General features: G+C 36.2%; 1 protein-coding gene across 1 annotated transcript; it reads left to right on the forward strand.

Moving 5' to 3' along the window:
* Positions 1 to 6,075: 6,075 nt before the first annotated feature.
* On the forward strand, positions 6,076 to 6,930 carry LOC143533581 (uncharacterized). Its single transcript, XM_077028306.1, has one exon. It carries the CDS (start codon positions 6,076 to 6,078, stop codon positions 6,928 to 6,930), a length of 855 nt encoding a protein of 284 aa, XP_076884421.1.
* Positions 6,931 to 72,089: the final 65,159 nt, after the last annotated feature.

Raw genomic sequence — 72,089 nt, forward strand, 5'->3', positions numbered from 1 at the left:
CTAAAGCATTTGACCCGAATTTATGAGTAAAGGTCTCACCAACCCAGATAGTTTTTAAACGGGTTATAACATTTAATTATATTAAAAATTAATCTCATCAAATATTTTGAAAATCCTATAAAATAGGGATATACTAAATATTAATATCCAATTTTATTAAATAAAAGATATTATTTATAATTAAGAAACAATTATATAATAAAGAAAATAAACGGGTAATGGGTATCACGAAACTCAGATAGCTTTTAAACCGGAATATAACATATAATTTATTTGTGAAATCATTTAATTTTCAAACCTTAAGTATATTAATTATTAACTTTCTTACAATAAATAAAATTAAAATCCAAATATACATATATAAATATTAAAAACGAAGAATATTAAATCTCCTGCATTATTTGTTTCTTCAAAATAGTTACAATTTTAATCCCTAAAATTTTGTAAATTTAAATAATAGTTACAACATTGGTTCTTTATCTTTCACCTATATATTCTTATAATTTCATTTTTAACCCAACTTCCCTCACGATTATTAAATGGTCGTAATTTTTCAAACGTCAATATTTTTTTAAAAGAATTGCACCATAAAAACGAGCATTTTATTCTTTTTAATTTGATTACCATATTACTATAGTTTTCGAGGTTAACAAAAATTGCATTGGGGCGTGTTGCGGTACGGTTTTGATGGTTTTAAATTAAACCATGAGCCAAACCGTTAGTAACGTTTTTCTCATCAAAAATCAAAATTGAACCGTTGAAAATTGAAACCCAACCAAGACAAACCATTACCAATAGTTAGGTTCCGATTTGGTTTGTACTCCGATAATAAATTCAATTTAAAATAAGAATTATTAATCTGTCTATACATTCATTTCAAATTAAGCACCAACTAATAAGCTATTTAAGAGAATAATAATATAAACAAAAATAATTTTGATCACGTAAATGATAAACCTTATTGGAATAAATAGAAGATAAAATCATAACAAAAACAAAACCGACAAAAATCATACCAGAATTTAGGCTAAACTAAAGTTATAATAAATAGGCTTACTCGTATTAAATAAAATTTGCTTGGTTCAACCATGAAACCGAGCCAGCTTAAATTAAGTTTCAAAATGCATAAGTAAATAATTAAAATTTCAAAATGCATTCAATATTTACCGTTCGCTTCAGTTCAACCGTGAAACCGAACCAGCGAACGGTTCACAGTTTCAAGCGAAACAATAAACACCCATAAATTTGTTACGTAATTACTAAAGTATGTGTTTCCCGCAGCATCGGGCGGACACCCGACTAGTTAAAATCAAATTGATAAGAGATTATTGATAGTTCCCATTCATGTCACTATTCCATTACTCTCTTTGTTACATCGCCAAAGGACAGAAAGTCTGCTATTTGAAAATTTTTAAATCAAGAGATCGTTCATGACCATTTTATTGATCGAGATAAAATTTGAGACGCTCCTCTCATCGATTTACGCAAAAATAATAATAAATAAATAAAGTTTACCTCAAGAGAGGTATCTTTAACATTCTGACGCTTTCGCTTTAGCGAACCGCCACCGCCATCTCCGGCAAAAACCTCCTCACTACTAGAGGAACTCGACACCGGTGGAATCGGTGTCGATGACCACGCAGCCACCTGGTTATCAATCTCATCACCATTACTAGCTTTATGATCAGAACCACCTTCCACAACACATGTCCGGCAAGTTGCCGAGGCCGACCGGCAAAGTTCCTCGCCGGACGAACTCCACATCGTCTGAGACTGGCATATTTGACAAAGAAGACTTCTTGAGTGTCGTGCTACTAGAAAGTTTGCCGAATGAACCTTTGTATCGCAAGTCCAACATAAGCTAGCCATGTCGGAGTCACAGTATATCGCCGCCGTGGATGTACAAAGCATACATCTCTTCATGTTTCTGACCAAATGAAGAGGAATATGAATTGTGGTTTAGCAAGAATGGTACACTTGCTTTCACCAGATGGGACCACGAGGCCTTTTTATATAATAAGTAAAATGTCACTGTATAGGAAATCATTGCGGTGCATTATTTTTAAATAAAACGAGGAGAAAAATAATAGTCGTATTTTAATGATTAAAAAAACGATTTTAATAAGAAAATAAATGGCTTAGTTATAATATAAAAAAATATAATTTATAGTCAAGTATGCTTTTATATATGTTCATGAATCATGAATACGTTTCCTAGTTACATCTGAAGGGATATGTACCGAATCCTCATATAAACGGGTCGGATTATATCCACAAATAATCATAAGGGAGGACAGAAAAGAGCCCACCTAGGTTAATGAAGAGGTAGGTCCCAGCAGAGCCCAGTTGGACCCGCAAGACTCACCTTGAACAGGGACGTCTGCGAGCTGGACCCGCAAGACCCACCTTAAACAGGGACGTCTGCGCTGTTGGACCCGCAAGACTCCTCGAAGAGACGTCTGCGCAGTTGAACTCGCAAGACTCCTGAGGGACGTCTGCGCAAAGACCAACTGGATCTGCAAGACCAACCATGCTCAGAGACGCGACGTCCTTACGCGCAGTACGCAAGCTGTTCCAGCAGGAAAAGCCTCCCAATGGTGACGTACTCCGCCTGTTCCCGCAGCTACAGATACTAGCCATCAGGGAAGGCTGCCCGCGCAGCAAGGCTACACGCACAAGGCACTAACTCAAATAATTCAGTAATGTCACCTGAAGAGGGAATGAGCAAGCCGGGAATACTCCCGCCCAAATGAGCCAGTCCGTACGATACTGGAGGATCTTTTGTACTGTACCTGCCAAGGTATGGACAAAAGAACTGACCAAAGCTGCGACAGCTCACTGACAACAGTAAGACGGGCAGCACGCTCTAGTACTTAAAGTCACTATCAGCTGCTGCCTACTCACCAACCCTTGTCGGGGCACGTCCATAGCCTGCAGTTGGTGGAAAAGGAATAGTACACAGCCGGCCTGGTCACTATCAGCCGCTGCCTACCCACCAACAATCAGCATGGCACGTGCGTAGCCCACAGTTGGTAGAACAGGAATACTATTCAGCCGGCTGTACCTACTTGGAAACCTACCTTCGGCTATAAGACTCCAACACCTTGGAACGGTATCATCATCTTCTCTCTAGTCACTTCTCTTAATATACACTTATATTCAAGAGCAATCTAGTCTGATTCTCACGCCGGAGGGTGGTCACAAGGAGGTACCCCCCCTTCTCAGTGACAAGCTCACGGTGTCTGTTTTGCAGGTCATCAGAAGAATAACCATCTTGCCGGACCTAACCCTCGTGGGAAACATCTATTTAACCCCAAGATTATCCGTAATCTGCTGGGGTCGATTAGTGTTTCTTCAGTTAAAGACTCACGAGGCCCATAAACAAAGCTTCGAGGTTGCACTCACACAACCCGGAGAGCTCAACAAAGGCATATGGAAATAAGAGAAAAACACATAACTATCTCGCACGCATAAAGGCGTCAGCGCACAGATCAGTGCCAGCGCGCATGAGAGCGCCGGCACACAGTTCAGTGCCAGGGCGCATGAGAGCGCCGGCACACAGTTAAGTGCCAGCGCGAATGAGACCACCAGCACATAGAAATACCTGCTTGCCCACATCGGCACATGCAGCCTAAATACACTTGAACCTTTTCTTGAAGGACAAGTCATGAAGCCACATGGGCAGTAGGACACCTATACGGGGTTTTAAGGCACCCAAAAGGATAGCCCAATCAGAGGCTACCACCTCGGCAGTTATGACACACTAACCCATGACTTGGCAAAAAAGAAAACGAATGTATAAAAGGCCCAAAGCCCAAGAAGGCCTCATGGCCTCATGAAACCCTAAACATCCTCCTATAAATAGGAGAACTACCTCTGCTCATGAGGTCAGATCATATATTCATCTTTTTCCTCTCATAAAATACTGTTAGCTTTTCTACAAGCTTTACTTATTCTCACACCGGAGGGTGGTTACGGGGAGCATCCCCCACCTTATCTTCCCGTAACGAGGCTTACCGGCGCATTTGTTTTCCTTGTGCAGGTTTTGAAAGTTTTCCTCCGGTGAAACATCTCCAGACAAGTAGAACTGGGGTCGGATCCAATTAGGAAACCGGTCCTTGATTCTTCATGCACGTTTTGAAAGTTTTCCTCTGGTGAAACATCTCCAGACGAGTAGAACTGAGGTCGGATCCGATTATGAAACCGGTCCCTGATTCTTCATTGGCGCCATCCGCTCCTAACTGAGCAGGAACGACATCGTTCTCCGTTTTCCTCCTTTGTTTCACCGGTTTCTCCTTCTTTCCGTTCTTTCGGAATGGCTGGTAACCCAGACCCTACCAACCTATTGATCGACGAGGCTACTGATGAGGTTTCCGGTGCCCGCTTGCACCCACAGGGTCGACAAATCACTCGGACTCCTCTTGGTAACACGTCAAAAACGGCTAAAACCATAGACCCAGACGTCACATTCCAGGGACCCTCCACCACCAAGGATCCAGTTCACACGGAGGAGGCTCCACTGGATCTAGGGTTGTGGCTGCTCCAGCAACAGAGAGCATTAAATGCCAAATATGAGGCGATGATTAAAGCCCAAAAACTCGCGCAGGTTACTACAAACCTGCACTTCACCAACGACGCTTTTCACCAGAGCCCGATAGGCACCCCCACCAGCTCTCGTGCTCGTGGAAGGGGCCTTGAGGGGGGCGGGAGGACGGTCGAAGACATGGAGACCGATGATGAGGGTGGTAGTTCCCAAAGGAATTCTGAGGAAGAGGCCAGGAGCACCCGACGCACGGCCAGCTCTCAGAAAACCTCCAACACGGCCAAACGGTCAGTCTCGAGAACTCCTCTCCCCAGAGCTGGTGATGATGACTTGTATGCACCGTACAATCCTACGCAGCAGACACAGGCGGATCTTAATGCACCATATAAACCAGCTGCTCTTTTACATCACTCCAAGTTTACCAAGCGCATTACTGAGGCAGCCATCCCAAAAACAAAAACTCTCGCGGGCCTAGGCAAATTCGACGGTACCACCGACCCAGAAGATTTTTTGCAGACTTTTTTAGTGACAGGCGGATTACATCAATGGTCACTACCAGTGTGGTGTCACATGTTAATGCGCAAAGTCTCACAGGTACCGCGCGTGTCTGGTTTGAAAGTTTACCGGCTGGCAAAATTGATGGCATTAATGAACTCACCGAGTTATTCTCTTAACACTTTCGCCAGCAAAGGCGTTATGATCGTGAACCTGACGACATTATACACTGCGTTCGTAAACAGAATAAGGATCTTGAAGATTACATCACTCGCTTTAACGAATAGGCACTCACTATTGGCGGTATTAGTGAACAGCAGATGCGCGGGGCCTTTTTACAAGGCGCGCGCAGCGAAGAATTGCGCCGATGCCTTGTAAGCAAAGATGGTATGCCCAAAACTTGGTCCAGAATTATGGAAGCTGCGTGCATCTTTGCGCGCAACGAGAAGCTCATTGAGAAAGAAAAGATCCGAAACAGGACTCAGGGGCAAGATAACTCCCGCCCTCAAGATCCCAAGAAAAACAAAAACAACTCTGTCTGGTCGCGCATCCAACCACAGAACTCTTCTGGTGACAAAATGTATCCCAACAATTTTACTTCAAAGAACTCGCGGGAAAAGTCCAGGCATTGCCGCGTGTGTGGACACCGATCACCAAAACTCTTAGTCAGATATCGGCCATTGAAAAGTTCGATTACAAGCAGCCAAGAAAAATTGAGCATCGTGGCAGGGTAGACAAGAGTAAGTTTTGTGACTTTCACAAAGCATACGGTCATAATACTGATGATTGCTATCATCTGAAGGATGAAATTGAAACATTAGTCAAAAATGGCAAGTTGGCGCACCTCGCCAAGAATTCCAGAAATCGGGATGCTAACCCTGAACGAGTATCCGCTTTAAAGCGAATTAAAAATCTCAGCCGCATGGTGCAGGGCACACCCGCACAGAGAAATTGGCCTAAGAGAAGATATACTTACAAGTCTTGGCGAGAAGCGCCAGTGGTTTTCCCAGTCATTCTTGGGGGCCCCTCGCAAAATCATGTATGAACATTGCATCCGGAAACTTAGCCCGGAAGATCAGGCACGTTTGCAAGAGGTAAATGTGCCTATTTCAGGAGTTTCAAATGAGGTGGTATACCCATTGGGGCAAATACAATTTGAGGTAACCCTGACTAATGGGGTACATTCTCGTTCTGAAGTTTTGGACTTCTTGGTACTTCCAACTACATCTACTTACAGCATTATCTTGGGATGCAATGCCATGGCGGCCTTCAATGCCATTCCGTCAACACCACATGGTGCTATTGGTTTCCCCATCCCTTTTGTAAAGTCTGACCGACGATGCGCCGTTGCCAGTCATTCGCGCACCGGTCAACTCCTGCCACCTCCAACGACGCGCGACGGATTGGTCAAGTGGATGCTCAATCCACAATTTCCCGATCAAACAATCACCATCGGCAGCACTGTCTCTGACGCCACATGCCAACGCTTAAAGCAGCTCTTGATAGAATACATAGATGTGTTTGCATGGCAACCATCTGACATGACTGGCGTTCCACACCACATGTCACAGCATAGCTTGAATACTTACTGGAACACTGAGCCCGTAGTACAGAAACGCCGAGCCTTGGGTCGAGAGGGCGTTGATGCCATGAATGAACAAGTGCAAGACTTTTTAAAGGCTGGCATCATCCGCCCTACCCGATACCAAACCTGGGTCGCCAACCCGGTCATGGTCAAGAAGAGTAACGGCGCTTGGCGCATGTGCATTGACTTCAAGGATTTGAACAAAGCATGTCCGAAGGATTGTTATCCTCTGCCGGAGATCGACCTCAAGATTGACTCCCTCGTGCCATACCGAATCAAGTGTTTCCTGGATGCATACAAGGGTTAACATCAGATTAAGATGGCCCCGCATGACGAAGATAAGACTGCCTTCTGCATTGATACAGGTGTTTACTGCTACACCAAGATGCCTTTTGGACACAAAAATGCGGGCGCCACTTACCAACGGCTAATGGATGAGGCATTCAAAAAACAAATAGGAAAAAATTTGGAAGTTTACGTCAATGACATTGTCATCAAAGCAAAAGAGGAAGATGATATGCTACGCGACATCCGACAAACTTTCGATCGTTTACGGGAGGTCAATATGAAGCTTAATCTGGGCAAATATACCTTCGGCACTGAAGATGGCAAATTCCTAGGTGTTATCGTCACCAAGAACGGGATGCAGGTAAATTCGGAAAAGGTTCAGGCCATCCTGGACATGCCGTCACCGGCGAAGATCAAGGATGTGCAAACGTTGAATGGTCGCCTAGTGGCTATCAATCACTTCTTATCACATCATGCTTCCAAGTCAACACCCTTTGTTGATACCCTGCGCAACTGCCTTAAAAAATCAATGTTTAAATGGACACCAGAAGCAGAAGCGGCATTTCAAGATATCAAGCAATGCCTTATCAGTCTTCCTACATTAACAGCACCTCTTCCAGGAGAACCTCTGATTATGTACCTTTCGGCGAGCGCGCGCGCCATTGGCGCCGTCTTAATGGTTGAACGTGATAACATTCAGATGCCGATTTACTACATTAGCAGAGTCTTAACAGATCCAGAGTCCAGGTATTCGATCTTGGAAAAGCTATTACTAGAGTTAGTCCACGCCTCACGCCGGCTGTGCCGATATTTTAACGGACACCCGATCATAGTTCTAGATGCTACAACATCCAACAGGTGTTGCACCGACCGGAATTATCTGGCAGACTAGCGCGCTGGGCCATTGCATTGGGCGAACATACCATCACGTACAAGCCACGCCCAGCCATTAAAGGTCAAGTATTAGCTGACTTTCTCGCAGAAATCCCAGAGGATATGGTTGAAGATGCACAAAGAGAAATTTCCGGACCCCCAGCAGGCATCTCGGAAGACACATGGTTTTTATACACAGATGGCGCTTCCTGTAGCGAAGGCGCAGGCGCCGGTTTGAAACTAATCGCGCCAGATAAACAAGAATATACTTATGCGATTCGCCTCGATTTACTAAGCACCAATAATGAAGCTGAATATGAAGAATTTTTGGCAGGCCTGCGCATAGCTCAGAAGTTTGGTGTAAGGCATTTAGAGGCACATGTCGATTCATACCTCATTGGTCTCCTCTCTCTCCCACTCCGCGGCCCTCGGCGCGGCCTGCACAGCGGCCAGGTTAGTTTCCGCGGTGGTCAGATTTTTTTCTTGTCACATCATGTGGGGGATGCTCCCCATAACCACCCTCCAGCGTGAGAGTAAGTAAAGCTTGTAGAAAAGCTAACATTATTTTGTGAAAGGAAAAAGATGAATATATGATCTGACCTCATGAGCAGAGGTAGTCCTCCTATTTATAGGAGGATGTTTAGGGTTTCATGAGGCTATAAGGCCTTCTTGGGCTTTGGGCCTTTTGTACATTCCTTTTCTTTTTTGCCAAGTCATGGGTTAGTGTGTCATACCTGCTGAGGTGGTAGCCTCTAATTGGGCTATCCTTGTAGGTTCCTTAAAACCCCATACAGGTGTCCTACTGCCCATGTGGCTTCATGACTTGTCCTTCAAGAAAAGGTTCAAGTGCATTTAGGCTGCATGTGTCGATGTAGGCGCGCAGGTATTTGTATGTGCTGGTGGTCTCATTCGCGCTGGCACTTAACTGTGTGCCGACGCTCACATGCGTGCTGGAACTTAACTGTGTGTTGGCACTCTCATGCGCGCTGGCACTGAACTGTGTGCTGGCGCTCTCATGCGCGCTGGCACTGATCTGTGCGCTGACGCCTTTATGCGCGAGAGATTAGTTATATGTTTTTCTCTTATTCTCATATGTCTTTGTTGAGCTCTCCGGGTTGTGTGATTGCAACCTCGGAGCTTTGTTTATGGGCCTTGTGAGTCCTTAACCTAAGTGGGTTCTTTTCTGTCCTCCCTTGTGGTTATTTGTGGATATGATCTGACCCGTTTATATAAGGATTCGGGTACATATCCCTTCAAGTCCCCCCCAGTCCTAGGTTAAGGACTCACGAGGCCCATAAACAAAGCTCCGAGGTTGCAATCACACAACCCGAAGAGCTCAAAAAAGGCATATGAGAATAAGAGAAAAACATATAACTAATCTCGCGCGCATAAAGGCGTCAGCGCACAGATCAGTGCCAGCGCGCATGAGAGCGCCAAAACACAGTTCAATGCCAGCGCGCATGAGAGCGCCAGCACATAGTTAAGTGCCAGCACGCATGAGAGCACCGGCACACAGTTAAGTGCCAGCGCGAATGAGACCACCAGCAAATACAAATACCTGCGCGCCCACATCGGAACATGCAGCCTAAATACACTTGAACCTTTTCTTGAAGAACAAATTATGAAGCCACATGGGTAGTAGGACACCTTTAAGGGGTTTTAAGGCACCTAAAAGGATAGCCCAATCAAAGGCTGCCACCTCGGAAGGTATGACACACTAACCCATAACTTAGCAAAAAAGAAAAGGAATGTATAAAAGGCCCAAAGCCTAAAAAGGCCTCATGGTCTCATGAAACCCTAAACATCCTCCTATAAATAGGAGAACTACCTATGCTCATGAGGTCAGATCATATATTCATATTTTTCCTCTCACAAAATACTGTTAGCTTTTCTACAAGCTTTACTTATTCTCACGCCGGAGGGTGGTTATGGGGAGCATCCCCCACCTTGTCTTCCCGTTACGAGGCTTACCGGCGCGTTTGTTTTCCTTGTGCAGGTTTTGAAAGTTTTCCTCCGGTGAAAAATCTCCAGACGAGTAGAACTGAGGTCGGATCCGATTAGGAAACCGGTCCCTGATTCTTCAATATCATTTATGTTGTCTAAGCTTTTACTTTCGTTTTGCATGGTCTACAAAAATGATTGAAACTTTACAGTTTTCTTTTACGTTATTATTTCTAAACTTTAATTGATTTTACAGTATTAATTTATCATTATATATTTAATATATTATTAGCTTTATGTGCATCTCAATTGAATAAAAATGTAAACGGAAGTGTCAAAGGGCTTGTAACCCATGGTACAAACGGTTTGCTGAGTTGGAGCCTATTCGAAATAATAAGAGCTCGAGTCTCATCTACTAATTTGAATAATATAAATGGATGCATATAAACTTAGAATTAATATGTTCTTAATTTTTTAAGTCTGGATTGTGCTGATTCCCAATTTATTCTTTCTCTACAATTAGATCTCTAAACTCATACTAATGAGCTCTAGCTCAACTTGTACGGGAGATAAAGCGAAGATTTAGGCTAGTGGTTGTAAGGTCTCAAGTTTTTACCCCATCCCAACCTAGTTTTACTGCAATGGTCTTCGGGCAGCGTGTTTTTCCTGAAACAGGAGAAGGTGAGCTTGGTTAGCCAGCGTTGTGTGTGATTGCAAACATATTGATTCATCTTTGTCATTGGATTACCTGGGTAGCCAGACTTATATTTGTTGATTGTTAAAAACTTTCTTTAAACTCGCAGTCTCGATTTTTTTAAATCCTATATCTATGAGTTTATATTATTAATATTTTATCCAGTTTATTGAAAAACTTAAAATTTGTTTGATTAAGGGCATTCCTAACCCATTCCTTACCCTATATCCATATATATCATATAATTACAATACAAATTATTGTTTTTTCTCTTTTCTGTTTAATTAAATAATACTTTTTATACCTTTATAATTATCTTTTCTCTTTTCTCCACTCACATACACTTTTCAAAAATATTAAAAAATTATAGGGTATGAATAGTGAATCCTCAAATTTAACTTTCACAAATAACATTTTCTCTCTTCTCTACTCACAACCACTCACAACCATATCATATAATTTACAAATCCTCCTCACATATTTTAAGAGAATGGGCTAAGAATGCTCTAAAAAAAACCTAAAGAATGAAGGTGAGTGATAAGTGTCTTTTAAGATTCTAGAGACATGAAGTGTCAAAGATGTCAACCACCAGAACTAGTGGTCAATTTAATTGCGTGGTTGTTGTAATGTTGTGCCACGTGTGCGGTTGATGAAGATCAAAGAAGATTTTTAATATTCTCTGAAAAATGCTTTTCTTGTGGCTTAAATTTTGAGTGAGGCTCCGTCACTTTGAGATATTTTGATGTGAGTGCTAACGTAATGAGATACGTAGACACGTGGTGGTGTCTTGAAAGATCCTCGCAGCTGTTCAGTTGACGTGGATCAGAATCGTCTTCATGTAGAGAGCCCATAATTTGCTGATCTAGTATCCAAACCTGTGGTTCTATAGGATGGGCACTAATGTCCATATTGAAACAAAATCTGATGAATTTTGACTGTAATATTTAAAATTTCGTTAAGCACTACGCATTATGCCTTAACAATCTCTTTTTGGTATTACTTGGTTTTGGTGAATATAAAAATTTATATATTCGTGTATCAACAAATCTCCCTCTTGAATATTTTTTAGATTTAAGTCATCCAATGACTTAACCGTTAAGACTAAAAGATCCTTTGAATATGTCAGGACCGTGAATCGGGTGAAACCTTCTAGAGGTTGACAAGAACACACCAACTCGAATACCCAAAAGGCCTGTTGAATATCCCGGCGGAATCAGGATATCCAATGAGTGGGAACGAAAGAGTATGAATAATAAACACAAAACAATAATGGATAGTCAATAAAAGATCATTCAAAGACAAACATTCACGTATTTAATATATCATTAATGGAACAGTGAAAGGAATGTCTAGGGTTTCGTGTGACGGCGGCGGCGGCGGCTGTATGAGGAAAAACAAAGAGAATATTCTTTGGAATGTTTTTCGTATTCAGTGTGTGCCAGCCTGTATTCCGTCTGGAAATCCGTTCCTAAAATGTATCCTAGGACCCCTATTTATAGACCCTGTCATTCCTTCTAGAAGTTCCTAATCATTACATAATGAAATACAAAATAAAACAAGTCTTGAGTCCTCGAGCAAGATAACAATCTTGCTCGAGCAAGCTCACTATGTTTGGTATGCTCGATGAGTGTCCTCGAGCATACTTTACTTAGAATATCTTCAGTGAAGATATTCCCTTCCAGCAGACTTCATTCTTCTTGACTGGTCCATGCTTTGCTAGAACTAGTCCATCGAGCAAGCTCATTCTTCTTGATGTCTTCAGCTTTTCTTATTCAGCAATCTTTATCATGCTTGGATGTAATCTTTCTCGGGAACTGAACTGTGCTCGAAGTCATTGCTTTGATCACATGACATCTTCTTATTGCATCCATGCTTGTCCCCATGTGCTCGATCATCCTGTGCTCGTAACACTTGGTTAAAACTTGTATGATCAAGTTGTTTGCTCGATTGGCAATCCATGCTCGACAGAAGAATACTCTTGCTCGTTGAAGTGTAGCTTGCTCGAAGCCTTAACACCTAGAAGAATCAACCATTTAAGGTTCTGAAGACCTTGCTCGAAGTAGTAAAACCGTGCTCGATTGTCTAGGCTTGCTCGAAGTCTATACTTAGCCGTTTTCAGAGGAGGTTGAGAAAATTCTAATCTTCCTTATCATAAATCCGACCCAATAGAAAATTATGTTTTCCCGATCATCTTCAAATGATTTGACATTAAATACTTTCCCTATCGGCTTTAAGATCAGGTCTTCTATCTTTCATGAGTCCAAAATCAATATTCTTTGCACTGCTATCTCATTCAATTTTCCCACATACAATCTTCAATAATTAATCACCAAACACACATGAATTAGACATTGATGTTTGTTGTGTTTGATTCATCCAATCATCAACAATCAATCACAAGGGATCCTCCAAACATATCCCAAGTCTTCAAATCCATACCATTCTCACAATCCAAAATCACAAGGGAATATAAACATGAATCTAATCCCATGTCTTCTCTCCAAAATCCAAATTTAAATCATCAGCGTATAAGTATTTGTAGTGTATAAGTGACAATAACGCATATGGTTAATTATTAACGTGTAAGTCTTGTATGTAGTGCATAACCTTATGCGTCGCATAAGTATGTATGAACCAAATGAACTAATACAACGTGTAAGTACTTATGCGTTGACTTTTCAACATGTAAGATATACGGAGAGGTTATGCGGCGTATAGGAATATAAACATTGAAGTTATGCATCGTGAATATTATACAAAGGATGTTATACTGCGTTTAAGTTATGCGCTCCAAAACTTATGCGCTTTATAAGCTGACATGTAAGTTTTGATAATTTTTGTGACGAAAATAAAGATATAATGATCTGACTTTTAAGTATATTATTCAAAACCAAGAATATGACAATGTGTGAAGTTTTGATAAGGTTTGGACGGTTACATCTTCTGGAATAATCAAATATATGTGGAAAAGAGATGAATTTGAGCTTTTCAAGGTAGATACTGAGCCAAAGGTCTGATACCATTTAATATAACGTTTTTAGGATCGAAGACGGATGTGTAGAAACATCCAACGACGATATTTAACTAATTTTTGGTACAATATTACTCTGGTCAGGTGAATTTGTGATGTGTTAAGTGTTAATAAATAAGATATTCTCTTCTTCATTTTATACAAATGTTAAACTGCTGATAAGCAAAAGGTGAAAACGACATCTAACCAATTCTGTTATAAACTATTGATATATTATACTAAACAACTCACTATTAAAGAATCATATGCTAACTACTGATCTTCTTGAAAACAACCGTTATTTGATCCATCAATTGTTTATCTTCAGTATTTTGGATCTTTAATAGTTTTGATGAGCAGTTTTTTTGTCTTCAGTCTTTATATTAGTTGTTTGACTTGGTAAGATGTTTAAGAGCACTTGTTTGAAAATACCATAGTGGAGAACAACAGATGTTTGAACCATCAGTTGTTTGGTTTCTTGCCATCAGTCATTTAATAGGTTCAAAAAATAGTCTTTGGCTCGCTAGACAAAGTCTATAGCAACAGAGATAAATTAAGCTTAACTTGTTCAATCAACGGTAACAAGGATCGAATCGCCTTGCTCAATCGACAGTAACTCATTTTCTCTCTTTCTTGGAGGCGACAGACTTGCGATCGACCCGGATTCTTGGTCGATAATTATAGGTCGGCTGGTGCTAGCAGTTTGGATCGAAACACCTTCTTAGTTAACTGATTGGTTAATTATCATACTCTTAAACCGAGCTCTAATACCAGATCAAAATCCAATTCAAGACTGATAAATGATAATTAACGAACACTAAATGTATAACCAACTTCTTCATAACCAGAAAATATAGCTCAAAACTTATTACAATAAACTTTGGTTGTGATAGTGGTGGTGGTATCTAATTTACCCTTTATTTTGTACATGTACATATATATACATATACTAGTCAGCCAACTTTCAAACTACTTGACATTAATGTCTAACCACGTACTTGACATTATATCCAACAACTTGACATAAATGTCCAACCACTAAACTTAAGGCCAACTAACCTTATAGCCCCTTAATCCTATACACCATAATGAGATACTTAGGCTCGGACTAGACAAGCCTAACTCAGTTAATTACCAACTGTAATATGAATAGAATGCACAACTTCAACCTTAAGCTTTTCACGAACGAAATGAATATCGAATTGTAACATTGATAATTATATGTTATCGTTAATTTTCATGGTTAATAATTATAATTTTATAAAAATTATGCATACGATTATATAAGCATAATGTTTATAAAATTATAATTACAAAATTATACCGTATCTATTAAAGTTGATTTTGAGAAAACTAATGACTCTATTCCTTGGGACTGATTAAAGACTATCATAGGCTTTATGGGTTTGGGTGATAAGCGGATAGGGTGGATTATGGCCTGTTTACAACCATCTAGACTTTTTGTATTAGTGAATGGTAGTCCTACGGACGAGTTAGATATGCATAGGGGTTTGAAACAAGCTGATCCTTTCTCATATATCCTTTTTATTTTGGCTATGGAGGGTCTAAATGTCATGATAGAGGATACAATTAGAACATGTTTATTTAAGGAGGCGTGAGTGGGTGCAGATGGTGTATCTCTATCTCATTTGTTCTATACGGACGATGTGGTATTTTATGGGGAATGGTCGATTTCAAATGCTCAAACAGTGATACATATTTTGAAGTGCTTCTTCATTGTCTCTAGTAAATGAACTGCACAAGTCAACTCTTTATGGGGTGCATATGGATTACGATGATGGTATCGCTTGTGCTTTGGTGGTTGGGTGTAAACCAGGGATATTACCATTTTTATATTTGGGGATGCCGATTAGTCTGTATGTGACAAACTCGAGAGGTTGGAAAGTTGCTATGGATAGATTTGAATCTAGATTGACTTCTTGGAAAAGCGTCATTTCTTTCTATAGCAGCTATATCTTTGTTGATAAAAACGGTCCTTGGTGCCTTGGGGATTTGTTATATGTGTATTTTCCTGACTCTGATGGGTGTCTTGAAATGCTTGAAACAAATTCGGTTAAGGTGTTTTTTGGGGTGGTAGTCAGGTCGAAAAAAGTACATTGGCCTCGTGGAAGTTGGTTTTGTCTTTTAAAGAAAAATGATTGGGTCGTTAGAAGGGTTTAACAATGCTCAATTGCAAAAGTGGAGATAGAGTTTTATGAATGAACCGAATGCCATTTGGGTGAAAATCATTTTTTCCTTACACGACACGGAAGAAGGTTTGTTTGGCTTCTTTTAAAGGGAACAATGTTAACTTTAAAATCATTTACAAAGCTTAATGTCTTAGGTATCATACCTCCCGATTCGAGTATAAAACAAATTGGTGGTGGAAATGAAACATTGTTTTGGAATCATCCTTGGTGCCATACACTATGTTTAACTGAACAGTTACAAAGTTAATACGCATTAGAAATGGTAAAGGATTGTTCAGTGGTGCAAAGGGTGAGGGCAGAGTCATGGGAGGGGCATAGGGATCTCCGAGGGGGTGTGGTAATGGCACAATTTCTAGAAATGCAAAATTGATTGATAGGGTTTGCTTTCGAATAGTAATGATCGGTTGGTTTGTTTGTTGTATGGGATGTCTGAATTTTCCATTAATGGATGCAAAAGAGAATTGATGGTAATACACTCCCTTGTGCTTTGAGGAAAACTAATTAGTCCCCTTGTTTGCCTCAAAAAATAAACATTTGCGGATGGAGGCTTGTGGGAAATAGTTTGCTAACTCAAACAAATTTGGCTACCAAAGGGATAGATGTTCCGTATATATCTTCCCCTGATGGGTTAGAATTCGTTATTCATGTTTTTGGAGAGAGTGCCCCAGTTAAGAAGATTTGGGATTTTGTTGAAAGGTGTCCTAATGTGAAGTTGTCAGCTTTGCGATTTACAACTAATCTTATTAAGCGCTTGGGAACTCATCTTTAAGTGTGGTTAAGAAAGAAAATGTGGGTTCGATTATATATATTGCATGGTGTACAATTTAAATGCTTCAAAATAATACAGTTTTCTTGAAAAGATGTATGAAGTATGCAGTGTTGGCTAAATATGATGTTACTTACTTTTCTTTCCTTTTGTATTTGAGTAGAAAGAGCAAGTATAAAGCTAACTGGTTAGAGTGGCTGACAATCGCTCTTTTTATTCATATAATTTTCTTTTCTTGTTTTTGCCTAACTAGTTTCTTACTGTCGATGCTTTATATAATATCCGTCATATCCGCCGTTAAAAAAAATTATATGTACGTTTTCGTATTCCACGATTTCATGTTAAAGCTAATCATACGATTAACTTGATTTAGACATATAATAAATCTTCAACAAAGTCTTATGTTTATGATCTTTTGGTACTTGGGAGTACATGGTTTGCGGACTTTTAAGTATTGTTTATACTCTATTGCATCATCCTTTAAATATTAGTATTTTCTACGAATACAGCTGCAATTTATTTGTCCACACAAATCATGGAAAGTTCAAAGATATGACGCTGCAATGAATTATGTTCTCACAAAAATGCAATAATACAACTTTTACTTAATGGTAGGAAGAAGCTCAATATTGTTTCCACTTTGTAAGTTGTGGCTGGGAAGAATCTCAACGTGTTATATTTTATGATATAACTTAAACTCCTAAGAATCTAAGATATTTATGTTGAAATTTCAAAGGTTTAAAGAGAGATGAATGTGAGTTTCAATAGTTTTAATGTATCACGCACATGCAGTTACAACGGGAGGTTCCACTCGATAATTACTGACGGATTTCCGAAGACAACCAAAAAAAGAAAAAATCAAAATGTTTTTAAAGTTTAGAGATACATTTCATCACATCGTTAGTCTAGTGGGAAAATGTTGTCGACACAGGATCCCTCGAAAACCTGTTGGTAGCGTGTAATTAGATTTTCAACAGTGGGACCATATGATTCCGTTGGTTATTCGTCTGTATACGAGGGATTGATTTTCAATAAGAATCTTACCGAGGAATTTAGAAATTTTCCAGGGCGGGGCTATAACCAACTGTATTTTATTCAGCCATGCATCATTAATGAAATCTATAAATTGTGCAAAATCCGGACTCTTAATGGCTATCTAATATATCAAACTCAGTAATAATGTTTGTTGGTTTTCGTCCCCAGCCAAACCTCCATATTTTATAGCGTTGGTGTTTGTTTGATGGTGATTAAATTGAATATATAGTCTTAAAATTACTAGCCACTTTGTTGGTGATATTGTTGTTAATACGCGATATGATAGGTTAGCCTGGATAAGAGGTAATGTTGACGTGGTCTTTGGAATCTTCATCTTCTTTGTATGAGGTTTTATTAACTCATAATAAATCACCTATCTCAACAAGTTATGGTGATTTATCAATTTTGTTAACGAAAGATGAATAATTTAGTTAACAAGACTTTGGTGTGTCTAGCACTAAGCAATGGTGGTTTTCAATGATATATTAAAGACCAGGGCCGTCTTTGAGAATATCAAAGAAAAAAAACCCAAGGCCCAGGACATAAAAAAACAAAAGGCCCTAGAATACAAAACAAAAGTTCTTTTTAGCAAAATGATCTAACAAAAGTACTTAAACAAATCGTGACGCTCTTTTGGCATTTTTGGAAACAAAGCCCTAGATTAACTCTTTGTAATCCATGGTCTCTAAAACATCGTTTTCAATAGCAATAATTGTCAATCCATTAAGTCTTTCTTGGGACATTGATAATCGTAAATATATCTCAACAACTTCAACTTTGAAAAACTTCGTTCTGTCGATGCCATTGTTACCGGAATAGTCAACAACACTCTATATGCAACTAATGCCTTTGGGTAAGAATTCACCTGTTTCGTATTGTTTAAAGCATTAAAAGAATTAAAAATTTGACAAGGTAAAAAAATAATAAAATAATGCATTAGTATAAACGAACCTGTTTCAGATTGTTTAAAACATCTAAAGGGCTTATAGCATCCATCACTAAGTAAAAAAGTCTCAAACAACTTCAACTCTTCATAAAGTTCTTCAGCATCAATATCAGATTCTTCACCATTCTTCAAATGCATCTTGAAGAGAATAACAACACTATTTAAGATCTTTTTCTCCCAGTTCCCTAAAGTTTTTAGGAAATAAAAAACCAAATAATTTTTCGTATTGTTGGTACTGTTCAAATCTTTTTTCAAGAGATGAAATCGCTGGATTAACAATACATAAAAAGTAATTGACTCTAAAATCCTCATCTGTTGAAAATAAAACATCTTCTGCATTAGAAGTCTCCCTAAATTGTTTTTTCCTTCCAATGGACGCCTTTGATTAAATATTGGATCAACACCCAATTCAATTGCAATTTCTTTAGCTTTATTAATCACCTTAGACAACCCCACTTCTCTCTATTTCTTGAAGTAATTAATCAACTTCTTCACTTGATCAATAGCATCATCAATTATCATATCCTTGGATTGCAACTTTTGACTCACCACATTCACGTTTGATAATACTTCATACCAACTGATGATTGATACTATAAATTCAAAATCACTAAACTCATTCTTGTTAATGAATTCGCTTGTCGTCTTATGATCACCCTCGGGTATCCCTAACCTCAAGCAAAGCTTCTCTTACATCCGATGTTGAAATCTAATAGTTTCACACTCTTAACCCGATTTTCCTAATGAGTCGCAGACAAAGGCTTAACAGTCAATCCTATAACATTGTCTTTTAAAATTTGCCACCTCTTTGTAGAATTAGCAAAGATATTGTAAATTCGTTGTATGGCTCCGAAAAAATATTCCGCTTTAGTACACGTGGTAGCCATGTTACATAATACTAGATTAAGACTATAAAAACCATATGCGGTATAAAAAGCTTTAGGATTCATATCTAAGAATCTCCTTTGAACCCCTTGATGTTTTCCTTTCATGTTGGCTTCACTATCATAGCTTTGGCCAAGCATATCATCAATATCAAGATCAAGAGATTTTAATTCTTCACGTGTAACATCAAAGATTCCTTTACCCGTTGTATCATTAGCAATCAAAAAACCAAGAAAAGATTCCTCAATTGTAACAGGTTTGTAGTTTAAATTGACATACCTAATAATTAAATACATTTGTAATAGTATAAATAACATAGCAATATAATAAAACTAACAATTAAAGAATTAGAGTTTAGATTGACATACCTCATAATTAAAGTCATATGTTTTTTGTGACTTTTATTCGGGGAGCAATCTAGTATAATGGAGTAATACTTTGCTAGCTTTATCTTTATGATGATTTCTGATTTAACTCCATCGGCTAGTAAAAGGATTAGCTCGTTTTGGATATTGTGTCCAAGATAATGGACGTGAACTTCATCATTCATGATACGCCTCACATGCTCTTTAATAATGGGGTCAAACTCTTCCAACATCTCAATCAATCCCAAAAAATTCCCATTGCTTTTTTATATAACTTCTCATTTGTACCGCGAAAGGCTAAACCATTCTTAGCTAGAAACTTAATAAGCGAAATAATTCTAAAAATGACTTCTTTCCCATAATCTCTTTCCTTATTAAAGTGGTCATGTGTTACTTTGTCAATCGTTTGGTTAAAATCAACCTTTGTCGCATTTCAAACAATATTTGCATATTCCTCATATGTTCAAAGCTAAGTTCATGATCTTTAAATATATCCCTAGCATGCTTCCGATCACCATAACCATCACCAACCAACGAACCTTTCGGGGGACATTTTCGACCACTAAAACAACACCTCTAGAAAAATATTAAGAAAATTATAAAACAAAAAGAAATCAAAAATTTTAAAAAGTAAAGAAACCAAAATTCTTATATTTCATTCCGGTTTCATTAAAAAAACCGAAGTTTTTTTCCTTTTTAATTCGTATTATACCTATATACATGTGTATAATTTCATTTAATCTCTAGTTACGTAATGCACACATATGTACATTATCATTTACCTTAAATTATACATATGTGTATAGGATAAAAAACATATGTGTACATATATGTATAATTTAGCTAAACCAAGATTTTTTTTACATTTTTTTTAGAAATCGGGATGATAAATAAGAACTTTAGTTTTTTTTTACTTTTTTTATTTTTGTGTTTTTTTTTTGTTTTATGATTTTTTTTATTTTTGGGTTTTTTTTTGTTTTATGATTTTTTTTATTTTTGGGTTTTTTTGTGGTCCAAAACGGTTCTCATAGTTCTCAATTCTCAAAAAGTTCTCACATGATTCTGATCATATTTATATATATATATATATATATATATATATATATATATATATATATGGGATGGTTCAAGAAAGAAGTGAGATTAACGTGAGAAATGCGGGAAGTGAATAATAACCATTGATTGTATTTGATCTATGGCCAGCATTCAAGATGGCAATCTTATAAATATTAATAGCTTTTATTACATGTTTTAAAGGAAAAGGGGGCATTTTCGTATTTTATGTGTAAACTAAATTAAGAAACATATATCTTCATCTACAATTCCATATTTTATGCCTCATAATTATTTTCTCAACCATATCAAAAGTGGTCATCCGAATAATTTTAATTCAATAATCTTCTTTTATTTTGAGATAGTTTCATCCATATCATTTAAATATGAGATCTTCAAAGATTATCATTCGATTATTGGTTAAACGATTTCTGGATTTTTTTTTTACAGCTTTTATTCTTCTGAAGCTTATAAGGTTCACATACCTACATTCATATTCTTTCATAAAAACACATCCTCAAGGTTAATTATTTGGGGGGAAATTAGGATTTTCTCATCAACCTTGACTTTATTTTTGGATAAGCATCCATGTAGTCTTACATTTTACTACACTATTGTTGTTTGCTTAATATTATTTTATGGCTAAATTTTAATTTGAAATATATTTGTTTTTTTTTCGTATGGAGGATATGAGCTTGTTATTTACCTACACTATATTAATAGAATATTTTGTTAATCACGTACTAATTAATTTTGCATTATTTGATATTTGGTTTATAAACCTTGTCAACCATGATGGATTTGGATATACATTATGGATTCTAGACATATTGGATTTTACGACAGTGTTTTTCTATTCGTTCACCCGATAATGTATACGAACCTACACAAATAAATAAATAAGGTGTTAAATTGCATTCTCTACATGTTGGGGAAATCGAAAATCAATATATTGTTTTCCCTACATTTATATGATGTTTTCAAACGTTTTTAACATTTATGTAGGGACTTTAATACTTGTGTAGGATACACTGTTATGGGCTAACAACATATGTAGATATCAATTATATTATGTAGGATATATATAAGTTATGTATATGTATCAGTTATTATTGACTGTGGAGAGCAAACACCGGTGGTATATGCATAGATTAATTTACTGTGTTTTAATAACTAATAGTGTGTGTGAGTTATTATTTGTGTAGGATAAATATTTTGTTTTGTAGCTACTGTATATGAAACTCTGAATGAGCTCTTTGTATTTGTGTAGGACGAATACTACGCTGTGTAGGTATTGTATATGAAACTCTGATGTGCTATTTGTATATGTGTAGGATTCTTATTGTTGTGTAGGAAGTAACTATGAATTTGTCTATGCATGATTTTGTGTGTGTGTGTTTGTGTAGTAAAGTTTATTTGTTGTGTAGGATGTTGTTTTTATAATTATGATGTTTGTTTAATTTGTTAGATGCGTTTGTTGTAGTGTAGGATCGATGTGATATTTAAGTATATGAAGAAGGTCGTGTTTGTTGTGGAGGACATACATGGAGAGATTCATTTGGATAATAAAATGAGTTGTGTAGGATGTTGGTGTTTTTGTTTGAACTGAAAGTAGTGTGCGTAGGTTATTTTGTGTAGGATATAGTTTTCTAGGATTTTTGTTGAACAGTTTTATGCCGTATATGTATTTTTTGTCAATAACCCATATCTGATGTGTTTTGTCATTTGGAATAATCCATCTTTTGTTATGGATTTATTATATGCTATAATTGGTTAAAAATAATAAATTTTTGCAATCTCTTGGATAAGTGAATCAAAAAGGGATTCTTGAGACGCATATGACGACCAAAATAATTTTTGATAAGCAGGAATTTTGAAATAAAAAACATGGACTATTGAAAAAACTGATTTGTTACTTTTAATTAGTAATTTTTAGATAGTGTTAATTACAAAATATAGAACTAAAACATTTGACTAATATACCCTTAATTTTAAATAAATCAGAAAATTAAAAGAAAAAACCTAATTGGTTAAAATCACTTCTCACATTTCTCAAACTAAGATCACGTCTCTTCTGAACTTAGGGGGTGTTTGGTACAGAGAATGGAAAAGGAGAGAAAATAGAAATGGAAATGGAATTGTAGAGAAAGAGAATTGGTATGGAGAATGAGAATCATTTCTCTTGTTTGGTACACGAGAAAATAAACAGAGAACTCTACCATACCCAACCCCACCTCCACCCAACCTGACACCACTCACCACCACAGCCCCACCACCACCAGCCCCACCACCACAGCCCCACACCACCAGCACCACCACCACAGCCCTTTCTTCAACCACAGCCCACCACCACCGGTTGCTGCCACCAAATCCCCTTCTTCAACCACAGTACACAAGAAATTAAAAAGATTCAAATTTTTGGAACATAAGATATAGAAAAAGGAGGCTCAGATCTGTCATCACTGCCTCTTTGGAGATTTTGTGGTGGTGGTTGTGGTGGCGATGATGATGATGATAATCAGAAGCCACCTGCGACCACCGCCGATTTCCACCACCACTGTCACCCACCTGCGACCACAATCACCCGACCATCTGAAAACCCTGACCTACCACGAACCACCACTTGAAACCCTAATCTCCGTTCACCCGTACCACCTGCAACCTACAACCGGTTACCATCTCTGTGTTCACCACTGCGAACGGCGGAGACGGGGTGGTGGTTGCAGACTTGGAGACGAGGTGGCGGTTGCAGACTTGGAGACGAGGTGGCGGTTGCAGACTTGGAGACGAGGTGGTGGCCGGAGACGGGGTGGTGGCCGGAGACGAGGTGGTGACATGCTATGAGGAGGCTGCTGAGAAATGGATTTCTCTTTGTTTTAAAGAGAAATGGAATTCTCTAGTTTTAGAGAAATAGAAAGAGAAATAGAAATGAAAAGTGGAAAACAAACAAAAGAAATATTTCTAATTCCATTTCTCCCCAATCAAATCCCTCTACCAAACACCCCCTTAATCCTATATATATATATATATATATATATATATATATATATATATATATATATATATAGGGGTGTGTTATTGTACAATAATATTTTATCATACATTATGTACGCGGCCTTTCGGAGTTTTGGATTAAAAAACACACGGTGGCAATTTCGTAAATAACACAAACTAGTTCATGATCAAATTCATCTATCACAAATCCATTCTGATCCAAATTCTGAACTCATCGCTCTATCTAATCCAATTTTCAAACCCTAATCCGAGCTTAAAGTATGAAATCTCTAAAGTCAAAAACCAAAATCAAAATGAAACGCTGTTGAACATCAAGATCTTCAAAATTGATCAAAAAATGATGATTTAATCAATCAAATTGATGTATTGAAGGATTAAGATTCATTAATCGATTATGAAATTGCAGAATACTATACTCAATTGAGCTCTGATTATGGTTCAAAATATTACGTTTAAACGTTCTAAACAAAACTGAATACACTAAAACTGACCAAAACGAACGCCTTTAAACGTTCAAGTTAAACGTTCTGACTAGAAACGGACACTTTAAACGTTCAAGTTAAATGTTCTGACCAAAAACGAACACCTTTAAACGTTCAAGTTAAACGCCCTGACCAAAAGCGAACACCTTTAAACGTTCTGACAAAAAAGAAAACCTTTAAACGTTCTGACAAAAAACGAACACCTTTAAAGTTTAAGTTTAGAAGTTCAGAACAAAAAGTTTAGAAGTTCAAAACAAAAAGTTTTGAAAGTTCAGAACTCTGATCAGAGCTCATATATGAAATTAAATGTTCTAGACAAACCTTTAAACGTTCAGAAGCTCATATCTGAAAGTAAACTATCTGTAACATGAATTGAATGCTAAAATCACTTCATATAATCTCATAATCATCAAGAAATCATCAATCGACCATCGATTTCATCATATGTACAAATCTGGAACGTATTAAAGTTCTGCAAATGGGTGTCTGCAAATAGGTGTTTGCAAATGGTGTATTTCAATTCAATTCAATTGAAGTGGTGATGGTGAAGGAGGTGTGCTAATGTTGGCGAGTGGTATTGGAGACGGATTAAGGGAGAGAGACGGACAGATGAGTGTCATTATTATATAGGGTTTCTGAAAATCAACGTTTCGAAGTGTCGCATACGTAATGTACGATAAATGATTATTGTATTGGATCCTTTATATATATATAGGGTAAGGATTCTAAGAGTACCCTTAGCAAATTGAGAACTTTGAGAACCATTTTGGACCACTAAAAAAATCTCTAAAAAATATTTAAAAAAGTATAAAACAAAAAAAAACAAAAATTTTAAAAAGTAAAAAAACCAAAAATTCTTATATTTCATTCCGGTTTCATATAAAAAAACGAATTTTTTTATTCGTGTTATACCTATACACATATGTACACTTTCATTTAATCTCTAGTTTACGTAATGTACACATGTACATTATCATTTACCTTAAATTTTACAGATGTGTATAAAAAACATATGTGTACATATTATACATATATGTATAATTTAGCTAAACTGAGAAAAAAAAATTTTCATTTTTTTTTTCATTCATACTATACCTATACACATATGTATACTTTCATTTAAAATCTCTAATTTATGTAATGTACACATATGTACATTATCATTTACCTTAAATTATGCATATGTGTAAAAAAACACACGTGTAAATATATGTACATATTATACATATATGTATAATTTAGCTAAACCGAGAAATTTTTGTTTTCGTTTTTTTTTTAGAAACCGAGATGATAAATAAGAATTTTGGTTTTTTTACCTTTTTTATTTTTGTGTTTTTTTTTTATATTTTTTTTTATTTTTAGGTTTTTTATGGTCCAAAATGACTCTAATATTTCTCAATTCCCAAAATGTTCTTACATGATCATGATCCTATATATATATATATATAAATAGGGTTGGGATCAAGAGATAACTCCTCTTAAAAAAAGAACTTGATAACTCCTTTTAACACCATTAGATCTCAACATCAAAGCCTGAAAATAGTAGAAGAGAAAAAAAAAGAGGAAAGGGAGACGGGGTTTTGAATGGTCTAGGGTAGTACTGGAATTTGAAAAAAAGGAATCAACAATCCACCCTTTCACTTACACTCTTTTTCTCCTCTGTGGATATCTTCAAACCAGGCGATAACCTAAGGTTTGAGCAATCGGTCAATCGGTGATAAAATCGGGCATGAAACAGAGTATCGATAGCAGGTAAACAATCATATTAGTTAATTTCATATGTTACAAGCATCGATTAGTCATATATCTTGTGTAATTTTGAACGATTTGTGCATCTAAAGTCGATTAGGAATGCCGTAAGTGACTATTAAATGTATAATGTCAATTCCGGGTGATTTGCGTATACATTATCAATTAGATATATTATAAGTGATGATTATGTATATACTGTCTCAAATACAAACGATTTTGTGTGTTTTATTTAAATTGAAGAACAATATGTTGATATTTAGTTTACTCTTGTTCATGTTTTGTATGATTGGTCAACTACTGCACATATGCAGTACATAAATCATGTGTTTGGTTGCACCTTTTTTAGATATGTTAGTCAAACACAACAATTTTACCATTTGTGTGAATATCTGGTTATAATGCACATGTGTATTACATTATAACCTAGCTATGTTGATGCATCTAACTGTATTTGCTTATTATTTCACATATACAGTACATGAATCATGTGTTTGTCTTTACATTTTTTAGATATGTTAGTCGAACACAACAATTTTACTGTATGTGTGAATATCCGATTATAATGCACACGTGTATTACATTATAACCTAGCCATGTTGATGATCTATTTGTATTTGTTTATTGTTGCGCATACGCAGGACACAAGTCTCATGTTTGGCTACACATTTTTAGATATGTTAGTCGAACCTAACAAATTACTGTATGCGTGAATATACGGTTATAATGCACACGTGTATTACATTATAACCTAGCTATGTTGATGATCTAATTTTATTTATTTATTGTTGCACATATGCAGAGCACACGTCTCATATTTAGTTACGCATTTTTCATATATGTTAGCCGAACATAGCAATTTTACTGTACTTGTGAATATCCGGTTATAATGCACACATGTATTACATTATAACCTAGATATGTTGATGCATTTAATTGTATTTGTTGATTGTTGCACATGCAGTAAATGAATCAAAGCTAATCAAAGTCCCGATAATGGGTAGCGACGTGCAGTCAGGACGCGCGTTAAAGAAGTTAAACATTGTATAACAGGAAATAGAAAAAGTCAAAAGGAGTTTTTAGACTACAACAAGCTTGGTAAGTTTTATTGTTTATTTATTTTCCTTATTTAAAATTGCAGGCGTTTAATTGTGTTGTTTCGCAATTTACGAGGCAAACAAAAGGACGAAAAAGGGTGAGTAACTCGAAACAGAGAAGATTGTCGGGTGTTGAAGATGCCAATTTAGGTAAATATAACAAAAACGACAGTTTCATGAACACATATTTTTGTATCTATGACGTAGCGTATATTTCACAGCCGTAAAGACAACGAGGCGGTCAAAACGCACAAATAGATTTAAACATGCAATATCGTTTGATGATGACTTCGAGGGTGAACACAATATGCCCATTATTGACGTATTGTACATATTCGTTGCTGGTGTATTACACTTTTTCGCGGATCTGGTGTATTACATGTTTACCCAGATCTAGTGTATTACATATATGCAGTACAAATGTATTACATAGATGCAGTACTGATATATTACTACATGCATTACTAACATATTATGCATATGTATTACTCATGTATTACACATATATTCGGTTATGGTGTATGACATACATGCAATGAAAATGAATTACATATGTGAAGTATGGATGTTATATGTATTTGCATTGCTAATCTTTTAAATGCGTGCATTATTGGTATTGTAATAGATGGAAAGCTTGCCCGGAAAGGAGCAGCATAGAAAAAAACATGTATGGCGTGGAATACGAATTACGATCGTCTACACGCTAGCTATTTGAAGGCATTAGAGGACTGTCGAAAAACAACGTGATGCCGTTCGAAGTATGGTGCCGGTCATACCTTTCGGAACAATGTTGGAATTGTGAATCCGTTGTTGGGTTAATTGGTTAGTTCACGGGTCAAGCCAGTTTCGAGTCAGCAAATGCTATCAGGTAGGTAAGGGGTCACATGTGTATAAATAGTCAAAGTTGACCGAGTTTTATGGGATGTGAACATTGGAGTTGGAGAACAAGTGGAAGTTGAAGTTTGATGCTGATATAGAGGAATAATTTGTCAATTTTAGCATGTGTTTTATGTGTTTATTTAATAAACATAGGAGTAGCTTTTTCCTTTCGTGAGTCCCTTTTTTGTAATTCTAGTATTGAAGTTGGAATAAATATAAAAAAAATCCTATTTCATGATGTGTTTACATAACCGGGCCTAAACCGATGCCTGTGAAGATCAAAAGCTCAGCTGATTAGTTTTCAAGTTTGGATTTTATGTTGTTTTTGTCGGATGAATGTTAGATATTTCAAGTTTGGATGGGTGGTTTGGATTTTTCAAGTTTGCAAAATTCATGTTGCATAAGAATTTTATGATAAGTTACATTGCATATTTTCACATTCATCAAAATAACTTTGCATATATTCACATTCATGCTGCATAAGAATTTTGCGAACACAATGGAGTTAATTGGCCTGCTAGCTGCTGCAAAGTAACAGGTTATCAGACCAGGGCATGCAATGTTGCAGATTGCAGGTTAGAAATTTCTAGAAGCTAAATTGGGAAAAGTTTCACCTGTATTTTTCTTGACATATATAAAACAAACATAACAGAATTTGACTAATTTAAAATGTGATATACAATACACCCCCTTGTTAGCGGGTAAAGGGTTTGCAGCCTACTGCATATTACAGGTTAACAATTCCCATTTAAAACCCGGTTTAAAAAATGCATCAGTTGCAGATTGATAGGAAATTGGAAAACCCATGAAAACCGTTACTCGGCCCATATAACCCGTTTAAAAACCCAGACCAACCCGTGTGTAGATGGTCCGGCTCAACTACATGCATTTATCACAAAGGAATACGAGTTTAACCCGCAACATTCAACTACAAATATCATACAAGAATTAACAATAACACATAAAAGTACAATAATATTGATATCCGTATTGTAAAAAAAACGTACTATTATATATAGCAACCCATACGTAAACCCAAAGAATTCTTCCATCCAAGTATCATATATTTTTTTACATGCCCACATAAACAATAACAAAACAAATCTAACTATTTAATATACATAAACTTGTAAAAGTATACTATTTTTTTGCCTAATCCCTTTGTATTCCAATCCGCGTATTATTTTTCCATCATTAGTTTTCTTTTAACTTTACTTTCTTGTCCAACCCGTTGTACTCTTTTTTGTCGATACCTTCTACTCTTTATGATCTTTATCACCTAGTTATAAATTAAAGTTAACAGTTAATATTTAAAAGTAATATAGTAGTAATACAATGCATATATGTAATACTTCATACAAGATATAAGCACTTTATACACAAGCACTACATATATGTTGCATATATGTAAGACAACAGAGTATATATGTGACATAAAAGTGTTGCATATATGCAATGCATCATACTACATATGCATGTAATAGATAAGTGTTGCGTATATGTGATATGATAGAATTTATATGTGCATAACATATACACTATATATATGCAATATTATCAACCTACTTAAGATACACTACATATATGTGATGTTAATATATACATGTGGCTACGATTACATTGATAGGTTTACACATATTAGACATATGCATTATAACTAAACATATACAATTACACTAACATTACTACTTTCAATGCTACATATATGCAATATAATTAAAACGTGTAGTAAAATACGTCATTTATGCGCTACAAAAATGTAAAACATGAATATTGCATATATGTGATGCATCAACGCTGCATATTCATGAAGTACAACATTACTGCATTATGTAATGTATCATAACCGCATATATGTAATGCATCGACACTGCATTAACATGTAGTACATCAATAATACATATATGCAATACTTTACAAATCATGTAAAATATATGAACTTATCAATATATGGATCGCTCATAGCTTTCATTGATAATAAGTGTAGAAATTAATGTACAACGTCGTTATATTATTACTCGATTAAACAAATAAACAAAAACACAATATATGTGAATGTGATATCCTTTATTTGTGCTTGATTGGTGTAAAATACACCTAATCAACACTGAAAATACAAGAAATTAACTATTGCTATCAATTACCTGCTACTTTTCTTTGGATTGTAGCTTTATTTTGTAGTAGATTTGGCAATTAGATTATCGAGCAGATTTTTAAAACCCTAGGTTATCGCTATGGCTGATGGGGGGGGGGGGGATAACGATTGCGACCTCTTTGTGGTCTCGGTGCCTGTGAAATATATGTAAGGTCATTGATACGAACATATGTAATTGCAATACAATATGCATTAAATGTAATATAATTTCAAACGCATACCGTCAAAACTGTTATTTTCACCACTGGTTTCCGAATCAACCTCGTCTTCATTGTCTAGTAGCTTCCTGTATTTCACCTTTTTGTATTTTTTTACCCCATTGTTGTTTTCATGTCTTTGTCATATATAATAAGCTAAACAATATACAAGCATTTTGCAAAACGTATCTTAACAACCATGAAGAAAAATTAACACGAGATTGTGTTATGATATAGTACCAACAACTAAATATACAACTATAACAATAGTGAGATTTATTCAAGGCGTATTACCATTTAGAATAAGTAGCTTATGGTCTTAAACAACGATTTGACAACAATAATCGAGTAAGCTCGCGATTTCCAAAACGAGTTCTTTTAGACCTTTTATCAAACAGTTGGAGGGCATACTGAATCCAACGGTAAATTAAGCTCAAATTGATCAATTAAGCACAGAAAATGATAAAAAAAAATATGCATTATAACTAATATGAGTTCATGTAAACATATGCATCATAACCTAAAAGTCGAAAGACAATATTACCTTCATTCGCCATGGTTTTAGTTCAAATTCGAGATGTGCAATCTTTTAATGTGGAAATCGGTTATAGGCAAGATTTGATTATGTAAACGAATTTGATAAACATGAATGTGATTTGAATGAATCGTAGGCTTGTAGAACTCTATGTTCGTTATTTCTGTTCGCCCATAGATGATTTAGGGAAAATCTGATTTTATGTCATTTTTTACCTCTTATAATTAGGAGTTCTCTAGTTTACTCCCTAACATTAAGTTCTCTCTTGATCCTTCTTTTATATATATATATATATATATATATATATATATAGAAGGATCAAGAGAGAACTAGAGAATTAATAAAGAAATATTTTTAATTTAATTAAACAAACTATTTTTAAATTTCTATTTTTACCATTATTCTTATATTTTGTTACCATTCACTAGAAAAAAATAAAAAATATATAAAAAAATAAAAAATAATAAACAAACTCGTTGTAGTGCACATATACAATAAATCGACTTTTTTTTATTGCATATGTACACTAGTGTGTATTTTGATATGTGCAATAATGTTGAATAGCGTATATGCAATTTTTTGTATTGTATTGGTGCAATAGCGTTATATTATATACAAAAATACCAAAAAAACAATATAGTGTATATGTGCATTAGTGTTGTATTACGTATATGCGATAGTGTGTTTTGAGTACAACTATTAGTTTTGTATTTGCATATATTCAATAGTGCGTAATGCAATTGTGTTGTATTATATGCAATAAAACACTATTGTAATATGCAATACACTATTGTAATATGCAATACACATTAGTGCACATATGCACTACATCGACATTTTTTTTAGAAACAATATCTTATTAGAAGGAGGAAAGAAAAAAAATCACGAAATATTTTTTTTAAAAAAATTAAAAATAATTTTTATTAGTTCTCTAATTCTTTTTTTAAAAACAGTTTTCTCTAGATCCCACTCATATATATATATATATATATATATATATATATATATATATATAAAAATGAAAACTCATCTCATTTAAAAAAACCTTAGAAACCCGATAAATGGACCACATTCCTCCACATGCCCAACCTATCTATTATATATTTGGATCCAAAAGGGTAGGATTGTATTTTTTATATTCTAATCTTTTTCAAGACTTTTGTCATTCAATAATTACACTATCAGAGTCAATATTGAGTTGACCTCGTCACCCTTATTATAATTAATTAATGTTAAAGAATCTTCTTTAAACTAATTTCATATATTTTCAGATTTTAAAAAACTCACTCTCACATACTCATGAACAAACAATCTTGATTCATGAACAATAATCTTTAGAAATGTTAAATTATTTATAAAAAAACCCGGCCACCAATGGTTAAATTATTTACATTTTTAAGCATGCACTCTTTAGAAATGTTAATTATTTCTAAATAAGTGAAAATGTTAAAAAAAAATATGTAGTCTTATATAAAATATAAAATTTTGTAAGAACGAACCTTAACTATATGTTTTACGTACTTAAAAAAATGTGAGTTATATCTAAATAAGTAAAAATGTTAAAAAATATATATATATGTACTCTTATATAAAAATTTGTAAAGACCAACCTTAAATATATTAACATTCTTAAAAAATGTTAAATTATTTCTAAATACACAAACATGTAAAAAGTTATAAAATTTGTTAAAAAATACGTATTCTTAATTTAGAATTTTGTAAAGATGAACTTTAACTATGCTTTACATACTTAAAAAATGTTCAATTACTTCTAAATATGTAAACATGTTAAAATTTACAAGTCCAATCATTTACTTTTTTTCTTACAACGTGTAACAATATTTTTTTTTCTTAAAAACATGCAAATCTAATAATTTACTTTTTTCTTACAGAATTTAAAAAATGTTACAACATAAAATAACAAAATGTTATAACATGTAACATCATTTTTTTCTTAAAATGGTACAAACCTAACACTATAATCCTCAAATGTTACAACATGTTTTGTTATATATATATTAATAAAAGAATCAAAACTAAATAAACATACAGTTTACCAATAAATATATATATTTTTGAATGAAAACAATAAATAAATGTAAATATAGAATAAATAAAGAATGAATACAAAAGTTAAAGTTGCAGACATGCGGCTCAGTTCAGCAATTTTCCTTTCTTGCGCTTCGTGTACTTCATCTACTTGGCTACTCTCGTCGGTGTTTTGTCGGCTTTCTCATGGAGTTTGCTCAACCTAGACCATAAAGCCAAGGCTTGGTCCTCAACGTCGAAGCATGCCTATCTCACTTGTGAAATCTCTCGTTCCGTTTTCCCGGCAACAATGAGATACTTCGGCCCCCCTAAATCAACCCGTAAACACAAAATTTTTACCCATGTTCATGATCTCCCACCAAGTAGCCACATTCATGATCTCCAACCATGAAGAACCATGTAATGCAAGTATGCAACTAACAAATGAAAATCATTGGTCTTGGATTTGAAAATAAAAGGAAAGTGAAGTAGCAATCTTAAAATTGAAAATAAAATATGAGAGAGAAAGAGAGATGTGGCCATATGTCAGGAGAGGAAAATAAAGATCGGAGAGAGAATACAAAAGTGAGTTTTCTGTTTTAACCTTTATGGTACCATTGTTGATTAAAATAATGAAAATTAAAACTCAAATTTTGACTTTCAATCTCATCAATTGTTCACCTTCAATCATGGTTAATACAGAGTTTTTAGGGTTTCTCAACTAAATAGAGTTTTTATTTTATCCATGTCCTATATATATATACAGGGAAAGTTAATGTACAAATGAAATTAACGTGTTAAATATGAGAATCAAGTAAAGTAATTATATATACAAGTAGAGTAATTATGTAAGAGTAATTACGTAATTACTCTCATTGGCGGATCTAGACATAAATCTCAAGGGTAACGTTCAAAAAAAATTTTTTTTGTCGTATTTCATACAATATAAACGAAAAAAATAGAAAAACGATACCGGGTTTGCGAATTTCTTCTATTAGGTTTTTGAAAGCCTAAAATAGAGCCATTACATGTTCTTTTACTTTATTGAACGTTTCTTTTTCGATTGTACAAATTAAAGCATTGTTTAAATACTCATTACTCATTCTCTTACACAAACCCGTATTAATAATCTTCATTTTAGAAAAACATATTTCAATGGTTGTGGCTGTAATCAGAAAAACCAACGCTAGCTTTAATATTCAACAAATCAAAGAAAAAGTGGTGTGCTTTCTGATTTCCTCCATTATAAGAGCAAGGTCACGCATTCATCCAATTTTGCAAATTTATCATCTTTCTTTAAAGTGTGATAAAAGACCGTACAATCACCCGAAATACACCTCTTTATTCATTACCAAAATCATTCAGATACATTTCTGAAATTGCCACTATCTTATATATATGTCAAACCTGGAAATCGAATCTAAAGATTTAAACCAGACATAGTTTATAACAAACTAGTTGAGACCTCATTAAGAGCATGTTTGGAATTGAGTTTGAAAAATACTTATTCACTTTTTAAAAAAAAAACTATGTTTAAAAGCCAAGATTTGGGGCCTTTCAAAGATTATATTTTAACTCTTTCAAAAAGATAAAATAAAAAGGATTTTCGTGATTGGCAAACACATTTTAACTTATTTTCTTTTTGAAAACATCCGTAAGCATTTTTCAAACTCAATCACAAACATTCTATAAGCCTCTAATTCTATTTGCAAGTTCTTGAATTTGCATATCCAAAACCTAATTAAAAATTTCAACCTCAAAATGATGATTTTGTTAAGCATGTTTCTGTGTGATGTTTATCATTCAAACAAAAGAAAAAAAAAGTTATTGATTTCTATTTGCTTTGCGCTATAAATTTGTTTGGGATTTATTTGATTTGAATTTTTAAAAACTAATGATTCTGTTGAGCATGCTTCTGTTTAATATTTTTCAGACCCAATTACAAATTTTGTCCTTTAAAATAAGACGAATTACGGTTCGTGTCCTTTTTTTAGTTTCCTTGCAGGCGGTGTACTTTAAACTTTTTTTCCTACAAGTTTTGTCCTTTACGCTAACTGGGTTAGAAAAAGTCAGTTAAATACCCTCACGTGAGACGCATGTGAGGGTATATTGGTCTTTTCAACGAGGTGGTTCAGATATATTATTGTAAAAAATAAATAATATATATTAAAGATATACTCTCTCTCTCTCTTCTAGTCTTCTCTCTCTCTCTACTCCTCTCCCTGTCTCCACAGTCCACACCAACACCACCATGATTTTCTGGACAAAGGCTGCTGCATCTCGGGCCATGACTCAGATCCACCACCACCATAATTTTCCGGCGATCCCTGAGCAGATCTGAAACCACAGTGATGTTAGGTGTAACCCTAGATCCAACGGGTATCCGAGCTTGTTCTTGATGGGTTCGGGTTATCCAGTAATTGGGGGTGTGGATTTCGTGGGTTTACGGCGGCGGGTTTACGGTGGATTTACGGCGGCAGATCTGCTCATGGATATCCAACAGGGTATCCGGTGGGTTTACGGCGGCGGCGGAGGTGGTGGTGAGAATTGGGGGTGTGGGTTTCGTGGGTCAGTGTTGGATTGTCGCCGGAGTTAAATAAATTGGGTGATTTGGTGGGTTTGAGATCTAGGGTTAATGATTTGGTGGTGGTGGAGGTAGAGGCGAAATGGGTTGGAGGTGGCCGGATCCGGTGGTGGTGGATGGGTTGGAGGTGGCCAGATCCGGTGGTGGTGGTGGCCGGGTTTCGACCTGGTTGTTTAGATGGGTAGTTTAGATGGTTGACCGGGTGGTGGTGGTTGTAGATGGGTGGTTGACGACGGCGGTGGGAATGGAATGGAATCTGCAACGGGGTGGGTGGGGGTATGGTGGCCGGAGTGGTTGTGATATGGTGATGGTGTGGTGATGGTGGCGTAGAGAGAGAAAGAAGAAAGAAAGGAGGGGGAATGTGTTTTTGCAGGTACAGGCGAAAAGATAAAAATGCCCTCACATGCGTCTCACGTGAGGGTATTTAACTGACTTTTTCTAACCCAGTTAGCGTAAAGGACAAAACTTGTAGGAAAAAAAAGTTTAACGTACACCGCCTGCAAGGAAACTAAAAAAAGGACACGAACCGTAATTCGTCTTATTTTAAAGGACAAAATTTGTAATTGGGTCTATTTTTCATTCAAACAAAAGAAAAAAAGATTAGTTGTTTTTGTTTGCTTTGAGCTATAAATTTATTTGGGTTTTATTTAATTTGAACTTTTAAATTGGTTGGCCTTTAAATAAGTAGGGGTAACGTAATATTTTTTTCAGGGGTAGCGAAATACGAAAATCGACCCAAAAGGGAAAAAAATTTGCATTGTCGACGAAAATTTGAGGGGTAGCGGATGCTACCCCCAACTATTAAGTACATCCGTCACTAATTACTCTACTTGTATATATAATTACTCTATTTGATTCTTACGTTTAGCACGTTAATTTCATTTGTATTTGATCCAAACCCTATATATATATATATATACACACACACCATCCAAAACGATTTGTTATGGGCTAATATATCGTCAACTGGTTCTCAATTTGTAACTAGTATTGGCAAATTATCAACTTTAATTGCATACTCAAGTCCTTCTAGAAAAAGAAATAAAAAATGGCAAAAGAAAACTGAAAACGCAAACTATTCTATAGCCGGTAAGTTTAAGTCCAATTTAACAGTTCTCCTTGATTTAACCCATGCGAAGGAAGGGTGCATGCATGTTCTCATCGGATATCATATTCCAGTCACGGAGTTTCTTTCGATCTCCAACGGCTCCCACCGTTGACGATGGCTTGTAGTGGGTTATGTTCAATGATGAAGAATCGATCTCTTCCTGTTTATAGAAAGGAACAAATTCTTAATTTAAGATAACGTTGTAGTATTCATTAATGTGAAATATTGATTTAATTTTAATACACTTAGTTTTCGGCCGTTTGTTCTACCGAATAAAGACCAAAACTAGCATTCTTAAATTTTGTGACGTTTACTAATGTTGAAACGTTAATTACTCCGGAACCAAAAGAATCTAAATATTTTGCTTTACCCGGACAGTCATTTATACCAAGAAAAAAAAATCAAAAATTAAAAATTAATGGCAAGAACAACCATTTAAACAATATTCGGACAACAAATCTGACCATAGTTAAACTTTGAAAAATTGGGTCAAAACGTCCGTTTAGCTAATACCCGGGAATCCACTTTCATCATTGATGGTCATGCTTTGATTTTTTAATTTTGTCAAAACAACCGTCACAAATTTATCTTCAATATATAGTTGTTTGAAATGGTGTGAAATTAAATTTGACCCCAAATTAAGATTTTAGCAAAAGCATGCATAAATTTAATAAGAATGGTACCTCGTGAGAGTTATAATCTGCAACCTTCTGACGCTTTCGCTTTAGCGAACCGACACCGACCTCTTCACTGCTAGAGCAGCTCATTTCCGGTGGAGGAGGCCACGCAAACACCCGGTTAAAATCAATCTCATCATCACCTCCAACTCCTTCTGCTATAACATCTTCACCGGAAACGCCACAAGTTCCGCAAATCGCCACCGCTGACCGGCAAAGTTTCTCGCCGGACGAACTCCACGTCGTCTGAGACTGACATATTTGACAAAGAAGACTTCTTGAATGTCGTGCTACTAGAAAGTTTGCCGAATGAACCTTTGTATCACAAGCCCAACATAAGCTAGCCATGTCGGAGTCACGATATATTGTCGCCATTGATTTACATAGCACGCATCTCTTCATGTTTCTGAACAAATGAGATGTGAGTTGTGGTTCGGAAGGTACCAGCAAGAAAAGAATGGCACACGTACTTGCTCTCACCTGATGAGACCACGAGGCCTTTTTATATTGTAAGGAGGGGAAATGCTTTAAGGTTATTTTTTAGTTTATTTTAAAAACCTTAAAACTTTTTTGTAAAATAAATGATAAATTTTCACTAATATGTTGCTGCATCATTTTTTTGCCTTTTAGTTTCCGACTTTCCGTTCATATATAAAGATGATTAGATTGTAACTAATCCTTTGCGTTCTTGTTTCCTTTAAAATATTTATATTAATAAATATTAGATACATTATTAGCTACAATGTGAGAGCTCGATTAAAAAATGAAATAATTAAAGCTTAGAACTTAGACGGTTAGACCATCAGACTTAAGGGGGCCCTTAATTTTTATTAAACTTCACTACGTTAGATTCGTATTAGATAATTTTCTCATGTTAGAACACCTCTTGGCTCTTAGCGATTTTTTGGAACTGTATTTTTCTTGATGTTAATTTTTTTTTAAACTGCCAATAAACATCGAATGCCTAGTTACTCCGTACGAGGTGACTTAACGGCTAAAGGTCACGGCCAGCTAGCCCAACCCAGCCGTACGGAGCACTTAAGCGCCTCCAATTATCTCCAGGTTCGGGGAAAACCCACCAACCCGAAAACCCACTGGTGGTAAAACCCGGTTGCCCTCAGAATCAAACTGGAGATCACAAATCCCAGTCTATTACAAAGATTAGTTGATTTACGATTTAATTTCATTTATTGCTATTTATGTTTTGATAACAAAAATAAATAATACTTTTTTTATACGAGCATTCCCAGTTCATTTCCTATTCACATCTCTATAATTACATTAGAAACACTATATTTCTCTCTTTTGTTCAATTAAATAATACTTTCTTGTACCTTTATCATTATAGTTTTCTCTTTCCCCTATTCACAACCAATTCAACAAATATTAAAAAATAAATAAGGACAAACAAAGCTTCATCAAATTTACAAAAATCACTACATTTTTTCTCTCCACCCTATAATTTACACTCATAACCACTCAAAACTCCATCCTATTATTTGCAAACTTCCAACACATAATTTTAAGGGATAGGTTAAGAATGCTCTAACCCATCTAGTGTGTGATTGCGTTTTTCTATAAACTGCATACAAATGCACATCTTGTACTGTGGCATTATCATGTATTTAAATTTTATGTCAAAAATAAATTTAAAATAACTTCTTATAAAGTCTGTTTTATACCTTAATAAATGTCGATACGGATTTTTTTTGTTCTCTCACCCTAGATATGTGGATACACACTTTATGATAATACTAACACAAACCGTATAATGAGTTATGTTATATTTATATATTGTTTAATATAATATGTAAAAGTATACAATAAATTTGTTTGGTTCAGAAAGACCACAAAATGAAGGGGAATGGTATTTTGTCTTCTTAAGATTCGAAAGACAACAAATGTAAAACATGTCAACCACCCGAACTTGTGGTCGTTTAATGTGTGGTTGTTGTGCCGCGTGCACAGTTGATGAGGATCGTAAAATAATATTAATATTCTCTGAAAAATGCTTTTATTGTGGCTTAAAACTGGAGTGAGGTTCTGCCACTTTAAGATATTTTGGAAGGGTGCCAAAGTAATGTGATACGTGGACACGTGGTGATGTTTTAAATGATCTTGGCAGCTATATAGCTGACGTGGACAAGAATCCTCTTCACGTAGAGCTGCCCATGAATTGGTGACGTGGATATAGGATCCAAACATGTGGTTATAAGTTATATAAGTTGGGAATAACTTTCATATACTGTTCGAAATGAAATCAGATAAATATTAATGTTTCAAATTTTACTTTTCAAACTTTCAAGATTCTTTTAATTTTTTAAATACAAATTTCATTATAATTATTTGAAGTCGGATTATTATAATCCAGGAGTTTTAGGTAGAGATGGTCAAAAAAACCGGTTGGGGAACCGGTTTACCGGTTTAAACCGGAAACCGGTTTTTTCGAAAACCGGTTTTTTAAAAACCGGTTTGACCGGTTTACAAACCGCCGGTTCGTCTTTCGGTTTCAAGTTCTAGATCCAAAACCGGTTAACGAACCGGTTAATGGAAAAACCGGTTTTTTTTATTAACCGGTTATGGAAAAACCGGTTAACCGGTTTCTCCATAACCGGTTAACCGGTTAAAAACCGGTTTTGAACGTTGTATAACGGTTATATGCCCGTTTTTTTTGATTTTGGACCGTTTTTTTTTTTTTTTTTACCATTTTACCCCCACAAACATCTATATATAGTTTAGGTTGGGTATTGGTTAGATCACACTCGATTATACAACTCCAAACGCTCTAAACGTTTATTTCATACGCGATTATTTTGTTATCTCACGCTCAATTATACCACATTACCACTCCATACGCTCTTATTTCGTAGTCGTTTATTTCATACTCGAGTATACCACTCTTATTTCGTAGTCGATTATCATGGCCTCCCAAAGTGCTGCTTCATCCGTCAACATGGGTGCCTCGAACACGGGAGAAACGGTCGTTCGGGTCATCCCCACGAAACGAAACCATGATGTTTGACAACATTTCGACCTATGTGAAATGTCTAACGGTAGCCAAAAAGCTCGATGCAAACATTGTTTGAAGTTTTATGGCAAAGATGCAAACTCTACTTTAAAAGCGCATGTACAAAGGCCCTTTTGCAAGGCCTTGAAGGACGAATCGGGAAGTAGTTCGCAGCCGGAGATGACGAATCAAGGAGCGGTGTTTACGTACGACGTTGAAGCGGTACGTCAACAGTTTTCAAACTTTGTGATTCAACAAACACTTCCTTTCAACCACTTCGACAACCCTCAATTCACGGAGATGATGCAAAACTATGTTCAACCACGCTACCAACACGTAAGTCGTTCGACCCTTAGAAGAGATTGTCTTAAAGCATGGAAAAACGCTAAATCCGAACTAATTTCATACTTTTCAAACTTACAAACTGGTGTAAACTTAACAACGGATGTGTGGTCGGTACCTCATGGTTCGCCCGACTCATACATTTGTGTGACGGCTCATTGGGTTGACCCCGAGTCGTGGCAAATGATGAAACGAACCGTTGCGTTTCAATTGTTTGATTACCCGCACACGGGTAGAAATATTTTTCAAATCTTGGATAAAGTCATTCGACAATACAAGATTGAACATAAAATCTTTTCAATTTCGTTTGATAACGCGTCCAACAATACGGCCGCGGTTGGCCATTTAAAATTAAAGTATAAACCTATTTGTGATGGAGCGTTTTTTCATAGCCGATGCATTGCACATATTATCAACTTGGCCGTGCAAGATGGGTTAAACGTGATCGAAACGCAAAGAAACAATTTTAAAAGAATGTTACGAGATGTTTTTAGCAACAATAAAACATTTTCAAGATACAAAAAATTTTGTGTAGAAGCTAATTGTCAATGGTTGGGGCCAAATTGGGATTGTCCAACAAGATGGAACTCGACTTGTAATATGTTTGAGAAAGTCATCCAACAAAAAGAATCATTAATTGCGTTTCATCAAATTTTGTCAAGTAAGGGTAAATGTGCACCGTACGATCCTAGAAACTGGTTATTGATTGAGATCGTTACGGAGGTCCTTCAAATTTTTAAATCTTGCACAACTAGTTTATCCGGGGTTTACTATCCAACAAGCCCCATTGCTTTACCAAAAATTGCTGTCATGTGCACAAAGTTGAGTGAACTTCATTGTAGGGTGCACCTTATTTTGATATGGGTGTAAAAATGAAAGAAAAATTTAGAAAATATTTTCAAGAACTACCCGCTGTTTTGACATGTGCTGTTGCGTTAAACCCTTGCATCAATGTTGGTGGTGTTGAAGCTTTAATAGAAAAAATTTGTGATGAGCTAGGGTTAAACGACGATCAAAACCCCTATTATAGCCAAACTTTAAAGAATGCTTTCAACACCACCTTGTCAAACATGTATGATGTCTACCTTACAAAATACGGGTCGTCTTCCCAAATTCATGACTCGTTAAGAGCTGTTGCCCAATCCCAATCCCAAACCGACCTTGAAATGGGGATGTACTACATGATTTGGGAAGACGCTGGTAAACGTCAAAAGGTAAACACCCCAAGCAGTGAACTTGGAAGGTATGGTGGTACCAACTTTGTGAAACACATGACTCCGGATGAATTTAGAAGTCTTGATTTGCTGGCTTGGTGGAGAGGTAAGGAGGATGAGTTTCCGATCCTCGCCGCCATGACCAAAGATTTACTAACGGTCCAAGCTTCCACGGTAGCTTCGGAGTCTGCTTTTTCTGTTTCTGGCAGGGTTATATCGATTAGGAGGACTCGACTCACTGCACCAGCTATAGAGATGTCGATTTGCTACAAGGATTACTTGGACTCTTTAGATAGGGCACAACATCAACGCTCACTCGAGGGGGAAATGGAGTATGAAGCGGGCTTGTATGTGTAACACCCCGACCAAAGGCGGATTATACATCGGGGCGCCACATATTGTTTCATTACTCGTGACACTATTGGGTGTCAATATTTAATAAATACATTCATTCGCGCACGCGCAAAGCAAACACATAATATAAATCAACATAAATCAATATATTATAAATCAAAATATTCGAACAGCAATAACTTGTCTTGATACATTTTAATCTAGGTCCAAAATAAAGGAAACTTCCTATGTGTCCACAAGCTCCAAAACAGCTACTGCAAACCTGAACATGTGTTAAAATAAACGTCAAACACTTGCGTGTTGGTGAGAAATCAAGTTTAATACAATATATAGATAACAATAAATCTGCGCGCAACACGTGTATGTCTGGTGTTTAACAAGGGTGCAATCAGATTGTGATCAAGCCTAAATAGATCATAGCTCATAGTTCATAGTTCAATCCGTGCTCCCAATTGAGCACAAAAACGAGAAAACATCTGTGCAAGTGTAAACAAAGAAAACCGTAAACGATAGGTCTCCCGTGTTCATCTAATGGATCCATGAAAACTGCGGAATAGGCCGAACAAAGCGGTTAATGATACACACATACAAATAAACAGCCAAGTAAACGTCCTCAACACATGGGATACTGCGCGACTAAAGTTCATAAACAAGTTTAAGATTCAAGTTTGTACGAACACATGAACATCCCAAAACATTAAAAATAAAAAAGGGATTAGGTACGAGATTACTCACTTGATAAACGATGCGGTGTAAGATAAAGCAAGAACCAACTTTAAACAAGCACAAGTTAACCTATAAATAAGATTATTGTTTTAATGATTGGTTTTAAGTCTTGATTATGAGTTAGCATAATTAATAAGTAAATTATTATATATAATATATATATTACCGAAAAAGCAGGGCAGAACAGGGAGGAAGACGGAGGCAGAGAGGAAGACGGCAGAGAGAGCAAGGGGCAAGAGAACAGGAGAGATTAAGTGCTTGTGTGTGTTGTGTTAGGAAAAATAATACTATTATTTATAGAGAAACCCTAGGGAACACAATCCCTAGAAAAGGGGAAAAGATCTCAAAAAGCAAAAGATTCCAAAAGCAAAAGATATCAAAAGATATGGCAGCAGGGAAAAAGAGAAAAAGGCTGACAGGGAACAGTAAAAAGGCATGGGCGGATCAGATAAAGGTACTGGTCAAGCATGGAAAAAGCAGATTTCCAAAGATACTGTCAGTCACTTTATCTGCCAACCAATGGGGTTGGCGCGCATGCTGCGCCGAAAGTAACTTTTCAGACATAAAGCAGATTAGGTCAACAGCTCAAAAGATAAGACAACACAAAAGCAAACGGCTAGATTCAACAGAAGAAACTCAAAGGGTTTAGCGCGAGAAGGCTAAGGCGCGAAGGCAGACACAGAAGGTCAAGAGAGCGCGAGCGCGAAGGCAGACAGAACTATCCTTAACGTGTCGCGGAAAGAACTACATTTCTAAGCGCGCCGCGGGAAGAATCACATTTCTTAGCGCGCCGCGGGAGGAACTAGAATTCCTAGCGCGCCGCGGGAAGAACTATAATTCTTCGCGCGTCGAGGGATGAACTACAATTCTTAGCGCGCTGCGAGAAGAACTACAAATTCTTAGCGTGTCGCGGGAAGAACTACCGTTCTTAGCGCGCTGCGAGAAGAATTACAATTCTTAGCGCGCTGCGAGAAGAGTTCGTCTCGCGTATCGCTGAAACAGGTGGTCTTTACGCAGGATTCCTTGTAAGGGGTCTGGCGCGTGGAGCTGCGCAGACAACCTTAGGCGGGAAGGAACAAAGGACAAGCAAAGAGTTAGAAGAAAAAGAGGAAAACAAGGCTTAAGGGCGGGACGACGACAAAAGGGAAAAGAAGGCGGAAAGAGAGAAGGAGAGGGACGGGACGGCGGAGAGAAAGAGAGAGAAAGAGGCGGGAAGGAAAATATATATTATTATTAAAAGTAAAATATAAGTATAAATAAATATTAAATCATAAAAGAAAGAGATCGGGTCAGAGAAACGGGTACCTGGGTCGGGTCGGATCGGGTAGATGTCACAGTCTCCCCTACTTTAAGAAATTTCGTCCCGAAATTTATCTCGAAGTAGGTTGCGCAGAGAACAGGTGCGGGTACTTGATCTTCATTTGATCTTCCCTTTCCCATGTAAACTCGGCTCCGCGCTTGGACTCCCAGCGAACTTTCACGATAGAGATACGACTGCGCTTGGTTTGCTTAACCTCGCGATCCATAATCTCAACAGGCTTCTCAACGAAATGCATAGATTCATCAACTTGAACTTCATCAAGTGGAATGTGAAGGTTCTCGTCAGCTAAACACTTCTTGAGATTGGATACATGGAACGTTGGATGCACATTACTGAGCGCGGGCGGCAGGTCAAGTCTGTAGGCAACTTTTCCTACACGCGCGAGAATCTTAAATGGTCCAACATATCGAGGAGCAAGCTTACCTTTCTTCCCAAAGCGGACAACACCTTTCCAAGGCGACACTTTGAGGAGAACAAGATCACCAACTTGAAATTCGAGAGGCTTCCGCCTACGATCTGCGTAACTCTTCTGTCGGCTTCTGGCAGTCAGCAGATGATCACGGATCTTGGCGATTTTATCGGTTGTCTCTTGAACAAGTTCGGGTCCTGTGATTTGAGCTTCTCCCACTTCGCTCCAACAAATCGGGGAGCGGCACTTACGACCGTAAAGCGCTTCAAATGGGGCCATACCAATACTGGAATGATAGCTGTTATTATAAGAGAACTCAATCAAAGGCAGGTGTGAATCCCAATTACCTCCAAAATCAAGAACACAAGATCGGAGCATATCCTCAAGAGTTTGAATAGTTCGCTCAGACTGACCGTCAGTCTGAGGATGATATGCCGTACTCATGTCCAAGCGAGTTCCTAGCGCAGATTGGAGAGATTTCCAAAAGCGAGATATAAAACGGCCATCGCGATCGGATATGATGCTCAAAGGAGTACCATGGCGGTAGACAATTTCCTTGACATAAAGCTGCGCGAGTTGCTCAACACGGTAGTTTTCACGAATGGGCAGGAAGTGAGCAGACTTAGTCAATCGATCCACTATTACCCAAATGCTATCATGTTTGCTTGCTGTCAAAGGTAACTTGGTAATAAAGTCCATCGCTACACATTCCCATTTCCACGTAGGAATTTCAGGTTGTTCGAGCAAACCAGATGGGCGTTGGTGTTCAGCTTTCACTTTAGAACAAGTCAGACATTTAGCTACGAACACAGCAATATCCTTTTTCATACCGGGCCACCAATAAGTAATGCGCAAATCCTTGTACATCTTATCAGCGCCGGGATGAATAGAATACCGAGATTTGTGCGCTTCACTCAGGATATCAGCGCGAAGATTCTCATCACAGGGAATCCAGATGCGATTGAGATAGCAGAGAATTCCACTCAGATTAGGCACAAAATGTGCTTCCGCGCCACACGCTAACTCGGCGCGAAGGTTACCATTACTGATGGATGCGCGCTGCGCGTCACGAATACGCGATTCAAGGTTGCTTTGAATCGGCGCGAAGTGAAGCTGGGTGCGCGGCAAGATACAGTTAAGCTGGCAGGGTTTTCGGCTGAGCGCATCGGCTACCACATTAGCCTTACCAGGATGATACCGGATCTCACAATCGTAATCGCTGATGAGTTCGTTCCATCGGCGTTGCCTCATGTTAAGTTCCTTTTGATCAAAGATATGCTGAAGGCTTTTATGGTCAGTGTAAAGGATACACTTAGTACCATAAAGGTAGTGTCTCCAGATCTTCAAGGCAAAAACAACTGCACCTAGTTCGAGGTCGTGAGTTGTATAATTCTTTTCATGAACCTTAAGTTGCCTCGATGCATAAGCGATAACCTTGCCTCGTTGCATAAGAACACAACCGAGACCTTGGTTGGAGGCATCGCAATACACGACAAAATCATCATTACCCTCAGGTAACGCAAGAACAGGAGCTTCACACAACAAACGCTTGAGCGTCAGAAAGGCTTCTTCTTGCTTCGAGCCCCAAATATACGGTTTACCTTTGTGCGTTAAAGCTGTTAAAGGCAAAGCGATCTTCGAGAAGTTCGAAATGAATCGCCGGTAGTAACCAGCTAAGCCCAGAAAGGAACGGATCTCAGAAGGAGAGGATGGCGTAATCCAGTTCTTGATTGCTTCAATCTTGGATGGGTCGACATGAATACCCATCTTGTTTACAACATGACCAAGAAACTGTACTTCATCAGACCAGAATTCACACTTGGAAAGCTTAGCATAGAGTTGCTCGGTTCGAAGCTTTTGCAACACCAATCGGAGATGTTGCTCATGCTCGGCCTTGGTCTTAGAATACACCAGAACATCATCGATAAACACAATCACGAATTTATCCAAGAAAGGCCTACACACCCGATTCATTAGATCCATGAAAACGGCGGGTGCGTTGGTTAGACCGAAGGACATGACCAAGAATTCAAAATGGCCATAACGAGTTCGAAAAGCAGTCTTCGGAACATCTTCATCGCGGATGCGCAACTGGTGATAGCCAGAGCGGAGATCGATCTTCGAGAAACAAGAGGCACCTTGGAGTTGATCAAAGAGGTCGTCAATACGCGGTAAGGGATACCGGTTTTTAATGGTGAGTTTGTTCAACTCGCGGTAATCAATACACATGCGAAACGATCCATCTTTCTTTTTAACGAACAACACCGGAGCACCCCAGGGCGAAGAGCTAGGGCGGATGAATCCTTTAGCAGTCAACTCTTGAAGTTGGCTGGCCAATTCTTGCATCTCAGCGGGCGCAAGACGGTAAGGAGATTTAGCTACGGGGGAAGCACCAGGGACAAGATCAATACGGAACTCGACTTCACGAGCGGGAGGGATACCAGGAAGATCATCAGGAAAAACTTCAGGGAAATCACGCACAACGGGGATATCGCGAAGCTTCTTCTTTTCTTCAGCAGGTTTAACCACATGGGCTAAGAATGCAATACACCTTTTCCGCATGAGCCTTCGGGCTTCGGCGCAAGACATAAGCTTAAGACCGCGGGAGGGTTTTTCGCCGTAAATATGAAGATCACCATTTTCTCGAGGTATGTGAATCAATTTCTTGGCGCAAATAACTTCGGCGCGATTCTTCGAGAGCCAGTCCATACCAATGATAACATCAAAGCTTCCAAGAGGCATGGGGATGAGGTCGATCAGAAAATCGTTTTCGTTAAGGTTAAGCGTGCAATCTTTTATCACCGAGTTAATTAAAACAGTTTCACCATTAGCCAATTCAACTGAAAAATTTTCTTTTAAATCGTTGCGCGGTCGCGCAAGCTTCTGCTCGAAGGCGCGAGAGATAAAACTTCGATCGGCGCCAGTATCAAAAAGTATAGAAGCATAAAATCCGTTAAGCAAAAATGTACCATTAACTACGTCATTATTCGCTTGCGCTTGGTGCGCGGTTATGTTAAAAGCTCGTCCACGCGTCACTTGGTTTGAAATCTGGTTCACCGGATTCGCTTGCGTAATCTGAACTTGTAGCCTTGGGCACGCGTTCCGGAAATGACTGGGATCACCGCAGTTATAGCACGACCTGGGTCGTGGATTTTGGTAGGTTGGTTGTGGGTTCTGCGGGTAGACTGGTGGTGTTGGCGCAGTTGTGTTGGCGAGAGGGACTCTACAGTATTCGGCAGAGTGACCAACGCGGCCACATCGGTTACATTGTCGACACGGGGTTTGGGTTGGGTGATGAAGTCTACAGGTTGGGCAAAAGGGTTGATTTCCTGTGTAAGGTTTCTTAGGTGGCAGGGCAGGGAGTGCTGGATTGGTTAGGGCATAGTTGTGAACTACAGGAGGAGTTGGGTAGGCTGTCAGAGGGTTAGGCGCGTAAACTGGAGGTTGATAAATGGGTTGCTGGACAATGGGCGGGTTGGTAAGCGCATAGGCTTGTCTGCGCCTACGTTTCTGGTTATGGTTTGAGGGTTCTGGTTTGGTTTCTGCGGGTTCAGAGACAGTTTTGGTGGGTTTGGTCTTCTCAGATCCCCGCAGGAACAGGGTTCCTGCTCTGACATGGTTGTCGCTGAGCACAGCGGCCAACTCGATGGCGTCAGAGAGGGTAACTGGGTTTCTAGCCCATACAGAATCTTGAATTTCCATGGGGAGACCCCCAAGGAATTTCTCTATGGCTCGGCGGGAAGGGGTAACAAGGTGAGGGACAAGCAGGCTTAGTTCATGGAAACGCGTCGCGTACTCGCGCGCTTCGCCACTGTACTGCTTAAGATTCCAAAATTCTTCTTCCAGGCGCTTAACTTTGTTGGGAGGGCAGAATTCTCGCGTCAGAATTTCTTTGAATTCCTCCCAGGGCATGCTAGAAGCAGCTTCTGCGCCACGCGCATGAGCTACTCCATTCCACCATGTAAGCGCTCTAGATTCCAGGACACTGGAAGCATATAGGGTTCGTCTGTCTGAGGGGCATTGGGTATGGAGGAAAGTGTTTTCAATCTTTTCGAGCCATTGGAGCATCACGGTGGCTCCTTCAAGACCTGTGAACTTTGGAGGGTTACCCGCGTTAAAGGACTTAATGTTATAACTGGAGGTATTGTTTTGGCTCAAGGCTTGGGCTATCGCGGCGGCCATTTCCTGGGAACGTTGCTGTCTACGCATGCGCGAGGCTTCTCTTCTCTGAAATCGGCGAGATAGCGGAGGCATTCTATAAAAATTTTAATTTTAGTTAATATCTTGGTTTTAGCGCAAAGTTTTAATCTCATAAAGCTTGGTTTCACGGAGTCAGTTACAGTCAACAGTTAAAGTAAAATAAATGATCCTAAATGCAGACTTAATAAAGGTAACAAATTCGAATCAAGAATCGACAATTCATGTATCACCATGACTTTCCGAATTCCCAATTTAAAATATACGAGCAAACGAGTATTGGAGATTGACGGTTCATGTATCACCATGACTTTTCAATCTTCAACATAAAACATACAAGAAAATGAGTATTGGAGGTTGACAATTCATGTATCACCATGACTTTTCAAGTCTCCAACCTCAGAACATAATCGTAAATGGAAATTGAAAATCAGCTATTCATGTATCACCATGACTTTTCGGATTTTCAATCCCAACAAACGAATATGTAAGTAAAATCAATAAAAATCGAAATTCACAAAAATCGAAATATCGCGGAATAAAACATAAAATCATATACTGCGCAAGCGCGAGCATATTCGTAAATAACGAGTAATTAACAATAAGCGCGCAAACATGAGATTTCTCTCATGCGCGAGAAGGGACTCTTAGGTATTCTAGGCCGTTACGTCTAACCACCTATCCTAAAGTCAACGAGCTCTGATACCAATCTGTAACACCCCGACCAAAGGCGGATTATACATCGGGGCGCCACATATTGTTTCATTACTCGTGACACTATTGGGTGTCAATATTTAATAAATACATTCATTCGCGCACGCGCAAAGCAAACACATAATATAAATCAACATAAATCAATATATTATAAATCAAAATATTCGAACAGCAATAACTTGTCTTGATACATTTTAATCTAGGTCCAAAATAAAGGAAACTTCCTATGTGTCCACAAGCTCCAAAACAGCTACTGCAAACCTGAACATGTGTTAAAATAAACGTCAAACACTTGCGTGTTGGTGAGAAATCAAGTTTAATACAATATATAGATAACAATAAATCTGCGCGCAACACGTGTATGTCTGGTGTTTAACAAGGGTGCAATCAGATTGTGATCAAGCCTAAATAGATCATAGCTCATAGTTCATAGTTCAATCCGTGCTCCCAATTGAGCACAAAAACGAGAAAACATCTGTGCAAGTGTAAACAAAGAAAACCGTAAACGATAGGTCTCCCGTGTTCATCTAATGGATCCATGAAAACTGCGGAATAGGCCGAACAAAGCGGTTAATGATACACACATACAAATAAACAGCCAAGTAAACGTCCTCAACACATGGGATACTGCGCGACTAAAGTTCATAAACAAGTTTAAGATTCAAGTTTGTACGAACACATGAACATCCCAAAACATTAAAAATAAAAAAGGGATTAGGTACGAGATTACTCACTTGATAAACGATGCGGTGTAAGATAAAGCAAGAACCAACTTTAAACAAGCACAAGTTAACCTATAAATAAGATTATTGTTTTAATGATTGGTTTTAAGTCTTGATTATGAGTTAGCATAATTAATAAGTAAATTATTATATATAATATATATATTACCGAAAAAGCAGGGCAGAACAGGGAGGAAGACGGAGGCAGAGAGGAAGACGGCAGAGAGAGCAAGGGGCAAGAGAACAGGAGAGATTAAGTGCTTGTGTGTGTTGTGTTAGGAAAAATAATACTATTATTTATAGAGAAACCCTAGGGAACACAATCCCTAGAAAAGGGGAAAAGATCTCAAAAAGCAAAAGATTCCAAAAGCAAAAGATATCAAAAGATATGGCAGCAGGGAAAAAGAGAAAAAGGCTGACAGGGAACAGTAAAAAGGCATGGGCGGATCAGATAAAGGTACTGGTCAAGCATGGAAAAAGCAGATTTCCAAAGATACTGTCAGTCACTTTATCTGCCAACCAATGGGGTTGGCGCGCATGCTGCGCCGAAAGTAACTTTTCAGACATAAAGCAGATTAGGTCAACAGCTCAAAAGATAAGACAACACAAAAGCAAACGGCTAGATTCAACAGAAGAAACTCAAAGGGTTTAGCGCGAGAAGGCTAAGGCGCGAAGGCAGACACAGAAGGTCAAGAGAGCGCGAGCGCGAAGGCAGACAGAACTATCCTTAACGCGTCGCGGAAAGAACTACATTTCTAAGCGCGCCGCGGGAAGAATCACATTTCTTAGCGCGCCGCGGGAGGAACTAGAATTCCTAGCGCGCCGCGGGAAGAACTATAATTCTTCGCGCGTCGAGGGATGAACTACAATTCTTAGCGCGCTGCGAGAAGAACTACAAATTCTTAGCGTGTCGCGGGAAGAACTACCGTTCTTAGCGCGCTGCGAGAAGAATTACAATTCTTAGCGCGCTGCGAGAAGAGTTCGTCTCGCGTATCGCTGAAACAGGTGGTCTTTACGCAGGATTCCTTGTAAGGGGTCTGGCGCGTGGAGCTGCGCAGACAACCTTAGGCGGGAAGGAACAAAGGACAAGCAAAGAGTTAGAAGAAAAAGAGGAAAACAAGGCTTAAGGGCGGGACGACGACAAAAGGGAAAAGAAGGCGGAAAGAGAGAAGGAGAGGGACGGGACGGCGGAGAGAAAGAGAGAGAAAGAGGCGGGAAGGAAAATATATATTATTATTAAAAGTAAAATATAAGTATAAATAAATATTAAATCATAAAAGAAAGAGATCGGGTCAGAGAAACGGGTACCTGGGTCGGGTCGGATCGGGTAGATGTCACAGTATGAAGACGAGGTCAATGAAGGACACACTCAACCAATGACCGATGAAGAAGCCGCGTACGACGATTACCTAAGAAATAGCTCGGGATCGGGTAGCGAAGAAAATTAGTTAAAGAAACAGCAAACATGGAGGCAAATCATGAGTAAGAAACAGCAAGTTGTTCATGTAATCGTGTCTAAGCATTCTTTTTCCTAACATGTGCTCTTATTTACTTGTTGATTTGGATTTTCTAATTTAGTTAAAGAAACAGCAAACATGGAGGCAAATCATGAACAAACTGCGATTGGGAACAACAGGAGCATCTGCTAGTTCACGATTTAATGTTTGTATTTTTGAGTTAAATCATGAACAACAGTTCTTGGCAGAGATTTTTTCAGTGTTAATGATTTAATGTTTTTATTTTTGAGTTACGAATATGCGATAACGATTTAATGTTTGTATTTTTAATGTAAAAACTATAAATGAAAGTTATGTGTTTTTAATATTTGGTTTGTTGAAAACACATTCACCAACACACACTCATACTCATCTTCCAAGCAAAGAACCCTAACAACGAAAGCAAAGAATGGCTTCGGTCAGTCCGTTTTGCCTTGTAGTTACCGGTTTGCCTTGTAGTTACCGGTTTGTTTATACTGTGAAAAAATAATGGTCTTCATTAAGTACAAAATATAAAAAACAAATATTCGTATTTGAAACCGCGAAATTTAAAAAAAAAAAAAAAACCGGTTAACCTAAAAACCGGTTATTAAAAAACCGGTTAATAAAAAACCGGTTTATTAACCGGTTCTAACCGGTTTCTAAACCGGTCTTAACCGGTTAGACCGGTTAGGGTTTTGACAGAAAAAAACCGGTTATTAACCGGTCCGGTTATTAACCGAACCAGTTTTTTTCCGGGCCAAAAAAACCGGTCCGGTTAATAACCGAACCGGTTTTTTTAAAAAAACCGGTTTGTGCACCTCTAGTTTTAGGTGTTTAATTTTCTCAATTTAATAGGAAAAGGTATATTTAGATTTTCAAATGTTATGTAACTAGCATTGTTATCCTCGTATTCCGATGGTTCTTTTCTATAGAGGGAGGGTAGCAAAGCTACCCACGGACCTCTTATCCGACCCGCGGATCGTCAAAGACATCCATCACCCACGGATCCATCAATCAACCCGCGGATCGCCAAAAGACATCCGCGCAAGGAACAAGTGGATTGGTAAAGCCATCCACAATTCAAGACACTTCGTGGAACTCCGTCATCACCCGCGGACGATCACCCGAGCATCTGCGGAAGGAGTCCACAAATAACTCAAGGGACTCATCATACGTATGATCCCCACTTGATATGGAAGAGCAGTTGTAACAAACTACTTCTAGAAGATTCCCTCAAAAACCTCCTGATAGCGACATCGGCCAATAAAAAGAAGACACCTGGACACGTAATGCCCATCCCACGACGTGCACAGATAATGGCTACACCATAAACGGGTCCAGGCTGTCACATCCAAAAAGGCCCGACACGTGTCCATCCGGGCAGAGAAGGAATAACTTGATAGTGACAACTCCACCAATCTCCTTCCCTCCACATACGGCTATAAATACGAAGATCATCTCTTCGAGGTATTCATTCACACTCCCACGCCTTACACAACATACCGGTACTCGTATTATTTCTTATTAAGATACAGTACTGATTCTCACGCCGGAGGGTGGTTACGGGAAGACCCCCCACTCTGTCTTTCCCGTAACGAGACTCATTGGTGTTCTGTTTTGCAGGCACTAGCTTGGATCTGTTCTGATAGCACTTCAGAATACTCACATCTGGGGAAATACCCGATCGGATTATCCAGTTCTATCTAGTGTTTCTTCATTGGCGCCATCCGGTTTTAGCTAGATTCACGGTTTTTTCGATTCATTGTGATCTGAAGATGAGTCAGAACCAACAGCCTTCTGCTGCTCCGGCGATGCCCCGTCGTACTGAAATTCTGGACGAATCAGTCCATGAAGGACAGGTGTCGGAAGAACTTCGCCGGAACACCAGAACTCCGGTCTTCGAAAATAGGACCGAAGTTCCAAGGTTTGAAGACTTTGCACCTCGCAGAAACACCAGAACCACGGTTCGGGAAGACCGAGCCGGAGAGTTCTCAAGGCACAAAGTCACTAAGATCCAACGAACCACTCAGACTCCGGCTCTGGAAGACGGAGCCAGAGAATTTCCTAGATACGATGGGGACGAAACGAGAACTTAGTAGGCTAAATCTAGAAAAAACATTCTCACCCCTGGTTTTATTATATAAGACGATTTGCAAATATAATTTTTATTTTGTGCTACTTGGTTTTATTATATACTAAGAATTTTAAATATTTTTTTGGCACATTTAAAAATCGTTAAACAATATATGATAAAATCAACACTTGAGTAGAAAATCTAGAACTAAAAGTACAGGTGTACATTGTTTGGTTCATTCATCTTTCTTTTCCTTGATTTGCAAGAATTTGTCGGTTTTCATTAATTTGGTTCTTGGTAATTTTAGAAAATCAACTATTTGGTAATTAACTATATAAATATAATAATTATGGTTTAAAAGGACATGAAAATGCATTGACATTGGTACAACAAAACTATTGCGGTCATTATCTTATTTAGCATAAAAAAAAGAAATTAAACAAATTTAATTTACTCAGCACCTAGGCCGAATGTGTTTGGCACAAATGCCGATGGGATGATATGCGGTTCACATCATCCGGATTGGTGAATCGTTGTTCTTTTCCTTTATATATGTATATTTTAAATTAAACCTTCAAACATACATGAACAACAATGGAAACTTTCACCATTCTTCAAAAATTCATAAAAAGAAATACATTAACTTACAATGTTAAATGAAAAAAAAATACATTTCATAAGTTGTGAAATATAAAAATAATATAATTAATAAGTTGTTGACTTTGTACGATACATTAACTTGCAATGTTAAATGATATCTTAAAATGATGATTTACAAATTTGAAATTACTTCTTTGTATACAACATTTGTATCAAATGTTGTTTTTAACATGAAGACACCTTTCAGACCTACAATCTTATTATCAAATTTTATCTATCGCATTTCAGACTACAATTGCATCACATATTTCATTCTGATTTTACCTGAAATAATCATTGAATATGTATGGGTCATTTTAAAAAATGGTGACTTTGGTTCAGGTCAAAACTACTCCAACAAAAACTAATATAGCCTCAAAGGCATGTGGAGGACCTTGCATTTATAGTAGCTCGGTTTTATCATCATCAAGGAAGCTTTCAGATTTATTATATGATATGTTAAGCTACATGCAATTTCAATCATGGGAAGTATTTTGAAAATCAAAATTAAAATAACGAACCTAGTTTATTTCATTTATTTTTACCTTTGATTTTGTTTATTTCTTTAAATTAACATACAACATTTATTTTTATTATTTGATAAATCCCGTGAAATACACGGGTTCAAAAACTAGTACAATATAAAATAAAACACATTTAATTGCGGGAGTTATCAGGTTTATATGTCTAAACTGATATCAAGGTCTAAACGTATGAGTTGTGTTTGTATCAGCCTCGATCATCAGTCCATTTAACACTTTTACTTAAAACTAGTTATTTACCCGCGCGTTGCACGGTGAATTCAGTAGGTAAAATTCGGGCGTTGTAGTGGTGAGTTATCGCAAATTCGATCGGTATTCGCTACACTCTTTACGGCACCGAAACTAAACCTAAAAATAAATATACTTAACATAAAAAATAAAAACAAAGTATACGTCACGGCGTTATTCTGTCGGTAAAGCGCGAACGTTGGTTAAACCCAAGCGTTGAAACTCAGGTGCTGGTAAAATCCGTGCATTGGTAACACCTGAGCGTTATGACGACGAGTCGACATAAATTCGGTCAGCATCAGCTACATGTGTTACAATATCGGAACTAAAACTGAATATAAACAAAATTGAGGTGGATCAACGGAGTGGTATCGGTCAGTATAACTCGGCATTGGTAAAGCTTGACCATTAAGGCAGTGACTCCACACAAATTCAGCATGTCTCCGTTACGTTTGATACGATACTAGAACTAAAACAATATAAAACAACAAAAAAACATTGGAAAAACCCCCAACGTTTTAGTCCCCGACGTTAATACGTGAATTCGGCTAGTTTTCATAATTGTTGAGGCCACCAAAGAAATAACCACAGGTTTAAAAATCTAACATATGCGGACAAAAGAAAAATAGTGGAGTTGAAGAGGAAAGTGGTTGCTAAGGCCACTAAGGACACAAGTCATTCAAGCAAAGAAACGGAATCGAACTTGCATTATTTGGAAACTTAAAACAACCATACCAGCCAACTCACCACCAAAGACTTGCGATTATTAGCGTCAAAAACCAATCCTAAATATGAATCCAGAGAAATTAGAAAACCAAGTTGTGTGACGCCATGCCTCACTTTTACTTGACTTAATATAGATAATGGGTATTGGGTAGTGCTTATAAAAAACAAATCCAGAAAGATTGGCATAATCATATGAATTAGCGACGTACAGTAGAAACTCTATAAAATAATACACTTGGAACCAACAACATTTATTAATTAAAAGAGTTATTAATTAATCGATAAATTAATAATTATTAATTTATATATTAATTAATATTTTATTAATTTATAGTAGAATACTTAGTTTACAAGCACCTTTTAAGCTTCTACTTAATTATTGTATACAGTGCATGTATATCAAATGAACGGCCCAATTTGAAAAAACAACACCAGAAGTTTTTACCATGCTAAGAAAAATTAGAGACGAGATTTAAGGGGAAATCGATTTCAACAAAAAACAAAAGACAGAGTCATTTTTTTAAGAAACCTTCATAAATCATTCATGTAATATGTTATATATAAGGAATTATTAATTTATATTTTATATGGGGTCTAAAGAAATTATTAAAAATGCATTATCTTATAATTTTAACAAATTATTAATTTAGCACCCTATTCCCGAGTCGGGACCGGCAAAAAATATTATCTTAGAGAGTTTATTAAATAATCAAGTATTAATTTATCGAGTTTCTACTGTACGTCAAAACATGCTAGAAATTAATGGTGATATGTAGCATTTGGATAATTCAGTTGCATATAACCCAATTACAATTTTATTAATTTGATTGCTTATTCAAATATAGTTTAGACAATTTATTAAATAATTAGAAGCGAAAACCATTTTGTTTTGGGTAAAAACACACGCTTAGTCAGAACCATGAATAAATTCTCCAACACCGGATGCAATGATCTTGATGAGTGGTGGATGCTTGTGGCATGTGTATGATTATTACGGAAGTTAATGGTTTTCCACATTATTTGACATACTTTTCATATGTGGCCAAAAATTTTGGTATGCAATGGAGATATTTCTACTCGTCTGGACGTTGGAACCCTGGACCGGAAGTTGTGGTGGTCTGTAATCTGTAGGCTAAGCTGAAACTCAACGTTGACATGCCAACTGTCACATGCTTTAAAGTAATGGGCCGTAATGTATTTGGTTGACGATATACATTTCGGGGTTGTATCTGGTAGGGGTGTTAATAAGAATTCGAATATGTATCCGAAACTAGTAAGGTTACCCGCGCGTTGCGGCGGTGTTATTTATGTTTTGCTTACTAATATCATTTTTATTTGACGATATTTATGTATTTCATTAAAATCAAATAGCATGTTTAGGTAGTAATATGTTACACATAATAGTTACATTTGAATATATTTGTGATAAAATTCAAGAAATTGATATTAAATTACCCTAATAGATTGGTTCATCAGCAATTGTATTTTCAAAAGAAAAATAATAAAAATAATAAAACAAACATCAATGTTCTATATAAAATAATACATATAGCCATATTAATTATGTAAAAATAAAATATAATTACTACATGTATTCAAGCTATGATGCCTGTTATGGCAAACGAAAACTAAATCTTTAATTGAAAAAATATTTAAAAAGATGATTAAAATTTATGCAACTTAATTTAATAAAAAGAATAAATTTTACACTTATATACACGTACTTTACGTGCATGCTATTATGCCAAAATATTTCTCTTATCATCTATATGTTAAGTCTAATTATAACATGAATATAATAAAACTTAGGTGCTGTTGGTAATATTATGTGGAATAACGTCTAAAGTAATCTTTATTTATTTATTTTTTTGTCAATGCTTTCATGTTAAAATCATCATATTATCATCATTCATAGTTCTGATTAATCTTTTTATTCTCATCTTAATGGGCGGTTGGTGAATTAAATGGACACTAAAAAGCATCCAAACATCGGTCTATGCTTTCTGGTATTATATTCGGTATACATACATTACTTAGTAGTTATTTGTTGAAAGAAAAAATATCCAAACATGTCAAGACAACTTTTGGGAGCCGGTTCATCACCCGACGATGACCAACTCTTCCTGACATTACATTGACACCATCCGTTGTTCGGCAGAGTGACGCTGGCATCGGCGGTTCACCATGGTAATAGAATTGGAAGTTGGGGTGAGGGGAATGGATGGATATGACGATGCATTTATAGGTTTGGGAGGGGTGGCGGTTATCGGTTTTGACGGTTAAAAGTGGTTATCAATTTAAAGGCTGATTTGGGTTGGATGCAATGGACAGAAAAATGATAATCACGTAAGACCAAAAACATCATCCGGTTCGACGCACTTATAATAAAATTATTTTAAAGTAAGTCGGACATTTCTTTTGTGATATCTTCTCCAGTAAGATCTCCGTCTCTAGGCATGAATTATCGGCCGCTGCCACCATCATCGGACCAAAAAACTAGGACAAATAATTTACAAACTTAGCGCCGCACATTTACTTATTCACCAATTTCACTCTGCACATTTACTTATTCACCAGTTACCATGGTTTAATGTGGTCAAACGAACGAAAGAAGATGTTATATGGTTAGTAACTCATGTCGCCGGCCAGTGGGGCACCAGATCCTTGGACCCTCCCCTAGTTCTGCAGTACATGCCTTATGCCGGAGGGCCACCGGAACACCCGGATTTCTAGAATTCTATGTTTGGAGTCTTGTAATGTTTCCACGCAAACTCATCATCCCCCAGCGCTCGCATCATATGTGAGGAGGATGAATGGTCATGGCGATGTATTTATAGGTTTGGGGAGTGGAGGTGGTTATTATTAATTACGGTTAAAAGGTGGTTATTAGAGAATGGACACAAAGATTGATCATCATTGTTTTGTTTTCTTAAGGGTGCCACATGAAAGGGAACTAAATTTAATTGAAAGGGTGCCACATATCTACATCTACATCTACATCTACATATATATTAAACCAACATAATTTTTCCACTTGTCATTCAATTAGACCTTCCACATAGGCTCCGAGTGTACAAGTTTCTATTTTTATAATTTTTTCCTTCATGAATGATAAAATGAAAAATATGTTGTTAGTGGGAATTGAACTCAATATCTTACTTTTAAAATGTTGATGGCTTACTAACTCAACTAGAATTAATTGATGTTAGTCTTCTCTTTTTCTTAATTGTTATAAATTCTAAACCTTTCATTTTATTACTTTTAAAATGCAAATACAAATTATTCTTACTAATCTATGTATTTTAGTAAATTATTTATATCTTATGAATCCATAAGATATATTAATATGTATACATTAATTTTGAATTTTTTATTTTGTTTTTTAATAACCCGTGTATCACACGGGCTCTATCCTAGTTGCTAATTAAATTTTTTTTTCTAAACCAGTTAAATTAAAAATGAAACATGTTAATTTTTATGGTAAAACTTTTTGTTGTTTTCCTATTAAACAATAAATATTAAAAAATAATAATAACCGTTTCCAGGTTTAAAACTTTGACGGTTCCACTTTGGCTAGATTTTGTCAATTAGAATTACAAAATAAATTAAATCATCATGGTTCCATTTAATAATAACCGTAGAGTGGTTACCGTCATTTGTAACGTGACATTGAAACGGAATCCGTCAAATGTGAAGGGGCAGACGGTTATAGTTAAAAAGAAAACAATGGGTGGCCTTAACTTTAACACCAATTCTAATTCTAAGTTTTAAAAGAAAAAAGATATTGAAATTAAAATTTTGAGAAAAGGTGGGGAAATAGGTTTGTATTGAATTCTAAATGTAGTAAATAGAATATTCTAAAATCCAAATCCGAATTATCAAAAAATTCGGAAATTTGAATTTTCGGATTCTGATTCGGATAGTGATTTTGAAAAATTTTAAATAGTTTGGACATCCGAACAATACGAAATATTTTTTTATAATCATTAAATAATAAATATTATTTATATTCGATAATATTTGGATATTTATAAAATTTCGGGTACGTTAGATAATTTTTTGATACTTCAGATAATTTTTCAGATATCCGAAATATTTTGAAAAGTAGTACTTTAAATTTTTTTATAATTGTTATTTTTATTTCAAAATTCGGATCCGAATTACGGATATCTGAAATTTCGGATTCGGATTCGGATTAGGATAGTGAAATCCACTATCCAAAATGTTCGGATATCCGAAACTCCGAATATCCGATTTTGAACACCCCTCATTATATCATCAAGTTTACGATTAACCAAAAAAAAATATATCTTTTACTACATCTCACTCTTATTATGAAATTTTGTTATGTAATTATCAAATCTGCTTAAAATTAAACATGCATTCCAAATCCAAACATAAAATCCACCAAGTACAATATTGTTTTTGAATAATTTTCTCACATATTACCTTAAAGATCTAAACAATAATTTAAGGATCTTGAATAAATCCCTCATTTGCAATTTTCTCACTAGAATTGTTTTACAGCCACTAGAATCGTTAGTAATTTGAAAGCAATATCCTTTCCTTGGCCAACTTAATTAATGCCATAAGAAAAAGTCAATCAATAAGGCTACTTGTCGGATTCATAAGTCGATAGTCAAGGAAGTCATAACCACGGTTGCTGCAAGGTCAGTTTTGGGGATTTCATACAATCTATCAATGAGGAATTCGCATGGCTAGGAAGAATCGTGGAGATAGGAAAGAACGAAGAAGAGAGCACAGAGATATAGGGAGGCAGTTAGAGAGCGACGTATATTTTAGATCTAGGGCTTCATATCTTATATTTCTTGTTAGTTGTATATAAAATTAATTAAAAAAAAAATACTAAATTTGTTGTTTCGGAGTTGCTATGCGAATCAGAATTCGAATTTTCGGATATCTGAAATTTCGGATAGTTCTGATATCCGAAATTTCGGATAGTTCGGATACGGATTTTTGAATAATTCAGATACGGATTCGGATTTTTTCGAAAACCCCTAGCTGACATAAACATTAATACACAATCTAACAAGCATAGTAACTAACTGATTACGAAAACTGTTTTTACATTTCATGTGAAAAGTCTTGCACCATATAAACTGAAGCACTCCCAAAGCGCATTTAAGAACCATAACCAAATCAAAACCTTTTTAAAATGACATGTTTTGGCTAGAATCAAATCGTTATGTTTTGAGAATGACCCATTTTTTCCTGAGACCAAATCGATATCTTCTAAAATTGACCCATTTTGAAACTGTCACACCCCGGAAACGCGGGGGCGTGATGATGTCATGGATCGTAGTCACTGTTTACAACGAACAAACTCTAATGGTTTGTTTTAATAAAAGTTTTAATATACATCGCAAACCTTGTCCCAAAAGATTACATCGCAGTTGTTTCAAAATATTTTACAAACCATAAGTCTTAGATAACGATAAGTTTCACAAAAATATAGAGTTTTTAAAATATGGCCTACATCCTATAGGCTATAAGATGAAAACTCCCAAAATGCATCCTAGTGCGTGTGACTCCATATATGTTTCCAATACTTCAATTACCTGAGAATGCATGTATAAAAAGTCAACAAAATTGTTGGTGAGTTTCACAGGATTATATAACATCTAAAATATGTGCTTCGACGAGTCGACCGACATTGTCTTATGTAGACAAATCCTCAAATAGTTACCATGAGCTCTATGATCAAGACCTAACAGCGTTTATATGAGCGCCCCTCTTGATGTCCTAATGCAAAAACATCGAAGTCATCTGTTGGACAAATATCACCCGCTAGACCTCCAATCTAATTTAGTGCGACTAACCATGGGTGGGGTGTGTTAATCCCGAATAGTACTATCCATATTGGCCATGTCTACAATAGTTAATGTCATAGATTCTAGGGGACTTTGGTGCATTATTGTTTCCAACCCATGTAACAAAATGAGACCGCGTTTCTACTCGTTTCCGAACATGTGTTTCTCCATGCATTCCCCCTCAAGAGTTTCAAAACAGTTATATTAAAAAGGGGCCGTGAAACTCACCTGATTCTCAAATACGCTAGATATTATATAAGTCCAAGTTTTGTCCTACAAATGCCCTATAATGTGCAAGAACAATTTAGATCTAATGCTTCATTTCCGATACTGAAGTGTTTCATGCATGAATGCGTATCACCCAACTAATAAACTTGTTTTGACAGTATGTCAACTTAAATCTGGTTTGACGACCCGTGGGTGATATGTTTTGTTTTGCCGAAAAATATATATTTATATAAATATATCTAATGTATGCATCAAAATGACTCCAAACTTTTCAAACTTTAATTAATGTTATTTGTTCAACTCTCGAGTCATAACTTGTAATTAGATATTTATTTTAGAGAATATACTATGAAAACACCTCTCGTCTTTTAGTAAAATATAAAGGTACTGATAGTATCTAAAAATATAACTTGTTTTGAATACACACATTTCTTAATATATATATATATGGATATTTTCGTCATAAAATCATTTTATTGTTTTCATACCACCTTTTTTAAAACACCAATTATTATAAATAAACTGGTTTACTAGCAAAAGTTTATAAGGATTATATATGTTAGGATTTACTAGTAAAAATAACAAGAAAGACATACTCCTTCCCAAGAAGTTTGTAAATATAAATCTAAATATAGATTCAGGAGTAACCCTTTTATTTACGAACCCAACGGACCCGAACAACTAACATGAGTATATATAGTTCACAATATAGATATATAATTTTGAGTCCAATACGTCAAAACTTGCCCAGTTTATAATTTATTAACAAACATTTTATGGGTGACACAATGTTTATTAGTATGTTAGTGCCATAATTATTATCAAGGTTTAGACAATCCATAACAACTACTTGGGTGAGTGTTCTAGGCAAAATTTGTACTTCTTGTATAAAAATAAGTTAAGGTGTTGGAACTTACTTAGTAAACTAGAAGGCTTTAGGAAATAAGAAAGAGCATCATGAGCTTGCGATCTTGAAACACCAACTTGAGATTCCCTTGAAGTTACTTAAACTTGAAAGTTTGTACGCATGTGAGAGTGTGGTTCATCTAAAGGCGAGGGCCGAGAGAGTGTGTATGTTGGTTGAGTGCATGTGTTGGATTATGGGATTGGTTATAGAAATTGAAATGTATGGTGCATGATCTTGTAATATATAAATATGTGGTGAATTGTGATTGAGTGTTTTGAAAGACAAAATGGGTATGGGTTGGGTGACAAGAAGGAAACGAAAGAATGGATGTGTTTTTTAAATATATTGTTCAATGACTTTTGTGTCTTTTACTTAATAAAATAATATTTCATTCTTATGGTGCTAGAACTAAACAATTGGGTGAGGGTATTGCTAGTTAAATAATTCAAGTAAAAAAAAAGTGTGCGTGTGTTTGTTTTGTTTGAAAACCGGTTGGGGAAGGGTGGGGTCCGAGTGGTGGTCGGGTGACAATCGGTTGGCGGTGTGATGTCGGGTGGTGCCGATTCGTTGTTTGATTCGTGTTGGTATGTATATAGACGCGGGTCAAAAATATTTGATGTTTTAAAATAAACAAACACTAACTCACTAGAGTATAAAATACCTCCTTGCGTACATTTATTACTCACATATAAAATTATATACACCAGTCAAACTTTCTGATTCATCATTCCTTAAAATAGACATTCGTATATCGAACGTAAATATTATTTTAAGTTTCGTAAGCGAATTCTTAATTATAAATTTATGTATTTTTGTCATGCGTACTATAATAACCTTTTTTTTTGTCACCAACGTTCATGTGTGTCGGACGGACTAGTGTGATCCAGTAATCCTCTAATGATTACCGATACAAGAAATCTAATCAAGTATGGATTTTTTTTATGCATATGATGACATAATTTCTCATAATCAAGCTTGTCATGAATGTTTTCATTTTCATTATTATTTAATGTCGTACGGACAATAACCCTGTTTGACGGGGTGTCACAGAAACGAACCAAATCGATACGATTTTGAAAAGACTCGTTGAAACCAGAACGAAATCAATACCTTTTTATATTGACTCGTTGACCAGAACTAAACTGACACCCTTTTAAAATGACCCGTTCCGAACCTAGCCAAATCAAATCGAAACATTTCTAATAAGACCCATTTTCATAAATGAAAATTGAAATAATACACTTGAATACTAAGAAGAAAAATGAAGGGTAACACATACAACGTTCTTAGTTTTTTAAATCCATTCTACCAAATGCGAATTCATTATTACTAGTTATAAAGATCCAAAAAAATATAAAGCTTAAATGAATTCAACCCACTTGAAAGTTAAAACTCATGTAAACCTTTCACTTAATTTGTGAACCATCCATATTCTTTAATTTTTCAATAGGCACTAAAAGCAAACACCAAACAAACTAAATATAAATTGAAACGAAACTAAACTGAAATAAAAACATAAAACAAAACCAAAACCGAAAGCCTAAATAAAACCAAATGCCAATAAAACTAAAACAAAAACCAAAATGAAAACTGAAAAAACTAAAACCTATAAAAATCTTAAATCGAATCAAAAACAAAAACTGTAAAAATCAAAACGAAAAACTGAATAAAGTTAAACCCACTTAAAATGAAACTAAAAACACAAAATTGAACTTAAATGAAACAAATTTATAAAAACTAAAACGGAACAAAAATAAAAAACCGAAATGAAACCAAAATAAAAACAACTACAATGAAACTTTAAAAAGAAAAACGTAAACTCATTAAGGAACATATGTATTAATAGTATATTAGATTAAAATATGTTGAATGCTTTAATTGTATAGTAGATAGTGGATAATGAGTTCTCATAGATTTAGCCTGGTTTGACCCGGATAGCTCTCACGTGTCATAATTCCTCAAAAATCTAATTCCTAACCATCTCTCACAATCACATTTTTTTCTTCTTCATATCTCTCTCTCTCTCAATTCTGAAAATCCCTAATTTCTTCCTGATATCGAATTTAAGAGCATGTTTGAGATTGAGTTTGAAAAATGCTTATTAGCTTATTTGTGTTTTCAAAAAGCCAATAAGTTAAAATGTGTTTGGCAATCACAATTTTTTTTTATTTTAGCTTTATGAAAGGTTAAAAAGCAGTTTTCCAAAAGACCCAAATCCTGGCTTTTCGAAATGACTTTTTGAAAAGGCCAATAAGTCAAAGCATTTTTCAAACACAATCCCAAACATGCTCTATGTCTTGCTATCCGATTTGGGTGTTCTTCGATTAGCGTCAATTTCTAGGTAAACATTATATTATGTTAATTTTATTGCTTCCAAAGTGAATTAATTGAAACATTGTTATTCATACATCTATATATATGATTGTTTATTGGATTACATCGAAACAGAAGGCAAGCGGGCAACAAGCTGCGCCGCTACTCCTTTTTGAATCGCAAAACCCAATCTTTTAAAAACTATATTTGCTGATCTTGGAGTCATAACATTACTATGCATGACCCGCTGAACACGGGTAAGTAGCTCAACAGCTTCAGGCGCGAGGAAACCAAAAGTGTCAAAAACAAAAGGATTTTTTTTTTTTTTAAGATTTAATCAACTTGTTCATTTATTAATTGTAATAGACCCAAACAAAATGTCTTTCAATCCAATTGCCTAACCATACGCAAAAACTAGTAACCGAGTACAATTAGCTCACTTGAATGCTAAATTCAATTCTTTCTTTTGCCTTGAAGGGAAAAAACTGGGCTAGAGTGGGTCTCACTAGTATCTGTTAGGGATGGAGCTGGGGACGAGGGTGTGGAGTCAGGGAGGGTGTATTTCCAGGATCCTGACCGATCAAGCTTTTGTATATGTTGAGAGCTTGAGCCATCATGCTGGCAGGGTTTGAAGCACTCATAGGAATTAATTAGATTTTCATATACTAGCACTGAAATTGGTAGTGACTTTGTTGATTTCGCTAACTCTGGGTGTCGACTTCGATGGGCAACTCTGTTAGGGCTTCACATCTTATTTGTGAAGAAAACAAGATTCTTTCGAATTAGACAAGATTCTTACGAATTAACAGGTTTTAGAGCTTTTTGAAAATTTGGGTTTTTATTCTGGTACAACTTCATATTTGAAACAGATGATAATGATTTTCTGGATCGTAAGTTTGGTTACTAAATCAGTTAATAATAATAATAGCAAAATCTTTGTTTTTTCACTATACAGAAGCATGCAGAAGATTAAATAATTAATACCTATGGTAGTTTCACAAATTCAAAATGGTGGGTATTCTGATGTCACGACCCTTGTGGGTATAACTGGTAATGACTTTTGATTAGTTATAGAAAACAAAATCCGATTCACAATCATATTTGCCTAAAGCAATGAATCTGATTGGTCGTCATTTCAGATTATCAGTTTAATGACGGAAAGGGTAAAGAAATAAATAAGGTCAGTTTGATGTGCGGTTTTCTGATTACGTGATGTCTCGTGATATATAATAATGAAAGATGGGGAATAACTTAAAGTTGAAATTGGATCAAGTACCTTACGTGCATGTATGTGTTAACCCTTAAAAGTAAAGCTGTCTTTTTTGTTACTTTGGATAAGCATTTAGAAGCTGGTGAATCAAGTCATATATCTTAATATCTTAGACACAATTTAAAAAAATGGGTGTGTTTTGGTTAGGGTTGGGTGACTGGGTCGTCTAAACACGTTTCTTTCTTCTATTTTATGAATATTATAAATTAATGTATTTGGCCCTTGCAAGTAGAAACCTGTAACCAAAAAAAAAAAAAAAAAAACCAACACTTGATTTCAATTACTAACAGTTGAGCAAACAGACACAAACATATGGTTTTTTGTAATTTATAATTTATTCTTTTCCTATAACTACTATGCTTGTATTCATAAATTACTCTATTTACTAAGGTGCTTTGTGAAGTATTAATTTGCTCAATCAACTATTAGTACAAAGCTGTAACAAAAAAAAAAGTAAATTTAGAAGCTAAAATATTATAAATTAATGCATTTGGCCCTTGCAAGTAGAAACCTGTAACAAAAAAAAAGCAACACTTGATTTCAATTACAAACAGTTGAGCAAATAGACACAAACATATGGTTTTTTGTAATTTATAATTTATTCTTTCCCTATAACTACTATGCTTGTATTCATAAATTACTCTATTTACTAAGGTGCTTTGTGAAGTATTAATTTGCTCAATCAACTATTAGTACAAAGCTGTAACAAAAAAAAAAAAGTAAATTTAGAAGCTAAAATATTATAAATTAATGCATTTGGCCCTTGCAAGTAGAAACCTGTAACAAAAAAAAAAGCAACACTTGATTTCAATTACTAACAGTTGAGCAAATAGACACAAACATATGGTTTTTTTGTAATTTATAATTTATTCTTTCCCTATAACTACTATGCTTGTATTCATAAATTACTCTATTTACTAAGGTGCTTTGTGAAGTATTAATTTGCTCAATCAACTATTAGTACAAAGCTGTAACAAAAAAAAACAGTAAATTTAGAAGCTAAAATAGGTTCATGTCAAGATGGATTATGATCAAAAATAGGTTCGCCGCACAACGGTGTCTTAATAGGTTCGGGTCTTGCTAAAATAGATTTGTGTGAGGTCGGAAAAATTGGGTGGGTTTGGGTCACGGATCAAAACGGGTTCGGGTCAGAGGGAGATGTTTAAAACATGGCCATTTTGGTTTGGGTTAGGACGGGTCTGATCAAAATAAGTGCATGTCAAAAAGGGATGTTTTTGAACCACTCCACTACTCTGAATTATGATGCTGAAAAAAAAATGTTCTATTTGTTTCATTTGTTTGAAGTTTTTAATAATTTAAAGATTAAATCTTGAATATGGCATATCGTGTTTTTTGCAGGAGATTAAAACTTTTGATGAAACCTTCATATACGACTGGATGCAAAGAAAAAAGAAGAAACAATTTATAGCACGGGAAAAATCAAAGGTAACTGACATTTTGTTTAAAACATTTTTGGCTTGCTAAAAAAGTTATATTATGGCATTTAGTCCTTTTGTATCTTACAGAATGCAACTACTGGAATCGAGGGTAGACTTGCAAATTTATCGTCTAAGGCTCATCACTTCACCTATGAACAAGAGATCTAATTTGATCAAATCAGTGATAAAGATAGGTAAATCTATCGATATTAAAATCAGGTAATGTCTTTTAATTGCAAGTTTACTCACTACTAACCTATACTGAATTTTGCTACTAAATTATTTGCAATTGTAGGTTTTGCAGGCTTGCTAATAGACGGTCAACCAAAAGCTTTTTGTGAAAATACTACCTTTACGCGATGTTGAAGACCTCAACGCCTACAAATTTTGAGCCCCTAGGATATGTATTTTAGTAAGTATAACACAAATCATTAGGTAAGCGCCGACTTAGCATTTGTAAGACATTCTAAATTTAGGATGCCATTTAAAAATGGCCACTTAAATTAGAATCGATTCTCTTTTGGTTGCAACGTGTATCCGTACTGTACCCGTACTATAACGAAATTACTCCAACACCGCTCGAATTCCTGCTTAAACGTGTGAGTTTATTGTCTAACATCAAGCTTGCATATAAATGCAAGTTACTTTTTGTTTGGTTAATGTTTAAAATATGTGATTGCAAATAAATGTATGATGTTCCTTTCTATGCAATTATTGTTAAGACATTAGTTTCCGTTCAATAAATTTAGACGCACTGTTTTTCAAAAAACTACAATTTTCAATATGCTTAATTGGAAATCACACTCAAAACCTGTAAATTTTTAATATGTTCAAAAATCCTAAGCATTTACGCATTCTGTAGATTCCTGAGAATCTGAGCGTTATTAATACTTTCAGTGATAAACAATTTGAGCGTGGTATATAAATTACTCACATAATTGATACGATCTGTTTTCAGGTCTAGTAAAATTGTGCTATGTTTCCAATCTCATTAAGTTCTATTACACTCTGAATATGATACTGATTTACGAATTGTGACATTAGTGATAAAATCAAGTATATCTTAATTGTTACGTAAAGAGTAAACGATTAACCTAACTAATGATCATCACTTGGATGAATCACGGGGCCAAGTATAAGTAATATATGTATAATCGTGACCAGGGGCGGATCCAGTGTTAACCCGGGGGAGCGTAGGCACCCACTCAAATCTCTAATTTATGTTATAAACTTCTAATACATCAAGCACAATGACACATGTGCCCGCCCTATCCTTAGTTTTTTAGTGCCTTAAACCCATTTTTTAAGCTCAACTTTCCAAGCCTAAATTTTATTTTAAGCCCAAATTGCTTCTAGAGGTGGCAGTATGAGTGGGTTGGTTTGGATTTGGGTAACGGGTTAGAATGAGTTTGGGTTAGGATGTGTATCGGTCTGGATGAGTTTTTAAAATAGAGGGTTATGATGGGTATGAGTCAAGATGAGTAAAGTTAATCCACCTTAACCTAAGTAAATGTTAAAATACAAAAGGTTTCAAAACCCCTCAAAAAATACTTAAAAAATTTAATAAAAAATTAATAAATCAAAAACGCAAAAAGTAAAATAACTAAAATGTCTCCCCCGTCGTCCTCGTTCATTAAAAAAAACTCGGTTTTTTCTCGGTTCAGGTTCTGTTTTTTCAATTCATTTTTGCTTTTTTTTTGTTTCGGTATCTATTTGGTTTCAATGTTTTCGGTTTTTGTTCGGTTTCGATTTCTCGGTTTTATTCGGTTTAGGATGGGTACGGGTCAAGATGGGTAAAGTTAACCCATCTTGAACTAAGTAAAGGTTAAAATACAAAGGGTTTCAAAAACCCCTCAAAAAAATATTCAAAAAAGTTAATAAAAAAATAATAACTCAAAATATAAATAAAAAATGCAAAAAGTAAAATAACTAAAATTTTCCCCTCGTCTTCCTCGTTCATTAAAAAATAAACCGGTTTTTTCTCGGTTCAAGTTCGGTTTTTTCTGTTTTTTTTTCGCTTAAGTTTTGCTTTTTTTTTTATTTCGGTCGGTTTCGGTATATATTCAGTTCCAATGATTTCAGTTTCGATTTCTCGGTTTCTATTCAGTTCCATGGGTTTTGTTTGAAATAAAATTGGATAAAGGTTGTTTTAGTCCATTCTAACCCATAAACAAACCCGTTCTAACTTACAACCAAAAGTCATTAGCATTTTCCCAACCCATCTCAAACTTCTTGCAAAATTCTTTTAACGAATGAGCTCAGCGTATTTATTCGTCCTCATTCGTTAGGGGATGTTGACGAATGAGGCTATCGTATGTAGACATTCGTTATGTTAATGAATATGTTTAACGTATTGATAGCGAGTGAGGTTCATTCTTTAGGGAGTGTCTAACGAATGAGCTCATCTCCTATAAATACCCTGTAATTATGCTAAAGTAATAACAGTTCTTCATTTATCCAATTACAAGTCGTTACTCTCTCCAAATCTCCTCTCAACACACACACTACACACATTAACGTAAAACCTAATGAAAACCTAAACGTATTTCATATTAAGACTAGATATGTAAACTAATCAACAAGATCAGGTTCATTCATTTGTATTGAACCATGGCTATACGGTGTGTAATTACTTATACGATGATGCTATATGTTGAAAGTTATACGGACATGAGGTTATGCGGAGAATGTTATACGGTGTATAAGCCTATGCACCGTATAAGCTAATCAAGAAGGTTTTTGCAAATTTTTATGAGAGAATGAAGCTGAAATATTTTGACACTTCAGGAAGCTGTTCAAAACTAAAGATATGACAGTTTGTGAACCTTTCAAAAGTTTTGAACAGTTAAATCTTCTGGAATGATTGAAAATAGGTATAAAAGAGATGAAATTGTGCTTTTTCCAAGTAGATACTGAGACTAAAGCTCTTATACCACTTAAAGAACTTTTGAAGGATCGTTAGGATCGACATGTATAAATGTTTAAGGATGATATCTAGTCTCAATAATATGTGCGGAATCCGTAGTCAAGGTGAAAAACACAATAGAAATCCTTTTAATCTTCTTTTATTCCTTGATAGAAGTGATGTAAACAAGATATGACAAATATAAGAACAGATATAAAATGGACCAAAGTCAAAGAACACTTATGACAGTAACCTATATATAGGTGATCTTGGGGCTTGAGAGAGCTTACGAGTCGGATCTAGATCTTATGATTACAACGTATTGCTCGGATTCGTCGGATTATTGTTACGATTACGATTAGAATTATGTGATTACGTTAGTGTGTGTGGTGTGCGTGTTCTGGAGAGATTTCGGCAGAGTAACGGGGTAAAATACGATTATGGAAAAACTCTTAATACGTTATAATACTTTACAGTATATATAGACGATGACCTCATTCGTTAAGATATCCCTTAATGAATGAGTCATTCGTTACATTAAACATACGAATGACCTGTAGTCATTCGTTCGAATAAGCACATAACTAATGACAAAAAAATAACAAATGAGTATTAATAGCGAATGAGTCCATCTCTGTAGCGAATAAGCACATAACGAATGAAGCTCACATTTGTTAAACCCTTTAACGAATGAGCTCATTCATTAAAACTCCGTTAACGAATGAGTTTAAATTAACGAATGAGCCGTTAGAGCGGTTACTGTAGCCGGAAAACCGTATTTTGCCAGAAAATAAGGTTACGGTGGCCGAAATATGGTATTTCAAGCTCCTTTAATGGCTGATTCATCTAATCTTCATCAAATCACCACCAGATTATACTCGAATACTCGAATTTTGATCAGGATCATGCATCAATCATCAATTTAATCAACAACACACAAATTCTTTATCAATTCAGATATGCAACTTGAAAGCTTCAAACATGGTGTTAATGGCAGATTCATCAATTAGCCATAATTAACCATCTGATTACACCACGAATCATCGGATTTACATTCCGAAAACAAATTCATCATCAGATTCAATGATTATCCACTGAATCGTTCAAAGTCCAATCTAATCAACACATTAAACCGATGAACAACGAACATACGTATCACGAGCAACTGCCTGCTCTGATACAAGTTGTAAGTACGTTATTGAGTCTATGGATCTAGTCACAATACCGATACGTTAAGATCGTGTTCAATCAATACGTTAATGAATCAATACATTACATGAGGATGGTGAATATATTAAGGAGGTCTAG

Source organism: Bidens hawaiensis, unplaced genomic scaffold (genome assembly GCF_021521415.1).
Source record: "Bidens hawaiensis isolate Kalapana, Puna unplaced genomic scaffold, B.hawaiensis_p1.1 tig00009799_1, whole genome shotgun sequence".
NCBI classification, from domain to species: Eukaryota; Viridiplantae; Streptophyta; class Magnoliopsida; order Asterales; family Asteraceae; genus Bidens; species Bidens hawaiensis.

Coding starts and splice junctions, on each gene's coding strand:
- LOC143533581 (XM_077028306.1), top strand. CDS start 6,076: ATGTATGAACATTGCATCCGGAAACTTAGCCCGGAAGATCAGGCACGT.